The following is a 72089-nucleotide window of genomic DNA, read 5'->3' on the forward strand; positions in this document are numbered from 1 at the left end:
AAAATACTTAGTATTCTCAAAATCTTAGTGTATGTATATGTGTGTAAAACTCCCTCCTTAAGAGTATGCGAAGTGCAAAATTAGGTGGAAGGATCTATGGCTCCAAATTGTTCAAGAAAGCAAAATTGCTCATAAAATGAAAATAAAGGTTTAAATATATTATTATAGAGAAAATTAAAATGTTCAATTTATTTTTTATTTTATGAAAATTAAGTGTCTAACGTACCTACTGTATATATATATCCACAAGTAACTGCATTGCCTTGAAAGTTCTCTTATTAGAAAAATCCTAGACTAAAAATCCTGGAAGTTAGGAGACAAACAGATTCGGGTCTTTGAGCTTTAAGTCATGTGTGTCAGTCATGACTCATGACCCATAAGCATGCAAAGATCCGTTTGTTTTGGGCCAAAATTTGAGCGGTTCATATATTAGAAGTTTAGAACGAGTTCAAAGACCCAGAAGCATGCAAAGAGCCATTTGAATGTTCAATGTTCGAAGAGTGCCAAAATTTGAGCGGTTCATATATTAGAAGTTTAGAACAAGTTCAAAGACCCAGAAGCATGCAAAGAGCCATTTGAATGTTCAATGTTCGAAGAGTCAATCTGGACATTGTTCAAAGACCTTTTTTTTCTTTTGATAACACATTGTTCGAAGACTTGTCTCTCTGTGTCAGTGGCGGCTCCAGGAATTTTTCCCAGGGTGTTCCTTAATAAGTATAAATTACACGATCTAATAAAAAGAAAATTTTATATATTGACAACAACAATCAAAAAACATGTAAATACATAAAATTTACAATTGCCTTTTACGATTTTTCATATTTTGAAATCGTTGCATGATAGTCTCGTTATCAATGCTACAAGCTATATCTTTTTCAATATATACAACCAAGCAATCATTCATCCACTGATCTCTCATTCGATTGCGCAGTTCATTCTTTATATATTTCATTGCTGAAAAACTTCTTTCTACTGTTGCAGTAGCAATAGGAAGGGTCAAAGCTAACTTCACAAGCAAATAGACTAATGGATAAGTCTCATGCTTCCTCGTGCTCACTAACTTTTCAGCAAGTTCACTAACTCCTTGAAGCTCTAAAAACAAGTCATTGTTGCGCATATCAAAAATGAAATTCTGAAGCTGAGAGTCAAGTGCCAAGATATCTGTCCCAGGAAAATCATATGGATAGAACTTTGCTAGATGTATTAACTTTTCCTTATCAAAAGCCACAAATGAATTACTTGGATTCAAGCAAGCCATACAAATTAGCAAATCGGTATTCACCTCTGAAAAACGATTGTTTAGCTCTTGAAGTTGCATATCTATGATTGTGTAGAATAGCTCAACACGATAATGATGTAAATTTGTATTTTGTTGGGTGTTGCGTCGCGGCCTCCCACTAACTACAAATATTTCATCCATGTTCAAGATAGGAATTTCATATGTGGCACCAAATGAAGACACTTCAGTCAATAAAGATGTCCATTCATCATCTCTCATCACTTGCAATCGTTGCTTAGACACTTTAATAAGATCCATAGCATTTACTATATCTTGATTTTTTTTTTGCAATGCTATTGACAACTCATTTGTAATCCCTAAAATGTTTTTCATCAAGTGTAGCGCAAAAACAAATTCAAAAGATAGAATTGACCTCATAATAGATCGAGCTTCAACTTTTTGGTCGGAGAGCCCATCTTCTTCAATAATCTCAAGTACATCAGCAACAGCAGAGAACATCAAAATCAAGTTGAGAATAGTCCCATAATATGATCCCCAACGTGTATCACCAGGACGTTTAAGATTTGTCTCTTGATTCAAACCTTGTCCACTTCTTCGTACACTATTCTTTAAATCTTCTTTAATTTTGTCAAATTGAGCATCTAGAAGAGCATCTCGTCTCTTACAAGAGCTTCCAACAACAGTTACTAAATTACTAACCACATAAAAAAAAATCAGCAATGTTAATGTGATTTTTAGCAACGGCAACAAGTGTCAATTGAAGTTGATGAGCAAAACAATGGACATAAAATGCTAACTTATTCTCTTTCAAAATTAAAGTTTTGAGACCATTGATATCACCTTGCATATTACTAGCTCCGTCATAACCTTGCCCACGTAGTCTCGATAAACTCAAATTATGTTCACAAAGTAAACCTTCAATAGCACATTTAAGTGACAAAGCGGTGGTACTTGCTACATGTACAATACCAAGGAACCACTCTATAATAATTCCTTGTTTGTTCACATAACGAAGAATGAGTGCCATTTGTTCTTTCATTGAGATATCACGTGACTCATCAACTAATATTGAAAAGAACCCATTGCCAAGATCCTCGATGATGGCTTTGGATGTTTCATGTGCAATTGCATTCACCATGCCTTTTTGAATATCAGGATGGGTAAGCTTGCAATTTTTCCAAGTATTTTGCATCACTTCATTGATAGATTCATTGTGATCCCCCAAAAATTGTAGAAGCTCAAGGAAATTTCCTTTATCACTTGAACCTTGAGATTCATCGTGACCACGAAAAGCTAATCCTCGGAATAAAAGGAATCTTACGCAATCAACTATTGCGTTTAATTGAATCCGATATTTAGCTTTATCTTGATTTGATTGCTTAACCAAGACACTTTGAATGTGTTGCTTTTCCTTCTGTAAATCTTCACTCTTCTTGACAGCTTGGTTATGAGTACTATTAACTCCTCCAACATGGGAATCTAACTTCCCAACCTGATTCCAAAGTCTGAATCCCTTCGTTACAAAAGTGTCACTTCCTCCTTGCTTACCAACATCTTTCCCAAATAGGTAGCAATAAAAACAAAATGCTGCATCTTTGGCTATACTATATTCCAACCAATTTCTATTTTCATACCATTCGACTCTAAATCGACGGGGCTTTCCAGAAAAATATGATACCGGGTAATCATGAGGAGGTCGACAAGGGCCTTTTCCTAAATAATATCTTCTTATTTCATCATGATTATTAGGATGATAAGATGATATCTTTTGTCGTAGCCCAGGATCTGAAGGAAGATTTTCTAAGTTAAAGTCAATACGACTTCGCTTAGAAGATGGAGATGAATCTTGCTCAGGAGATGAATCTTGCACAGGAAATGAATCTTGGGTACGTGGTTTTTTTATCAAGTATTTGTCCATAATTCTAGCAAAAGAATAAACAATAAATTATAAGTTTATTTGAAATATCAATAAATTATTAATTATTATTATTTAGTTGTTTCATTAATTTGTTTGTCTTTTATAAATTATAATTTATTATATTATTGTTTCATTAATTATAAGATTATTAATTGTTGTTTAGTCTAACATAATTTAATTTTTTTTGTCTTTTATAATGTATTGATTAATTAAATTATTAACGCTAAAAGACAATCAGAAAATTTCACAAAATCTAGCTACCAATCAGAAAATTTCACAATCACAATTTTACAAATCACAATAACGCTAAAAGACAATTAATGTCTTTGAGTTGAGTCCAATATCAATACACACCAATAGTCCAACACGACAACACCAACACCAACACATTTCAATTTACACACCAATTAACGGATAAGATTCAATCATAAGATAAAGCCAAAAGCAAAATGTCAAATTTAAAAAGTAAAAAAAAATAATAAAGTTAAAGTGTTACTGAGTGCTTGTTTCTTTAAAAAAAAAAAAACAAACAAACAAACAAAACTGAGTGCTGCTGGAATCAGCAGCCAATCACGGATCACCAATTGGTCCAGTCCAACAATGAGACAAGCAGACAAAGTCATAAATTTAATAATGACTAAAGAGAGAGAGAGAGTCATAAATAAAGATTAAAGGCAGGCACACATTTCATTTTCATTCATTTATTCCTATTTCATTTCAGATTTGAGAAAGAATAGAGAGAGTGAGAGACCGAGAGGCGAGAGAGAGACAGAGAGTCAGAGAGAAAAAGAGAGAAAAATACCTGGGATGGTGACGACGACGGTGATGGCGATGGCGACGGCGACGATGAGCGCTGCGACTGGATGTTGCGGAGTTGCGGACCGATCTCCATCTTCGATGCGACGAGAGCGACGAGGCCGATCTCCGATGAGCGACTAGAGCTGGACCGATCTGGCGATCTCTGATGTCTGATGAGCGGCTGGAACCGTGGACGGTGGATCGATCTAGCTTCGAAGGGGAGCGTCGTTGCTCTGTGTCTCCTTTTTAGGTTTGTTTAGCTTTACTAATTTTTTTAATTTTTTTGAGAAGAGCTTTAGAGATGATGTACTGAACTCTGATAACTGATTTGAGGTTTCTGATGGATTTGTAATTTTTTTTTTTTTTGGTTGAGAAACCGTGGATTTGCTTCCTCTGTCTCTGTTGGGCTTGCCGTGGGCAGTGGGCTTGATGTTGGGCTTGCTGTGATCCGTTTGCTCTTACATTTTGCTCTTACATTTTGCTGTGATCTGTCTCTGTTGGGCTTGCTGTGATCCGTTTGCAGTTTGCTCTTACATTTTTTTTTTCTCTGCTACAAATTTTTTTTTTTTCAGATTTTAGTTGAAATTTTTTTTTTTGGGTTTTTTTTTTTGGCTTGAAAGTAGAACAAATATATATATATATTTTTTTAATGTGAGGGTGTTCCTAATTTTAATTGAGGGTGTTCCTATTTTATTTTTTAAGGGTAAAAAAAAAAATTTATATATATAAATTTCAAGTCAAGGTGTTCCTGGGAACACCCTGACCATAACGTGGCGCCGCCACTGCTCTGTGTCCCTAATAGAAGTATGAAACCCCAACGAAACATATTTGAACGTTACAGATAGTACATGGCTTTTCTTTTTCTCAAGTATTTTCTCATATACTACTGTATAATATTCAGTTTTGAAGTATATGGGTAGTTAAGTGCACACGAAAACCCCTATTTTTTATTTAACCAAAAAATATGTTTTAAATAAGAGAATGCGGCATTAATAATATTTTTTTTTCTAAAAAAAGTGAGGGTAAAGATAAAATAAAATAAATAAGAAATTTTTTTTTTTTGTTTTTTTGCTTAATTTTCTTTTATCTCTCTTTTGTGAAACCAAAAAATATGTTTTAAATAAGAGAAAATGGCATTAATAAAAAAAAAAAGTGAGGGTAAAGATAAAATAAAATAAATAAGATTTTTTTTTTTTTTTTTGCTTAATTTTCTTTTATCTCTCTTTTGTGAAACCTTGGGGTTGGGACAGATTCTGTTCTTTGTGCTATAAGTCTTGTGTCATTCTTAACTCATAAAAGCATGCAGAGAGCGTTTGAAGTGGTGTCAGTCATAACACCACTTCACTTGCATTCAGCAAGAAAAAAGAAGGCATGTGGTCCATTTAAACCATTTGATTGTTCAACGTTCCAAAAGTCGTCTATCTCTATCCCTAATAAAAGCATGAGAACCATACGAAACATCCATGATTTTGACAAAATAAGAACAAGTTCTCTTGTAAGTGGCGTAGGGATTGGGTTGGGAATAACAGAAAAACTAAAACAGACAAGCAAATGGTGAAAACTAAAATAGAACATATTTGAAAGTTCGGATTTGTGCTAAAACACAAGAGCTTATTTAGACCCTCAAAATAAAAATTACAACTAGATTGATTTTACTCTAACTTAGACTAAGTGCAGAATAAGAGTAAATAAGCGCAATGAACCGATAACACTACCCTAAGCCATATTCATCCATTATCAACAGTAAAAGGAAAACTTAAAAGTAGAGAAGAGAGATGTAAATACAAGATAACACCGAGATGTGTTATCGAAGAGGAAAACTGAAGAACTCGGTAAAAAACCTCTCCGCAACCCTCCAAGTCAAAATCGATCCATTAGTAAATAAGTTGGAGTACATGAATTACAAAAGACCCTCTGAGCCTAATCTACCCAATGTACATAAACCCTCCAAGCTCCTAGTACCAACGGATATCTCAGAGTCTTGTCTTCACTAGCTTTTCGGATCCTGAAATATGTCCGATTGCATCCGTCAAGCCTCACCGACTTCTTTTGGCAAATTCCCAAAACTTTTCAAATTCCAAAACACTCTTAACACTCTGAAAATGTGTGGGTTGTGTTTGGGTACAAGTCTCTTCTCAAGGTATGACAATGGGAAAGGAAAGGAGAAGAAGCTACAATGATTTCTCACCAAAGGATGAGTAGCTCTCTCTTCAAAAGATGAGTGTGTTGTGTTGTAGAAAGTCTATCTAGGATTTTTCTCTTTGAATAGTCTCTCTTACTTTTGTGGGTAATGAGGGTATGTTTAGTATGGGTAAAGAGTAAGAAAGTCACACTTAAAATCCTCTAGGCAAAGAATTTCGTGGGTACCTCGCGGGTTGGCCCTACTCACGAGACAGTTGCAAAATTGACAGCCTAGCACAACTCTTCAGTTTCCAGCATGTACTTCTCACATGGCCTTTTTGCACGTTACTCTTCTCGCGAACTTCTTGCGAGTTAGTCACGAAACTGCACTGATTCTTCAATTCAAGCTCGATTCTTCACCAACTTAATACTAAACCCAATACAATAAAATCCCACAAAATACAAGGAACAAAATTAAGGCAATTACAACACTTTTTGTCATGGAATAAAGTCAACATAAAACATAGTTGTAAATTACAACTTTACAATATTAAATCGGCATCAAGAACTCATTCAAATCACTCAAAAACAAAATCTCAAGCACAAATCAAAACTGAAACAGTAGCTTCGTTTTTTTTAGGGGAGAAAAAAAAAATTAGAACACACACCTTACGAATTCTGTAATTCTTCTCCCATGATAATTGGGCTACTTGTCCTCCTCCTTCCTTTGAGTGCAAATCCCCAATCAAGAATTGCAGACTAACATGTTGCTTTGAATGGAGCCTTTTTTAGCAGAACCTAAACCCAAAACTTTTTCCCTTCCAATTGAGAGAAAGAGAAAACCTCCGATCATCCAATGTTTTAGGAGTTAAGGCAACTAACGAACATGAAGAATTAGATAAATGAACACCTAGAATCTATTAAATATGATAGTTATGGTGTATTCCCTATATAAATTTAGATACACGGAACAAAATTGGACTTCAATTTCAAATTCTAATTGAACACCTAGAAGGATAATTATGTTGTGGTCCCTACATAAATGTAGACACATGATGTAAAATTGGACTTTAATTTAGAATTCTAATTTGATTTTCTCTGAGTTTTGCCGAGAGAGAGAGAGAGAGAAAGAGAGAGAGAGAATACAACAATGTAGTATACAGGTAATTATTGGGTACTCCCAAAGTACGTATTTATGATACTCCCGGAGTATTTAATAATTTTTCGTAGTATACTTTCACTTACATAATAACGATTAATAAATCCAACTAATTTAATTCATAATGAAATTTTATTGTTCATACAAAATTGACTAATTGAGAAACAACCTTTAAAAGAGTTACAATCAAAATTTGAAAATTCGGTCCTTTATTTTTTTGTTTTATTTAATAATAATAATAATATTATTATTATTATTATTATTATTATTATTTTGGTATAAACTATACATGCTCCTGTAATATTGAATTCCCAGTGATGGTTCCAGGAATAGCATATGCAATATTGTTAACCATCTATGTTGTCTCACACAAAGATGGAGCCAGAACTTTGAGTTAGGGGGATGGCTTTACTGTTCACTATGTGCAACAGCTTCAACCTCTGACTCTACCACTACTTAACTGCTAAGGCGTTTTTTTTTTTTTTTTTTTTTTGGTAAAAAAAAAATTATTTTTTTTTAGAAGTTTTTTAAAGGATATGGTTGTTTATTTTGGATAAAATTGGTTTATTGGATTTAATTTTTTTTAGTTTTACTATTGGTAATTTTGTTGTTGAGCTAATTTTTTTTGGGCTTGTATATTTTGTTCTAGATTTTAGATCTATAAATTTTGTTATGGTCACTAAAATGAGGAAAATGCTAAAGTTACAAACTTTTTTTATAAATTTCAGAGCTAATATGCTGTTATTACTAAGTAAAAAAAATTATGTAAGTAGTTGACTCATATGTGAACTAATATGAATTTGCTACCAAAACAGTTTGTAAAAATATTTGTGAGTATAACATTACTCTTAAAATAATCAATGATATTGTTTAAGGGGAGTAAAATGTAATTTTATAAAATAAAATTACTAAAATTAGTACATATATATATGATAATATTTTTGAAAAAAAAAATTAGGGGGGTCATTGCCCCTCCTAATCCAACAGTGGCTCCATCCTTGGTCTTGCAAGCAAAGAAACAAAAGCATCATTACACTGTTCATCCCTTTTTTTTCTTTTTTCTTTTTATGTATCAAGACACATTAAATGAGTAGCACGCGCTTTGCAAAGTTTGATATTAGAGTTGTCATTAGGAATAGGGGGCTCGAGTTATAACGTAAAGCATGAAATGGCATGTGTATAATAGGTTCCCCAAAGAAGGGGAAAAAAATTCACCAAATGGAAGAGAATAGATGCTATCGAAGGCAGAGTTTGTTGTATTATAGCATTTATTGTATCAAATATGTCTAGTTAGTTAACTTTTAGGTAAGTTCAATCAATTGAAACACCTAGCTGAACCCAGATGGTTAGCTTTACCTATCACAACTGGGCTAGAACAATTTGGCTAAAAATTAAATCAGTTACTGCTATGTTTGGAAGTTTGGAGCGAGAGGAGAGTAGTGAGGAGGAGAATAGAGAAGAATAGTTATCCTCCGACTCATTTGGATGTTTTTAAAATTAAGTAAGAGGGAGGGAAATAATTAGTCTTTCTTCATAATTTGTAATTTTGTTAATACAGTAAGGGTAAATTTGGTAATTTATTTGGTCTAGTATTTCTATACTCTACTCTCCTTCCAAATCTTTCCAATTTTGGGCAATTTAAAATTAGAGATTAGAAGTAGTTAGAACCCCTCCAAATTCCTCCCCCTCCTCTCTTAAAAAGTATCCCAATAAGGTGATTTAATTTACTCTCCCTCTCTTTACTCTACTCCCCTCTACTCCTCATCCATCCAAACAGGCTATAAGTCTCATGTGAATCAATGATTCTTCTCATTGTTTATAACAAGAAGAAAGATAATTGTGATCAAGAATATATATATTTGCAATTATCAAGACTTCTAATAAAAACATTAGAAATAGGGATACATCCTAACTAGTCATAATCGAGAAAAGCCCTTATCAATTATCACACAGACATATATATATATATATATATATATATATATATATATATATACATACTTTCTTTTTCTTTTTTTTAATGAGATGGCTTATATATACATACTATTTTCTAGTATTTATCTTGGTTTCATAACAGAAACCGTGACATTATTTACAGAACAGCTTTCTGCCTTAATTTCAGAAACCTGATACTCTTCCACAAATGTGTTAATAAAAAAAACAGGTTGCTTTGGAGGAGATAGTTGAAGAGTTTCATTTGATAGCATAGAAACAACATTCAGCATGGTCGGTCTATCTGTTGCTTGGTCTTGTACGCATAAGAGACCAACATGAATGCATCTTGATACTTCATATAGACTGCATGAGTCATCTAATATTGTTGGGTCAATTAGCTCCAAATCTTTACCTTCATTCCATAATTTCCATGCCTGATACAAGTCCAGTTATACAAACATTATTAACTATTGAGTTCAAAATTCCATGTATAAAACTTAAGAAAGGTCAAATGAAAAACTTACATATTCTATAAGGTTGAGTGGATGATCAGAATGATAACGACTATTATTTTTCTTGCCACTCACAATTTCTAATAGGAAAACTCCAAAGCTAAATACATCAGTTTTAATTGAAACAACACCGTTCATGGCATACTCTGGGGACATATAACCACTGAAATAACAATTAACCAATGAACTTTAGTGTATAAACAAGCACATACATGCTCACAAATAGAGTTAATTAGATTGTACTTGCTTGAAATGCAATGAATACTTACTATGTTCCAACAACTCTATTTGTGTTTTCTTCTGATTCTTTCAACCCAAATATTCTAGCTAACCCAAAATCAGATATTTTTGGATTCATCTCTTCATCAAGTAGAATGTTGCTAGCTTTTAAGTCTCGGTGAACAATTCTTAGTCTTGAATATTTGTGGAGATAAACAAGTCCTTGAGCAATGCCTTCAATGATATTGAAGCGTGTTTTCCAATTTAATATGCACTTTTTAGTAGGATCTGACTCATTTTACCAAAAAAATAGCCAGAAAATGATAAGTATTGATTGAATCTTTATAATATAAAAAGGAATATATATCATCACTTAACCAAATTTTCCTAGTAATGGACATATGTCTTACCAAATAGGAAGATGTCTAAGCTTTTGTTGGGCATGTATTCATAGATTAGCATATTTTCTTCTTCTTGAATGCAAAATCCTAAAAGTCTTACGAGATTAGTGTGTTGGAGTTTGGCAATGAGAATAACTTCATTCTTGAATTCTAACAATCCTTGTCCAGAACTTTTTGAAAGTCTCTTTATTGCTATTTCTCGTCCATCGGCTAATTTTCCCTGAAAGTAAATTGCATTAGTCATATTTTACTCTCATTATCTTAATTCAAGATGTACTTTCATTTTTTTAACTTTCTAGAAAGTTTCTAGCTAGCCCTTGGGCTTACTCAAAGTGCTAATTCATTAATCGGATTAATTGGATTAACTAGACTAAGTCTTGAGTTCAAATTTTATCCCAAAAAAAAAGAAAAGGAGAGAGAATTAGGTTAAGTTAGGTCTTAGATTCAAATGGTTATCATAAAGAAATCCATAAGTATAAAAGTACAACAAAGTTTACAAGATTTGTCACCACTACAAAAATGGCTGGTTGTAATTGTTGTACAATAAAAATAATGTTGGTAAGGATCCCAATAATAAAAATGATGTTGTGCTAATCAAAATCTATCACCTCACCAAGCAGTAAAATTTGTTATATTTATACGTTTTAGTAATGTTGTAAAGAAATGGATAGAGAATTGACAGGCCTTACCTTATAAACTGGTCCAAAACCACCCTCTCCTAATTTATTTTCAGTTGAGAAATTACTTGTAGCAATAGTAATGCTTTCAAAGCTAAAGACATGCAACTCATGGCTAGTTTGCCCACCGTTGTTTTGATTCTTCGCGTTGTCATGTACAGTGGAAGGTATTGTATTACCTCCAAGTTCTTGAATGAGAATATTTTGTTTCCTTTTTCTCTCCCCTAATTAACATAAATGCAAAGTATTAATTGAAAGTTTGTTACTACTTGATCAACAGCAATATATTTAACAAAATCTATAGCAAGAGCATTGATTACCTTCCGCTACGCGTTTTTTATTTATTTTTGCGTAGCATAAGAAGAAGAACAAGATGATAATGACGACTCCTACTGCCACAATGAGCCATATCCACCACCTGTTTGGCTTTGCTGCATTGACAAACTTTGCTGCATTGACGAACAAATTTTTACCATTCTACTAGCAATGGTATTTTTGTTCGTTTTTCTTCTTCTAATCATTTACTATGCATTAAGATGCATGTATTGTTTGTGCTTTATTAAGATTGAATGAATATATTGCATTAAGCTTAAAGTGAATTACAAGCTCTGTTTGTTTATATACTAAGTTAGTAACAGACTTAGACGGAAAATAGTAATAAACTAGCAACAACTATAATGTAGCATAGCAAACTCCAAGTCAGCTTCCCAGGTGGTAACTGACTCCACTATAAGATTATTCCTATGTAGGGGGCCGGAGCCAAGAATTTTTGTTCAGAGGTTCAAGTTGCGGCACTAATATATTTATCAAGACAACCCCTCACACACACATATACACACAAACACTTTTTCATTTGATAAATTATATATATACACACACCCAACAAAAAAAAAAATTGCATAGTATTTTCAATCAAAAATATGTTTGATGATGATCTTTCATAAAATAAAATTCATTTTTAGTGTGAAATTCTTTAAAAGTTTCATTTTCAATACCAATTATCATATTTTATACTAAAATAAGTAAAAAATCTTTTAACTGAACTAATGAAATTTTTAAAAACATGATTAATCAAAAACTTGGAGGAATAAGTTATGCTTTAAACATATTTGAAGTTATCTTGTTCTAACCTATTATGTGGCAACTAAAGAGACATTTCATGTATAGTTTTGGTAATAAGATTTTTCTAATAAGTCAATGACTTGTTAATCGTCATATAATGGGTTAAAAAAGATAAATTCAAACATGTTCGGTGCCAAACTTTATCAAATATTTAACAGAGTTAAGAGCACATTTTACAATAAAAAATAAAATTGCAAAAAATAAAGTTATGTTTCTATAACTATTAGACTAATTTTTTTTAAGAGTATCATTGGATTAATTCAAATATTTGGAGGGGCTAACTCTTATTTTTGTTGGCTAAATTTTGAAAACATTAAAATAATTATATATATAGGAAAATTCAAAATGTTGGGCCATGTACATGGCTCCGTCCCTGTCTATACTACCTGCCGTTTGTATTTAAATTTACAAAACTACATGTCATATAAGCTCTCCTAACAAGCGTTGACATAATGATCCTTCAAATCTTCTGAAATTCTCTTATATATATATATATATATATATATATATATGTGTGTGTGTGTGTGTTTTTTTTAAGTTAGGACTAGGACTCTATGGTAATTATTATATGACGATAACTTTTGTTTAATTTCATCTCATTGTTTTAGTTTATTTCGTAAATTTGGATGATTCTCAAGCCTCTCAAGATAAAACTTAGGGCTATTGATCTACTAGTTAAAAAATCAATAGAGTTGATTTTATCTGTTTTCTACAAAGGTCTTTAGTAAGCATCTAGATTATCAAACCTACACATCAAAGTCATGTTCTTAGCACATGTTCTACATCAATTATAAGCAAGAAATATGATAAATTAATTCAGCTTGAATTTGTCTTACCTTCGGATTCGAGGAAGTATACTTTCGGCGCATTCAAATCCATTTCAAATTTTGGCATGGTGGTCCAAACATTACAGCCGGTGCCATCTTTCTTTGTAGGCTCAAAGGCAACACAAGAACAAATTGTCACGCATTTGTCTTCACAATCCACATGGGTCAGGTTGTCATCCGCATGAAACTCGTATCCATCAGTATCCACAAAGTAACCTGAACGTTCAGCAAATGTAATATGATCGCTCCTGCACCCCGGAAGCTTTTTCTTCACACATCCTTGATTATCTGAAGCAAGGGAAGGAAAACTACATTGAACAAGCAACCTTTCACCTAAATAAAGCTTTCCCAAGTAATCTATCCTTAACCGTGGGAACGTTTTGATGTCTTTATTTGCCGAATAGTTGAAGTATGTTTCATTCTCATTCGATATCTTTGAAAAGGCGTATGAGGAACCTCTTTGATCTTGTAAAGTGAATCCATTTATTGGCTTGTGCTGGTAACCCTCATCTTGCGAAAACCCACCTGTCCAATACTCCTCGTCGTGCTGCATGATGTTGAACTCATTTCCAGGTATAGAGTCCACGTTCATGCCAAAAGTAAAGGCCCCTGTGTCAGGTACCACATCACTTCTCCATGATTTTAGAGACCAAGTTTGTTCACTTTTTGTGCTGAATCCCAATTTCATTCCTGGCAGAAGTGTATCAGTGGGATAATCAAAGCTTTGCCACAAATCCCTCTTCACAGTTCCATCTGAATTCAGTTCATGAAGTACAAAGTTACCAGTATCAAGTAGAACAGCACTACAATTACTGGCTTCTTGTCCTGGATATAGTGAAATAGGAGGACCCATTTTGCTGTATGAAATATTCAAACTCCCATAGTCATCAACAATAAGACTTGCAGAATTGCCAAACAGTGGAGCATTTGGATTGGCAACCCACACTACATTCGTGGGGGAGTCACCATCGTACCATATTCCTAAGTACGAATTGTTACTTGTAAGGTTGAAGAATCCTAATCTAAACTTTCCATCAGCTGAAACTAATTCATCTCCATCTTTGAGCTCCTGTCGTTGCACTAATGTGTTTCGCTGCTGGGAAGAAGATAGACCCAGGAAGAGTAGCAGACATAAAAAATTGGGGATAAATTTTCGTGCTATGCTTGCCATGAAAGACAGCCTCTGATTCTTTTTGGTAATTAGCTAAGGTGCAGAAATGTGTTTGTTCACTGAGTACACAATGACGGTAATTTTTTTTTGATGAACAACACAATGACGGTAATTAAAGAAACGGTTTGGGAGGCTTTAATTGCGAATGGTACGTATGTGGTTCATATTCTTCTAATAAATTATGGTATAAGGTCATAGTCCCGGTACTAATCAGCCGCCTATCGTTTGAAATTTTCAACTTATTAAAGGATTGATTGGGTTCAACTGCCAGGCTCAATCATGCACTTGAGAGGGCCCTCAAATTTTAACCAATCCATAAATTTAGGATCCCAAAAATTTTCACAAAAGTTTTTTCTAACTCTGTTCTAAATTGTTGGTCCTATTTAAAAAACTTAATTTTTTTTTTTTTGAAGGGAACATTAAAATTATGGGAGATAGTTTGTGTTTAATAAACACGACTTTCCACTTCAAGTCAAGATTTCAATTGCTTTTGTTTTGATGGAGTGTGTAAAACTCTATAAAATAGTTTGTGTGTAATAACTAATGCACACTAATTTTTAACAAATTAAGATGGGGAGTGGGGCTGCAGAGGACCAAAGATTTTTTTTTTATTAATTTTTTTTATATAAAGAGTAATCGTGAGACTACGTGTACGTATCTCTTAGTATTTTTTTATTTTTTAAATAAAATTTCACATTCTTTTTGTGGATAATGAATAAAATTTTGCCTTAAATTTCTTTAATTCTTTATATAAAATTTTATATATACTCTTAGAGTTCATGTTCACACTTTCACCCCTTAAAGTTTGGAAGTGTTTAGATTTTACACTCCTGGATTATGAAACTTCAGAGTATCAAATCTAAATACTTCAAAACATTAGGGAGTAAAATCCAAACATCTTTAAAATTTAAAGAGTAAAATTCAAATTCGAAAATTTCAGAGTGTAAAATCCCAACACCTAAAAACTTTAGGGGTATAATTTGCAATTTACCATTTATTTAATTTTCTCTTTGGTTTTCATATTGGTATTTAATATCTTAATTGTTATAAAAACAATTTTTGATAAATATAAAATCAAAATGCTAGGACAGCCCAACCATTCACGAAACTTAAGTCATTGCCTAAGGCCCCCTCTATAGGCTAATATGATATATCTATATTTATTTGTCTTAACATTTTAATTAAGGCTTGCTTCACCCAAAAACAAAAAACAATTAGGCTCTCTTTATTTTCCAATAGAATGCATTGTGTACTAAAAAGACCCCCATTGTATCCAAAACAGGAAAGGTTTTTTTGTTTTTTATTAAAACGTGAAGAGAGAAGATTAAATGTTAAAAACAAAAAGAAACAAAGATACCCCTCATGTATGAAATTATTCACACTCAATAAGGCTAGAACCTAGAGGTGAAATTGTCAAATTGACCGACCCCTTTTCCTCATGTTAATGGATTCCATTCCAAGTCTTCACCTTTGTTCTGTTGAACACTTTCTATCTATATCCTTTCTAAAAGGAAACTAAAACCCTGTCAATATTCAAAAGCTGTCCCCACTTCTTGTAGCAAATAAAAAAATTGTCATTCACTAATTTCACTTCAAGAAGCAAATTTTACTTGGTGTATATATTAAGGATTGTAAGTCTTAGTAGAATTTAATTCATTAGTTAAAAAGAAAAATCATATATTTCACCTAGGGTTCACCTTTTTTTTAGTATTTAATATAGAGAAATGCTAATATTTACAATATTTTCATCTCACTTTCACAGCAAATATTTAGTGTCAGGTTGTTACAGTTGTTATTGCCTTATTGGTGAGGTTAAAAAGTAATTCAATGATAGGTTTAAAAAATCGTGGACTTATAAGTTATCACTTAACTTTTTTTAACATATATAAAATACATTAAGACTGCCTTGGCCCTTGACTTTCAGTCAAGGTTTATTACTTGGATTGGAGGGAACAATTTTTCCATTTGGCAAGTTTGCACCGAATTGATTCAGCAAGTAAAAAACAAATATAAAGTCCAAGTTGATTTTACATCTGTGGAAAGATATTCTTGACATAATTGAAAATTTCCATACAGGCCCGTGAAACCAGGCCAGCTATTAACGGGAAGCTACACGTTTTGTCTTCTTATCTCAAAAATTAAGGAACTTAATTAAGTGGATAATTTTCCAGATAAATTTCTATTATCTCTCTCTCATTTTTTCAATTATCCCTTTATTTCTTTTAATTTTCTCATTCAGGTAAAGTATGTTATTAATTATTACCATTAAATGTGCAAAGAAAAATAAAAAGCAATTTCTCTTTTCTCTTTTCTTTTTTCTTTTTCTTTTTTTACCTTCTTTCTAAATATTTTGCACCCATGACCCATCCGTTGGCAAAGAAAAAAAAAATCATTAGGGTTTTGGGAATAATATTCTTAGCATATTAATTTCTAAGTTTTTTTTTTTTTTTTATTGAGCTGGATTTTTAGATATTATTAAGGTCATATTAGCTGAATATATTAGTAGAAATATTCAAAGGTCATATTAGTTGAATAATTTCTATGCAAATATAACTAATTTCAAACCATTAGGTCTAACTGTCTTAACTGCTAGAGGACACAATATGTGTTAGATATTTTTTAATTGAGCCGAATGTTTCGCATCTTTAAAATTATTTTATTAAAAAAATAACAAAAAAATCTATTATTAAATAAATGAATGCTTAATGTTTACATCAAACAGTCGGCTAAGAAAGCTCAACTATTCTAGGATTGTCAATACGTGTTATTAGTGCTAAGAAAGCTTAGCCTAGAATCCCCCAATTTCATGCAATTTGATTATTCTTCCAGCACAAATCCAACTCTAATGCTTAAATATGTAATTAAAGTGCACGGATGGGTTCAATGTCTCAACAAGTTATTAATTTTCTACCCCAAAATATATTTTACTACATCACCCCTCCCTAAGTTTTCAACCCTAAAGTTTAAATAATTTTTTTTTTTTGATGAAATAAAATCTAAATATTGGTTGTTCTATCTTCTATGAATGCATCAAAAAACACAAATAGAGGGCTTGGCTTAAAAAATTTAATAAAAAAATGGTAGGTTTTAATAAATACAATTTTCCTTTTTTTTTTGTTCATTGCAGAATTTATTGATTTTAATTACTTGAAATGTGATTATTTTATTCAATGCACCTATTATCACATCGCACCTATTATTTGTTTCTACCCAAAATTATTTTATTCAATGCACCTATTAATTACTTGAAATGTGATTAAAAAAGGGCCCACTCTATCCCACGTTTACACCTCTATACCTATTCTCACATCGCATCATTTTGAACAAAATTTATCATCTTCTCCACACACATTCACTGGTTTACTCCTTTGCACCTATTATCACGTGGATTGATCAAGGAAGTCAATACCGTACCGGAGGCTGTACCGGTTTGGCCACCGGTACGATATATTTCGGATACCGGTCAATACCGGTGTATCGTTTCGGGTTTACCGCTATTTTATATATATATATATATACACACACACACACATACCAAAATCTCTAGAACCATGTTTATAAATATATAATATTTCACTTATATTATAGTAAATATAAAATTTTATTATAAAACATTACCTCAATTCAAAACAAATTATTCATAGTTTTAGACTTTAGTATCAAATAAAAGAAAAAAAACACAATATAAAAAATAGAAAACTTAGTTGTTCATTGCATACTAAGAAAACAAATAATACTAAGAAGTTAATGTAAATAAGTTACCATTATGCCTTTACAAAAATTCAAAAATTACAAAACTAAAAAAAAAGTTTTTTTCTGTACCAACCGGTACGCCCGGTACCGGCCGGTATTGCCCAAAATTGGCCGATATGGCCGGTACGCGACCGGTACGGCCGGTATTTTTTTTGGTACAATATAGAAGTGTACCGGTACCGATGCCCTGACCGGTACGGTATGTACCGGCCGGTACGGCCGGTACCAGTACGGTATCGGCCACACTGGGATTGATGCGGTACATCAATCCACTTTTGTTACTTCCTTACATTTTTTTTAAAAACAAATTAATTAGTATTTCTCTTAAAAAATTCAATTAGTTTCAACTTTAGATTTTTACCGGTTGATTTGAAAAGCTAAAAAATAATAATAAGATAGAATTGGTCCTTTTTATTCTAAGTAGGATATGTAATTTGTATATTTTGGGTATCAGTAATTGTTATAATTGCATTTCATAAACAAGTTTTTCAAAATTAAAATTAATAAAAATACTATTTAGCCCCCTAGGGGCATGGTGTGTTGGTAAGAGTCTCAGACTTGATCACACTTGCGAGTCTAGGAGTTGCCGAGCTCAAGTTGTGCGCTTCGCAAAAATGCTGTGCTACGACGCGGATAGCTCTACCGTGCCCAAGGGTGCCCCATGCCAGCTATAGCTGGTTTAAATGGGCAGGGTCAATGATCACACATGTAAAGCCCTTTTTTCGTTCATAAAAAATTAAAAATAATAAAAATACTAATTAGGATTGATTATAACAAAAAAAAGATTAAGTAGATTAGTCATGTTATCAATAAAAAATGAAACATTAGCAGAACTTGAATACAAAAAGTTTAATAATTTTGCATTTCAAAAATCAAGAAAAATAGATACTAAATGAAAATAAATAAATATATTATTTAAATATAAGAAAAGGCTTTGTTGCCCCAAAATTGATTGAGTCGCCCTTTTGTTGCTTAACCTCATAGATGGTTTTTTTTTTTTTTCTAGTTTAATTGTAAACTTTTTTTTTTGGTCTAATTCATTGAGTAATATATTAAATTTGTTTTTATTTTTGCGTTGTGACTTTTAGATACTTTTATGGTTAAGTGAAGTTGTATTGTATTACTTTACCTAGTACATGTTTCAATCTCAACAGAAGAAAAGAACAGAAATTTTTTTAATTAATGTTTAAATATAAGAAAATGAGTCAGCAATAAGTTGAAGTTATATTTGATGTAACTTTAAGTAATGTTAAACAATTTTTTTTTTTTAATCAAAAGCAAATGGTTACAAATTCACAATCGGATTATATTTTCTTTCTAAATCTTCCATGTTTGCAAAATTTTAAGATGATCAGGGATAAAAACTATCTTAAATATAAAATGTTTAAACTTCTAACTTTTTTTATTAAAATTATGAACAAAATATGATTTTATAAATTTAATAGTAAATAATATTTGATTGACATAAAATTTGGTATGCATATTAAGTACATAGAGAAAATGTAATCTAACAATAAGACTTTTAAAATATTAATTCAATAAAAAGTTGTTAAATGGTAGAGTAATTCTTAAAATTACTCTGTGTAACTTTATCTTTTCCTTAAAAGAATAATAAACTTGAGCAGCATGACCTGGAAACGCCATTATTTAGATTTATGACCCCTTTGCTGTTTGAAATTTTCAAGCTCCCATAGCCGTCAATAGTAAGACTTATAGAGTTGCCAAACATTGGAGCGTCTGGTTGGCAACCCATGCTACATTCGTGAGGCGATCACAATCGTACCATATATTCTAAGTTGGAAATTGTTACTTGTAAGGTTGAAGAATCCTAATCCTAAACTTATCAGCCGCCAATGTTGAATATATATGATTGATGTAAGCCAAGAATTGTTTGGAAATTGCCTCAAATTCCTTTACATGAAAAAAACAAAACAAAAAAACAAAGCAAAAGCTATTTATTGGAGTGGAAGAAAAGAATATTCCTTGTTAAAGATTGTCTTCATTGCAAGGGAGTCAAATTGTATCGGAAGCTGTTTCAGTTTCGTCAAGGGAACAAAATATATCGATACTGGTTAATACCGATATACTGTTTTGGAAATACCCGATATATATATATATATATATATATATATATATATATATATATGTTTGTATTTATTTATTTATTTTTATGTCTATAAATATTGAATTTAAAATCCACATATTTTACAAGTCTAAATATTAGCCTAAGTACATTTATCAATATATTAGCCTAAATAACATTTTTTTTATATAAAAAAAAAATCCAAATTTTTTTTTCAATTTTTTTATTGTATTGGTCAAAATGCCAATACTAGATGATATATCCGAAATATGCCATGTACAGAGCAGTACAACCTAGTATTCATTTTTTCCCGATAAATTTTAGAGGATTACTAGTATGAAATATTTCCCTAGTATAGCCAATACATGTGCGGTATTAACTTCCCTAATTCATTATCCATCAAGGAATAAGAATTAAAAGTCTTATAAATAGAAAATGCTATAAATGATTTAAAGACTTGGGCAAAATACCCTTACTTGGGATAAGGGAAAGAATAATATAAACCAAGAGATAATACAATAAAATTTTCGCTTGGAAGGTAGCACAAGGAGAGAAACAATAAAGTTTGGGATTTCTTTAGAAAAGTATTTTAAAGTGCACAAATTAAGGAGATGATATTGACAACAAGGTGCTCTCTATGTGTGTGAGTGCAAAGAAAAGTGTAGGGACTTGGGCCCGGATGATCTGGAATGGCCCGTGTGACCAAGCCCAACACTGTGGGGATAGGATCAGTCCACTGGTAAATATGCAGGAGTCTAAGGATTAGCATTCGAGGGAAACCTATTGTGTTCGAGCCAAGTCAAGCCCAATACTAACTAATAAGCTAGGGGGAAACTAACGAGGGGACGGTCAAATTCAGGTCGGTAACCAAGCACTATTAATGCCTTTGGGAAACTCGCTATTGAACATTATTTGGCGTCTGAAACAAGTTCCAAGAGAATCCTTAGAAGTCGTGATGATTCCTTGGGATTCTGGCAAAAGTGGAAATGTATGTGAAGTGGTGAAATGATAATGATGAGTGCCCCACTAATGAGAGATTATAAAAGGGATAAGGAGGCAAACAAGAAGGGTTGGTTGAAAAACACAGGGAAAACACGGGGAAACACTGGGAAAAAGGGGTAGACGCAAGGAAAGGGGGATATACACACAAAGGGGAAGGGAGTGTGAGTACACTAGGTGGGAGAAGAATACAGCTTGGACTATCTATGTGAAACTTGGAGCTCTACTTGTAGGATTGCAAGAAAGCCCACAAATAAATAAATTTGGGTCCAAATCCTTCACATAGTATTATAGCCTAAGGAGATTTGGGGACCACAAAAAGTAAGGAAATTTTTCTTTAGTTGTGAAATATACACAAAGGAAGATAAATTTGGAGTTTTCTTGAGGGAGAAATTTTTGGGCGTTACAATCACAGAAAGTTATTGTATTCAAAGGGATTGAAGATCTATAATTAATTTTATTATAGTGGATATTTATTTGAATTATGGAGTTTGTCCCGCAGTTTCTCTTTTCGAAGAGAAATGGTCTAAATGTAAATTTTTGTGTTTTTGTGTTTGATTGATATTTTGGCTATGTAATTTTTTGTGATAATGTATTTAGTGATTGATTAAAATTCTTAGATGATTTTCTTAATTTACACAAGACTAGATTGAGACCCAACATGAATTATCTGGAGAATTTGCACCCAAATGGAATGGGCTTTACCCACCCCATTAAAGGATATGGAGGTGAGTTTTTTTTGTTTTTTTTTACTCCTGAGTCCCGCAGATTTGGGCAACTGGGCAAGGGTATCACCCAAACCCGATTTGTATATTGATTTTGGCTTTTTTTGGAACATCAATGTTTTTCCTTCAAGCTTCAGTAGCAATAATGGAAGCATTGCGACTGTGCTAGAAGAAAGCTCGAGAGGTAATAATGTGAAGCCATCCTAGAACATTGATAACTGACAGAATTCATCCACCGTGCACGAATGCTTCGAGTTATGCACAATTCCTATTTGAGATATAAGATACTCCAAGTCTTTTTCAACGCTGCAATTTCATTATGCACAGAATAATTACGCAAAAATTAAGTCAGTCCACTCTCACAATAGCATAAATGATTCTTCTCATTGCTAATATTTACAACATGAAGAAAAACAACTGTGATAAAGTATCGACGTATTAGCCCTTATCAAAACTCCTAATAAAACCATTAAAAATATGGATACATCTTGTCCAGTCAAATTCAGGTATAGCCACCCTCACACAAGCATGTACAATAAACTATATTCATACTAACTAGTGTAGTTTAGTATGAAAAAGTTTAGGACACAACAAAATTCCACTACATTTTTCTAATACTCTTATTTTGAGTTGTGGTCTGTTTTTTCTTATTCTTTTTCTTTTTTTTCTTTTCTTTCTTTTTTTCTTTTTTTTCCTTTTATCATCTACAGTAAGCTAACACCTCAACTTATTATAAAAATATTGTAAGAATTCGTAGTGCCCATAGAAGAGCTATTTTAGTATTCATCTAGCTTCCATCATAGAAATTGTGACATTATTTATGGAACAATTTTCTGGCTTATTTTTAGAAATCTCTCTCTCTTCCCCAAATGTGTTAATGAAAAATGCAGGTTGTTTTGGAGGAGATAGCTGAAGAGTTTCATTTGAAAGCATAGAGACAACATCCAACATAGTGGGTCTATCTGCTGCTTGGTCTTGTACACATAAGAGACCAACATGGATGCATCTTGCTACTTCACATGGACAATATGACTCATCTTGTATTGTTGGGTCTATTAGCTCGAAATCCTTACCTTCATTCCATAATTGCCATGCCTGTTACAAATCCAATTATACAAAGATTATTAACTATTAAGTTCAAAATTCCATATACAAGTTAAGAAAGCTTAAATGTCAAACTTACATATACTATGAGGTTGAGTGGAGAATCAGAATAATGGCGATTTTTTTTTTTTTTTTTTGCCGCTAACAATTTCCAATAGGAGGACTCCAAAACTGAATACATCATTTTTAACTGAAACAACACCATTAATGGCATACTCGGGAGACATATAACCACTGAAATAATAATTAACCAACGAACTTTAGTGTATGAACAAGCACATGCACACACACACACACACACAAACTCACAAATAGAATTAAATTGTGCTTAAGTGAAATGCAATGAATACTTACTATGTTCCAACAACTATATTTGTGTTTTCTTCTAATCCTTTCAATCCAAAGATCCTAGCCATGCCAAAATCAAATATTTTTGGATTCATCTCTTCATCAAGCAAAATGTTGCTTGCTTTTAAGTCTCGGTGAATTACTCTTAGTCTTGAATATTTGTGGAGATAAACAAGTCATTGAGCAATGCCTTCAATGATATTGAAGCGTGTTTTCCAATTTAATATGTACTTTTTAGTTGGATCTGACTCATTGTAGAAAACAATAGCAAGAAAATGATAAGCATTGATTGAATCTACATAATATAAAAAAGAATATATATGTCATCACATAACCAAATTTTCCTAGTAATGGACATATGTCTTACCAAATAGGAAGATGTCCAAGCTTTTGTTCGGCATGTACTCATAGATTAGCATTTTTTCTTCTTCTTGAATGCAAAAGCCTAAAAGCCTTACTAGATTAGTGTGCTGAAGTTTCACAATGAGAATAGCTTCGTTCTTGAATTCTACCAATCCTTGTCCAGAACTTTTTGAAAGTCTCTTTATTGCGATTTCTTGTCCATTAGGTAATTTTCCCTAAAAGTTATCACGTTAGCCTAATTTTATTCACATTATCTAATTCAGTATGTATTTAGATTAATCAACTTTCTTGCAAGATACTACTTAGTGTGTGGGCTCACTCAAGTGCCAATTTATTGAATCGATTAACTAGGCTTTGTCATAAGTTAACATTTATGTCCCAAAAACAAAAAAATATAGAGAGAGAATTAGGTTAGGTTAAGTCATAGAATCAAATTTTTATCATAAGAAATCAATAAGTCTAAAAATAACAAATGTCTTCAGATTTTTTTAATTGTTGAGATAGTAGGTTGTGATTGGTGTCAATAAAAATAATATAAGTGATGACCCTGGTAAAAGTGATGTTGTGCGGATTAGAATTTGTCATCTCTACAAGTTATGGAAAAAATTATAAAAATATATTATATGTGTAACGACTTAAGGAAAAATACTAGTCATATCTACGCTATACCTCAAAAGGACTAGTTACAATTGAGGCTCCTTGTAGTGGTTAATAAAGCTTAGTTCAACCTAGTATATGCCCGATGTGAGACTCATCACACACCCACACATATTACACAATTAATCAAATTGGGGCATCACAATATGGATAGCATTATTGGGGAGAAATAGATAGAAAGGTGTCAAGAACTGACCTTATAAACTGGTCCAAAACCACCCTCTCCTAATTTATTTTTTGTTGAGAAATTACTTGTAGCAACATAAATGCTTTCAAAGCTAAAGACATGCAACTCATGGCTATTTTTCCCATCGTTGTTTTGTTTCTTCCCTTCGTCATCTACAGTGGAAGGTATTGCATTCCCTACAAGTTCTTGTATGAGCATCTTTTGCTTCCTTTCTCTCTCTCCTAATTCACACACATGCAAAGTATTAATTTTAATAAAAAAAATTATGCTTGATCATCAGTAAGTCTAACAAAATATTTAGCAAGAGCATCGATTACCTTCCGCTTTGTGCTTTTTCTGTTTTGCATAATATAAGGAGCAAAACAAGATGACAATGATTCCCCCTACTGCCACAATGAGCCATATCCACCACCTGTTTGGCTTTGCTGCATTGACAAACGAAGTTTACTGTTCTACTAGTAACAGTATTTTTTTTTTTCTTTTTGTTAAGGTTCTAGGCTCTAGTAGTCACAATATTAACCAATTCTCAGACAAGTAATTAATTAAATTAATTATGTTTTAGTGTTGAACTAAATAACATCACACATGCATGGATCACATAAAGACTCCAAAATGATGACATAAGAAAACTAATGAAACAAACCTTTTCATTATAAAAACCTAGAAGGATTTAACCGTCAATCCTCAAGGCAACAAATCCACTAGAATAGAATAGAAATTTATACAAAAGATGTAACTCTAAATCTAATGCTATCTTATGTAGTACTTACAGAAGTAACCACACATAACTCTGATATCCACAAACTCCTCTATTCTGACTTGTTGCACATGCTTCTAGTTCGTGACTCCGAGATCTACTTTCAAAATTTTGTGCCAATAACTATGATTGTAAACTAGATGCAGCAAATTTACTTAATCACTGGATATTTACTATGCAAGTAGGTCTCCGGTTGATGCTTTAAGAGAGTTTGGAAAATTCCAAATTTGTGTACAAATACACTATTGTCTCATGTGTGTAAAAACGTGATCTAAGACTTGCTAATATTGTGTACTTGAGATGCTAGATATCCTAGATCCAATGACTAAGAAGAACTGCTAAAAAACCAATCTACACAGATCTCAATCAATTCAGATGTGCAGTTTGACCGGTTGAGTTAAGTGATTTTGGACCTATTGACGTCCAGGGCAACAACAGTCCAATTTTTACATTCTTCAGTCTTCAACTATTCAAACCTTGATTTGTCTTGATCAAATAACTGACCCATACCAATTAACTAGACAAACTAGGTTCTAAGTTGTTACAATTGTTCATAGTTTGCCAACCTAAAAATATGGACCTTACAGTCACTTTTTATAATTATTTACTATGCTTTAAGATGCAAGGATTGATTGTGCTTTAAAAATCAAAATAAGACTGACAAAATTCATCTTCGGCTTTGACCTATATGGGCTTCAAATCTTTTGGGATTCTAGTCTTTGTATTTTTCTTTTCAAGCTAGGACTAAGATTCTTTGTTCACAATTTAAACCAAAGATATCTTCAACCTTTTTAACTCTAATTCAGTTTTCCTGTGAGAAGAATTGTGTTCCTGGGAGTTTGAACAAAATTAGATGTCTGTAATATTATTCGTGTTAGCAGATTGGAATTATTTATGTTTTACTAGTGTTTTAAATGTAGAACAATTAGTCTCTTAATTGGAAGAAGCTACAGATCGTTAGAGATATTCCCCCTGATTTTTTATTAATTTGACTATCATCGACTACATCATTTGTTTTAGGTAACTTAAAACATATAAGGAAGTCAATCACTTAGAGCAGTTATGTTAATGGTAGAAATCATTTTCCTTGATTGAAGGGATTCAGTTTTACAGTAAATGACTATATTTAGTAACAATGTACAGCTCTAAGACCAAGGCTTTGAGCTTAGAGGTTCACTATTTTTCACATCTTCATCACTATAACACTAATAAGCTTCAATTTTGATCAAAACAATGCATCTTTATGGGGTATCCTTTAAATCATCTGGATATTTGCGTTTGGATCTTGACAATGGTCATATGTATTTATCGCATCATGGTGTCTGAAATGACGCTTCCTTTCAAGAACTTCAAGGCCACTTCACAAATGCTGCTAGCATTGGCTCCTCCAGTGATTATACCACCTGTAGCGACCATTGCACACACTCAAACAGCTATTGTCCCTTCAAACCCAATGCCTAGTCCCCCATCCTTGCACCTCCTCATCAGCTATACCTTACTCAATCCAAACATCTTGTAGGGAAAGTTCTAGCAGCCTCTACCATTACTTCTCTGATGAAGACCTCCCCAGTACCCACCTGAGGTGACAGGACCTCCCTATACCGCAAAATGAGTTTCATCATCAGTTGCAAAGGGACTAGAATGAACACCATCTGGAGCTATTTCTAAAAGAATATTTTTGTAGGTATGCTTAGCGCTTGGTAGTTCAGGAGCAGAGGTTGTAGTATAGTAATACCATATCCAGCTTCTGAAGCAGGGTATATCTGGTTCAATTTTCATAGTTTTCCTAATTAAAAAAAGGCCATGTCCTAGCAAACTAAAACTCTAGTTTGTACTGCAAGGAAATGGGCTAGCCAAATATGTTGTTGATCTTTTTCAATACACTAAAATGGTTAATGCCAAACAGTACTCTTTGCCGCCATCACAAGTAAGCAGATGGCTGCAACTGATGGCGATCCTCTCATTGATCCTATCAAATACCAACATGTGTTCAGTTCTCTTCAATATTTGTCTCTCACTCAACCTGATTTGGCTTACATGGTTAATCAAGCATGAAAATTTGTGCACCAACCCACCATCGTTCATTGGACATTCGTGAATTGTGTTTTACACTATCTCAAGGGAAATTTTGACAATTGTATTATAATTCAACATGGATCATTATCACAGTTACAAGCTTACTCAGACACTGATAGAAGAGGTGATCATAACTTCACTGGGGATTATTGTGTTTTGCTTGGTATTGGTCCAATATCATGGAGTGGTGCAAATTAGCAAATGGTATAGCACTCAACTGCCAAAGCCGAATACCATCCCGTAGCTCACACTAAAATCGAAATTTCTTGGTTAAACTCCTTATTCAAAGACCTTATGATTGCTCTTTCTTCTATTGTTCGGTGTGACAATATCAACTCCATTGCTCTTACCTCCAGTCCTGTATTCCATTCTATAACTAAATACTTGGGAGTTGATTACCACTGTGTTTGTGATAAGTGTAGTTGCCAAAGAATTGGATGATAGGTACATGTGCACCGAAGGACCTATCCACTTTGCACTTTCAAAATTTGAAAAACCAAGCTTATTATGGTCTGGTAGCATCCAACAAGATTGCAGGGGCAGTGTTAGAGAAAACCACAATCTTCTCCATGATTTTTGAATAGGTTGACTAGCAAAAGCAATACCCAATTTTTTTCTTATCAACTTATTGCATATAAGAAAGTCCATCCCTTGATTAAAGCAATTGTGTTAATGGTAAATATCATATTCTTAGATTGAAGGAATCAAGTTGTACAGTGTAATGATTATGTACAGTAACAATATACTTAAATACAACTCTAAGACTAAGGTTTGAGCTTAAAGGTTCTCTATTTTCATCTGCCTGTTCTAGTTTATTTCACAATTTGGATGATTCACAAACCTCTTAAGATAAAGCTTATGGCAATTATTCAACATCTTAAGGAATCAATACAACGGACTTTAATCTATTTTTACCATGTCCTCAACAAAATAACCCTATAATTTTCTAACAAGGTCTTCAGGAAGCAGCTAGATTATCAAGCCTACGGATCAAAACCATGCCTATATGTTCTTATGCACATTTAATACAAGCATTATATGCAATAAATGTGTGAAGTTCAGCATGAAGTAGTCTTACCTTTGTATTCAAGGAAGTATATTGTTGGAGCATTCTAGGACATTTCAATACTTGGGACCCTGGTCCAAATCTTACAGCCAATATCATCCTGCTTTGAAGATGCATAGGCCACACAAGAACAATTGTTCAAGCATCTGTTCTGACAATCCACACGGGTCAGGTTGTCACTCTCATTAAACACGAACACATCGCCGTCCACTATGTAAGCTGAATTTTCAATAAATGTGTAATCATGTCTCCTGCATTCCGGAAGTGTTTGCATCACACAGCCTTCATTTGAAGCAGGAGAAAGAGTACTACATTCAACAAGCAACCTTTCACATAAATAAAGGTTTCCCAAGTGATTTATCCTTAAGCGTGTGAATGTTGCATCATTACTCGTTGAGTAATTGAAGTATGTTTCATTCTCATTCGTTATCTTCACAAAGGAGTAGTAGGCACCTCTTTGGTCTGGTAAAGTGAAACCATTTGTTGGCCACGACTGGTAACCCTTTTTGTTCGAAAACCCACCAGTCCAATGGGCTTCCCCGTGTCACAAGATGACAAATTCATTTCCCGGTTTAGGGTCCTTGTTCATGCCAAAGGAAAAGGACCCAAAGTCAGGTACCACAACACTTCTCCATGATCTTAAAGTCCAATTATGTCCAGTTATTTTGTTGACTCCCAGTTTCATCCCTGGTAGAAGTGTGTCAGTGGGATAATCAAAGCTTTGCCACAAATCCTGCTTCACAGTTCCATCTGAATTCAGTTCTTGTAGTACAAAATTACCGGTATCAAGTAGAACAGCACTAGTGTTACTAGCTCCTTGAGTTGAATATAGTGAAATAGAATGACCCTCGTCACCGTATGAAATTTTCAAGCTCCCATAGTCATCAATAGTAAGACTTAAAGATTTGCCAAAGATTGGAGCGTCTGGATTGGCAACCCACACTACATCCGAGAAGCGGTCACCATTGTACCATATACCTAAGTAGTAATTGTTAGGTGTAAGGTTGAAGAATCCTAATCTAAAGCCTCTATCAGCTGAAACTAATTCTTCACCATCTTTGAGCTCCTGTCGTTGCACTAATGTGTTTGTCTGCTGGGGAGAAGACAGGCCTAAGATGAGTAGAAAACATAATAAATTGAAGATAAATTTTGGTGCTATGGTTGCCATGAAAGGCAATCTTTGATTCTCTTTTTGGTAAGCTATGGTGCAGGCAAGAATTGGGCTTGTTCACATATTAAGTACAATGATGGAAAAACAAGCTCCGGGGGATGCTGTTGGAGATTTCCAGAAAGCTAAACTTGTGGTTCATATTAATGTAACAAAAAAATGTGTCATAATAAGCGGGTGGGACCGGAACTAATTAGCCATCTATGTTGAATAATTGAACAAATATGATTGACGTTTCAGAGCAAGGTGGAACTATGTGGAGGTAGCCGTGTCTGAGTGTCTCCCCAAACCAACCAAGCTAGCCTGCATTGACTGTCAATAGGCAGCCACTGAACAAGGTCAGTCATGGTGGTCCAGAAATTATTAAGAGGTTAAGGTTTATTTTGGCATTTTTTTATGGACAAAGTTTAGCTACAAAATTAGTGGTGGCTTAAGGCTACAAACTCACTCAATAAAATAAATATTACAACATATTTTAAAAATCTAACAGTTGAATTGTATCTTCTTTACACTCTTAATACACGTACATGTTAAATTTTGTATCAATCAGATATTATTTACTATATGATCTATAAGCTTATATATTGTGCATAATTTTAAATTATAAAAACTTGCTATTTAAAAAATGTATTGATGACATAGATATTAATCTTTAATTTTTTTGAAATTTTGCAAGTATGGAGGATATACAAAGAAGATTTAATCAAATGGTGGATTTATCAAAATTCACATCCAATAAAAAGATATTAAATAAGTTTGTAGCCTAAGGCTACAACTAATTCTGTAGCTAAACTTTGTCATTTTTTTTATATAGGCATTTACTTGTTTTATTGTGAATTTGATGGTTTTGAATGAGGCTTCGCTTGTGCAATGTGTGTGTGTGTATATATATATATATATTTTTTAGAAACTTGTGCAATGTATATTTGGTTGTTTGATTTTTATGATTTTTTGTATTTGTATTTTTTACCTTCAAAATTCCAACATTCCCCCTCTCAACATACACGGCCTGGCCCAACCAATCTTACCTATCGCACCGATCAAACCCTAACCTTGATGAAGCCAACTTAAAGAAATTGAGGCACCAATGCCATCAATACGATGCAAAAATAGGCGAAAATTAAAACCCTAACCTTGCACCAATATAGTAATTATTAGGTCTACATGTTGCATGCATATGCCAAATACATTTCCCCTCCACTCCACAGTCCACACCCGGGTGTACAGTGTGGTCAAATTTTCGCCTATTTTTGCATCACTACGTACTGATCGCATTGGTGCCTCATTCTATTACCCAATTTCTCATCTGAGTTGATAACCTTCTTAGCAAAATAATATTTTATTTTCTGATTATGCATTCAATTCAAGTCTCGGCGTTACCTTGCACTTGTAAGCGTTTCAAGTTATTTTAGTTATTTCAAGCTTGTATTTAAAGACATTTCAAGTAATGTTCAGTTATATTTTTGCATTTAAAGTTATTTCTGCATTTAAATTTCAGTTATATATCTTTTCAGTTTATCCTCTTATTCTGCTATTTTACTAATAAAAAATTTGAATTATGTGTAATTGAAGTACTTAATAGCCCCTTTCATCTTTTTTTTTTTTTTAAACGCTTAAATTACAATATACACCCTTAATAGTGTGGTCATTTTGATTTTGTCCACTAATATTTTTTTAAATTTTGATTATGAATTCTTAATTATGTAGTATTTTGATTTGATCTCTTACATCCATGTCTGGTGCTAATGTGTCTTTTAATGGCCTCAACTCAAAATGAAATTTTGTTGGCTAAAGAAAAGCAGGGTTGGCTTGACAGACCAGAGAGACAAATGCAATCTTTCAGAGATGCCTTATATTTCTGCCGGCTAAAAGATTTGGGCTACAATGGTTTTCCCTTCACTTGGTGCAACAGGAGGCCTAGAGTTCATAATGTATGGGTTCGGTTAGATAGGGGTGTAGCCATTGTGGATTGGAGGCTGCGTTTCCCATCTTCCCATGTTCATCACCTTGAAGCTTACCACTCTGATCACAAGCCTCTTCTCTTATGCACGGAGTCAGAGTTCAAAAGGTTCTACCGCAAGGGTCGTCCGTTTAGATTTGAAGCGATGTGGATAAAAGAGGGGTCATATGAAAATGTGATCATTAAAAGTTATTTCCAAGACATGTTTACCACGTCCCAACCAGATGGGTTTGATGCTATTTTGAATGGGATAGAGCCAGCAGTAACAGTTGAGATGAATACAGCTCTTGACCGTGAATTTCAGGCAGAGGAAGTAGTCCATGCTCTTCGACAAATGGCACCTCTTACCGCCCTGGGTCCTGACAGTATGTCTCCTATTTTTTACAAGACTTATTGGCACATAGTTGGTAAGGATGTCACCACTATAGTTCTTAATGCTTTAAATACTGGTGTGGTTCATGAGTCCTTAAATCCCACTTTTATATCTCTCATCCCAAAAATTAAGAACCCAAAAAAAGTCTCTGACTTTCGACCGATTAGCCTTTGCAACGTGGTCTACAAATTGATTGCTAAGGTGTTGGTAAATCGGTTGAAAAAGATCTTATCAAACTTGGTCTTTGAATCCCAAAGTGCCTTCCTTTCTAGGAGATTAATTTCAGATAATGTTCTGGTTGCATTTGAAACATTGCACTATCTTAAGAGGAAAACCCAAGGTAAATTGGGGTTTATGGCACTAAAACTTGACATAAGTAAAGCGTATGACCGGGTTGAATAGGTCTTTTTGGAGAAAATTATGAAGAAATTGGGATTTTATGATAAATTGGTGAGTCTCATTATGTCTTGTTTGAATTTAGTCTCTTATGTTGTCTTACTCAATGGACAACCAGTGGGAAATATCAAGCCATCTAGAGGGCTCCGACAAGGTGATCCTCTGTCACCCTATTTATTTTTACTATGTGCCATGGGACTATAGAGTTTGTTAAAAAAAGCAGAGGCAAATGGGGATATCAGAGGTGTTTCTATTTGCAGAAATGGCCCTCGAGTTTCCCATTTATTTTTTGCTGATGACAGTGTCCTATTTTGTCGAGCAAAGGAGGAGGAGTGCCAAAAAATTCTTGATTTACTTTCAGTATATGAAAGAGGTTCGGGGCAAAAAATAAATAGAGACAAGACCAATATTTTCTTCAGCACCAACACACAGCCCGAAATGCAAACCCGGATTCAAAATCTCCTAGGTGTGCCTGCTATACGCAAATATGAGAAATATTTGGGATTGCCAGCTCTGGTTGGGCGCGCAAAGAGACAAAGCTTTGCCTATATTAAAGAAAGGGTGTGGAGAAAATTGCAAGGTTGGAAGGAGAAGCTCCTCTCCCAAGCTGGCAAGGAAATTTTGATTAAGTCTGTCATTCAGACCATCCCTACATATACTATGAGTTGTTTCAAACTCCCTAAGGGGCTGATTAAGGAATTGGAAACGCTCACTAGGAAGTTTTGGTGGGGGTATGATGGTACTAATAAAAGGTGCACTGGATAAAATGGGAACGGCTTTGTGAGGATAAGGGGAAAGGAGGTTTGGGTTTTAAGGACATTGAGAAATTCAATGATTCTATGTTGGCAAAGCAAGTGTGGCGTATGATAAATAACCCTGATTCCCTATGTCATAGAGTCTTTAAAGCTAGATTCTTCCTTGATTGTTCCATCCTTGAAGCTAAGGAATCCACCACTGGTTCCTATGCATGGAAAAGCATTTTAAATGCTAGGGATGTAATTCGAAGAGGGGTGGTGTGGAGAATAGGGAATGGGAGCTCTGTCAGAATCAAAGAGGACAGATGGTTACCGGTGCATACTCATAGATCTGTGGTATCACCAGTACCTACCATTAACCCTGATACAAGAGTGGATAGGCTCATCAATGCTGAAACAGGAGAGTGGAAATGCTCTGAAATCCAACATTTGTTCCTACCCCATGAAGCAGCCATGATCTATGGCATCCCTTTGAGTACTTGACTCCCACAGGATCGGATCATTTGGGGCCTCACCCCTTCTGGTACTTTCACAACTAAGAGTGCATATAAGCTTTTAGTTTCCAATGCTTCAACTAATCATGCAGGTACCTCCTCATTGGCGCAACAAAAGAGTTTCTGGAAAGGTCTCTGGCAGCCTAGAGTTCCAAATAAAATAAAACATTTTGCCTGGCGGGCTTGTAACAGCTCCCTTCCAACTATGGTCAACCTCCAACGCAGGCATATTACTAGCATGGATACGTGTGAAGAGTGCAAGGCCCAACTGGAGGACGAACTACACGCACTTTGGTCATGTTCGAAGCTTACAGAGGTGTGGACCTCTCTGACATGGACCCAGCAGGCTGCCGATGCTCAGGTTTCTAGCTTCTAAGATTTGCTGGATCGGTTCATGCAGATTTCTGATGACTATAGAAAGGGGATCTTTATCATCACCGCATGGTCCCTGTGGAATCGCCGCAACGCCTCAAGACGTGGGCTACCCACTCAACCTCTGTATAAGATCACCCAAATGGCAGGAAGTCTACTCCAGGAGTTCCTAGAAGCACAAGACCTCATCACAACTAGTCATGAGCCATCTCCGATGCAGCATTGGTGTCCACTTGAAGCCCACACCTTCAAGGCCAACTTTGACGCTGCAGTGTTTAAGTCAGAAAGCTTAGCGAGGTTGGGCGTTGTGATTAGAGACTGGCGTGGGGAAGCTATCGGCGTTGTAACCATGCCAGTTAGCCTACCTCAGACGGTCGTGGAATTAGAAGCTATGGCATGTCGAAGAGCTGTGCAGTTGGCCAGGGAGATAGGCCTGTCACAGGTCATTTTTGAAGGTGATTCTTCAACAGTCATTAAAGCTATTTTGGAGGGGCCTACGGATGTCTTACCATATGGCCATGTCATTGAAGATATTTGCGTGCAAGCTATGGAATTTCAGCAAGCTGCGTTGACTTATGTCCCACGTAATTGTAATGTAGTTGTTGACGCCTTGGTTAAAAAAGCAAAATCTTGTAGGGGTACTCAGGTTTGGCTTGAAGAATTGCCTGAGGATATAGCCCCACTAGCTTATTTTGATGTCCACTGATGTTTCTTTTTTGCCTATTATGAATAAAGGCCCAGCCCATTAGGCTGGTTTCTCAAAACAAAAACAAAAAAAAAAAACAAAAAAAAAAACTCAAAATGACATAGTTTTAATTAAAATGTGTCATTTTGAATTCTTTTGAGCCACATCAGAATATGTTAAAATAATACATATTATTTTTTTTATTACTCCTTGCCTATTTTATTTCTTTTTCATTTTCTATTATGTTATTTTTCAATAATACTAATACCACACACAAATATACATACTTTGTCAAAACTGTCCTAAGTGGCTGGCTATGATCAATTATTTCACTATCACATATACACCATCATTTTATCAAACTTTTACTCAAGGAAGTTTTTCTGCTTGTGATATTTTTGTTATTGAACAAAACTTAAGTACAATACTTAGATGTTATTCCTTAGGTTCCCTTTTTAATATTCTGCCATGTGATTTTTTTTCATGAGATGAAAGTATATGTTTTAATTAAGTAGCATGACTGAATCTTAAAAAGTGAACTTAAGGAACAGTACCTAAAGCACTGTTAAACTAACACAAAAAAAGGGACATTTTATTCAAAATTATTAAAAGTTGACATACGTTAATTCCTACCACTCTGCAGCTGCCACTCCAACTAATCATGGGACTTTTATTAATCCATCTCTTTTTTTCTCGCAAATTCGTCGCCTCTCATATTCTTCATGTTCACATTGCTAATGGGTCTGCTACGACTATTACTCATTCTGAATGTGCTACTGCACAAATGACCCTTCCTTAAACTTTTCTTATTCCTAGGCTTGCTCAGAAATTGCTATATATTGGTCAGTTATTTGAACTTCGACTGAATTAATTTTTTTCTTGCAACATGGTTGTCCTGCTCCTGAATAGGATTCTCAAAACAAGGAAAACCATTTGGATGGGACATAAAAGTCATTACCTGTTAGAACTTTCCTCTCTTTTATCTTCCTTCTAGTTGGAAAATGTTTCTCAGCAAACTAGTTTGAGAAAAACCTTTCAAATTTTTCCTATATTTTTTTTGTTGGATGTAAATTTTGAAATTTTAACCGTTGAATTACATATTTTTATTATATCTTTTATGCTTGCAAAATTTCAAAAATATCAAAAATTAATAGTTATGTCATTAACATATATAAATTTGAAGTTTTTGTAGTAAAACATTATACATAAAAATAAATTTTATTGATCGAATAGTAAAGAACACTCAATTCGAACAAAAAAAATTAATATGCGTGTTAAAAATATAAATAACATGCAATACAATGATTTGATTTTCAAAATTCACATTTAATAAAAATATATAAGAAGAGTTTTTTTTTTTTTTTTTTTTTTTGGGAGTGTGCCTTTTCATGACCCCACTATGGGAGGCTCTAGATATTTTGTAATTTTCGCAAATGATTATTCTCGTTATTCTTAGCTTTATATCATTAAACATAGATTTGATGTGATTGATATTTATCTTAATTTTATAAAAAGGATTGCTACTCAGATTTCCAAAACAATCTTGAATTTGTGGGTTCCAATTAGCTCAAATGGTTAAGTCTCTGATGGTTGAATAAGAGATCTGAGATTCAATCCCCGCATACACCAAAAACTGATTGGTATCTTAGTCTGATGATAAAGAACATCATCAGAAGAAAACGCCATAGGTTGAAACTCTCTTAAAAAAAAATCTTGAATTTTAAGAATGGCATGGAATATGAACAACTTGATTTCATCAGTCTCTTAAATGGTCATCACTGTTTTTGACCTACATCCCAATAAAATGCTCGAGACGAACGCAAATATCGACTTAATTATTTTCGTGCTCTACTCATCTCAACCAATGTTCTTGAATCATTATGGGGAGCAGCTTCCTTAATTGTAGTCTATATCGAAAATCAACCAATTGTATTATTTTCTTTGTCTTGACATCAAGTCTCATTAGAGTATTCACAACAAATGTTGTAAATGCTATAAATGCTATTTTTTAGCATCTGAAACCACAAAATGCTGCTCCATCAAACATGCTATATCCTAATAAATTTACAATCTTGCTGCAGTACACTCTCAAAAATGAGATGAGAGCGCACTGTAGCTCAAATCTTATAAAAAAATAATTTTTTATTACTTCTCTCATCTCTATCACTGTACTCTTCTTTCTTTTTCTCTCACCGGTGTCATTCTTCTCTCATTTCTTCTTTCTTTTCTTCTTTCCTTTTCTCTCACTAGTCTCACTTTTTTTCTCTTTTCTTCTTTCTTTCTCTTTTCTTCATTCACCATCATCCACAACTGAAAACCACGGTGGTAGTGGTGGTGTTGAAGAGTTTTTTTTTTTTTTTTGGAGGTAGTTTGTGATTCCGATGGTAGTTGTTTTGGCTAGTGGTGTTGGTTTATTTTAATGGGTTTTGTGGTGTGGTGGTTGTTTTGTTTTGGGTTTTTTTTTTTTTTTTTGTCGTGGGTTGTGGCTGCCACAATGGTGGTGTGGTGGCTGATGGTGGTTTTTTTGGGTTTTTTATAGTGGGTTGTGGCTGCCACGGTGGTGCTAGTGGTGGTTCTAGTATGTGGGTTTTTGGTGGTCCAATTTGTGTTTTTTTTTTCCTCCAATGGTGGTGACCGGTTGCAGGGGTTGGTGGCAATGTATGTGTGTTCTGATCGGAGTTATGGCAATAATATTGTGGTGGTTGAGTGAGTTATGTAGCTAGTGGGTTGTAGTGGGTGGTGGATGGTGGGGTTTTTTTTTTTTGGTGGTGGCTGGTGGGTGGTGATGGCTGGCAGTGGCTAGCCGTGGGTCTTGGGTTTATGGGTTTTGTTCACTGCTCTATCATCCGCCTCCTTCTCCTCCTCTCATAGTGAGGCTTCTCTCTCTCAAGTTTAGTTTAGTTTTTATTGTTGTTGTTTTTTTTTTAATTTTTAATTTTTTTGGGCTATGGGATTAATTTTTGGATGGATGCTGATTGTGGTGGCAGTGGGTTGGCCATGGGTCTGGGTTTACTGTTGAATGTTGATGGTTGATTGTGTTGAATGTTTATGGTGGTGGTGGCTGGCGCTGGCTAGCCGTGGGTGTGGCTATGACTGGGGTTGCTTGGACTGAGAAGAAAGTGGTGGAAAGAGAGACACAGTGGAAAAATAAAAATAATACTCCCTCCGTCCCACTTTGTTTGTCCTCTATTCCATTTTGAGATGTCCGAAAATATTGTACTATTTCTAAAAATAAAAGTTATTTGTTTACTAATGTTCCTATTATACTCCTACTTCATTTTCAAAACTATTTGAAAAGAAAACTAAAAAAAAAAAAAATCAATATAATTGGGGCATCTTTTTAGTTGCCTCATTAAGAATAACTATTTTTTAAAAAAGCTGATAAATTTATTTAAGAGTAGTTTTGTAAACTTATACATTTTTATAAGGCAGACAAGACAATAAATGATGTTCTCTTAAAAAGTTTGACTTTTCAAACAGGACAAACAAAGTGAGACAGAGGGAGTATTATTTAAATGAAGTTGTAAAAATAATAGAATCTTTGATGTTCGGTGGATTGTAAAGTGGTATGTTAAAATTGATAAAATAAGATTTTGAAATGGTATATGCTAAAATATTTACCATTCTTGATGAGAATGCTCTTATGGCCAATTGTATGCTATAGTGCATGTCTTCCTCACACTAATGTTATGTCTATTAATTTTTTCTTACATGGTACTCACTATAGAACAAATGAATTGAGCTTTAGAAAGCCGCTTCACGTTAGCACATCTATTTTCTTGCTTGATAGCATTTTAGAAAGATTGTAAGGTGTTTAGGCTTTATAATTAGAGAAAACATTGGGTCCGGAACTGCCGTAAAACTAGTGTTTTATGCCAGCCAATGAGACCACGCCATGTCAGAGTTCACACGCTCACAGCTTAAAGAAACAATATAACCTCAAAAAAAAAAAAAAAAACATTTCACGCTCACAGCTTCCTCTGCAAGTTCACGCCATCCCTCTGCTTCCGCTCTTCCTTCACGCCAAACCTCCACCACCGCCACACAGATTGCCGGAGCAGAACAATTTCGAAGAAGAAAGAGTTATTGGTTTGCCCTCTGCTTCCTCCTTTGGGGTTGTGCCGTCCTTTGCTTGCCCAAACCTTCACCACACCACACACCGGAGATCACCGCCACAGAGTTCGCCGGAGCTGTGCGTGGAGCTTGGAAACAAACCGGAGCCACCGTGAGCCACGATCCAAAGGTTTGTTTTTCATGATTTTCCCTTTTCCCCAATTTGGATTTCGAACACAGCATGACTGAATGTATTCTCGAGAGAGAAATAGCAAAAATAGTTTTTAGAGAGAGAGAGAGAGACAGAAAGATAACATCTTTATTTGTTGGTATAATTGATCTGAGAAAACAAAAAACTAAAAGCTTTTTGGGCAAACAGAGAGGCAACTGGTTTTTCTTTTGATCCAACAACCTCTTTTCTCTCTCTCTCACCTGGATTTTTCAACTTCCAGTTCACTTTCACACGCATTGTGTACACAAATGATCGGATTTTTTTTGGTTTTGTGTGAAGATTTTGTGGGTTTTGGTGTGATATATGTATTGGATAGTGAGGAGTAGAAAGTGGGGTTGTGATAAGAGAGGGTTCTATTGTGGTTTTGATTAGAAATTCTAATCTGGGTTCTGGGTTTTTCTTCTTCTTAGTAAAGTATGGACCTGAATGATAAACCCAGAAGGCTGTACAAAGCTTGGAAGGGAAGTAATGTGAGTCTCTCTGCCTCTCTCTATGTCTATGTCAATTGGTTTTGCTCTTCATGTTATGCTAATTTTCAGTTCATTAACTGAATTTGGTTTCTTAAATTTTCTTTTCTCTTTGAATGACTATAATAAAATTGTGATAACTTCACCAATTGTATTTTCTATGTATTGGGGTCCACTGTTGTTCATTGTTTGGTTGGTGATTATTTGATTTTAGATATGTCTATTGCTATTTTTTTGATTGAGATGATTGATCCTCTATTGGAAAGAAGGTTATGTCTAAAAAAACAAATATATTATAAACTTATTTTCTCATCACTTTCTTTTTGAAAGAACTAAACTATACTATAATACCATTCATTTCCTCATTTTATTTTCTCTTGTAGAATGCAAACCAAATGGGAATTTAGAAATGTATTTCATTGTCTTTAGTTTCTCTCAAATTTCTTTTTATAAAAAAAATAACGAAACATAATATAATTTTTTTTTTTTTCTGTTCTTTTACTAACTTGACTTTTTTACTGTAAATTTGAACCATATGGAGTGGAAATGAGTTTTAGATTTTGGTTCAAGTCAACTCAGCCACTTCACTTTAGTTTCATGTTAATGAGGCTAGTGTTTCTTTTTCTGTTTTCATTTTCTTCTTTTCCCCTTTTTAGGGGGAAAGAGGGTTGCTTATCTAATTTTTCTAGTTTCTTAAATTATGGGGGTAAATTACGCTTTACTACCGTAAACTATACCCTAGAGGATTATAAAGAGCAAGTCCACAAAACAGTTTTCGGGCATTCCATACGTGATGACCTTGCTCAACTGCCTTCTTTCTTTTTGGTATATGATATATGCTTCTTGTTTCATCAACCAGGTTCTTTTTAATTTTTATTGTTTCTTTTCTTCATTTGTTACCTATTTTTTACCCCTATGCTCCTCTGTTTTTGTCATGGATTATGAGTGTCTTTAATTACTATTATTTTGATGATGATAATGATGGGGATTTTATAGTTAATTCATGTTAATTTCATGGCCATCCGGGCATTCAGGGGCCTCTGTGTTGGTTGGTTGGACTAGGGAGTCTAGGCAAGCAATTAAACAGGAAAACAATTTTGGTTCCACATTTCTTGCTTTAGGAAAATGAAATTTAATGCTTGGTTGATTAATGTTAATTTCTTTTCTACTGTGCATGGTACTGTTTAATCGTTCTGCTCCAGCGATCTATGTGGCAGTGGTGGAGGTTCGGTGTGAAGGAAGAGAGGAAGCAGAGGAATGGCATGAACTTGCAAAGGAAGCTGTGAGCGTGAAATTTTTTTTTTTTTTTTTTGGAGGCTATATTATTTCTTCAAGCTGTGAGCGTGTGAACTCTGACGTGGCGTGGTCTCATTGGCTAGCGTAAAACACTGGTTTAATGCCAATTCTAGACCCAATGTTTTCTCTTACTATTAAGGTGAAAGCCTCAAATTGAATTCCTAAACTTATTTTAAGTTATTTAGCTTTACTAACAAGACAAACAAAGTGCTTCTCAAAAAAAAAAAAAAAAAACAAGACAAACAAAGTAATAGGGCTAATCTATCTAGGATTACTTTTCCTATAAATATGTTGTGCTAGTACATTTTTACGTTCGAACATCAATTCAATCTTCCTTTCTTTAATTTTAAAGAAATGACATAACTTACTTTTGAGGGCTCTGCGGCAAACAAGTAGGTTTACAAGTCATTCATCCTCTAGCCTCCGGTTTCTCCTATTCTGTTGGTGACTTTGTTTTCAAGTCTTCCTGTGGGCTTATTAGTTATTACCATTCATCCTAGTCAACAGGTTTTAGGTCATGGTTTTAAGATTAAGGTTTTTCTTTTTCTTTTTCTTTTTCTTTTTTTTTTTTTTTTTTTTTTGCGGATGAATTTAAGATTTAAACATCAGTTGCTCTAGATTAGTATTATATTAAGAGTTGTGGACATATCATTTCTCTTATATTAATTGTGCCAATAGAAACCAAAATCTAATTTTGTAAATTTATTTTTTTTTAAAAATCATTGCAAAATTATTCAATATTTGTAATCATTAACATATCACATTGACTTCTAAATAAGTTATTTTAGTTAAGAATACATTAGCTTTTCTAATTAGATTTAAACACTTGGATTCATTGATCAATGAAGTATAACTATAAACAATATTTTCGTTTTTAAAATAATTAAATTCAATACAACATTTTTTTGAATTTAATTACAGTACATAATTTATTTCACCCAAGGATTTATATATTTTTTAAACAAGATAGAAATTTTACTTTAACTAATTTAAGTATATATGTATGTGAAGATTCCTAGTAGCGGCTTCAAGATTTTTTTTTTCTAAGGGGTCAATAATTGCGGAGTGATGTAGGACACAGTGTAGTATTTAATTTTTATAATTATTTATTTTAGTCTTTCTATGTAATTTTTGTTATTTTAGTTTTAGGTTATTTATTTCCTTCTTTTTAGTTGATTTAGTCAAATTAGGGTTTTATATGCTTTCGTAGTCGCCTTAGGATTTCTAGTTGCCCTAAGTTTTGTTTTTACTATTTAAATGCATTGTAACCTCCAAAAGCAATTCAGTTTTTAGACTATTATTAATAAACATAGATTTTTTTTCAAATTCTTTCTCTGGTGGATTCTAGTTTATCTCCTCGTGGATTCAAGGAAACTCCTCGTGGATTTGAGATTTACTACTAGAAGCTAACAGTTTAGTTTCTGTCCGTCAAAGGGAGTCATGTGTTTGCTTTCTTTAGGCTTCTGTGACATTATAAAGCTAGGAATTTATTGGTGGGGGTAGGCACAAGTAAAAAATAAGATGATTATTATTCATCTTTTTCTGTATATACAACTTTCACGTTATATACAATACAACTATATTATACATTTGTCAAAAAAATTATTAATAGCTTAAAGATCGTTAAGACAACAATTATTGGATGCATAAACAAAAAGAATTAAAAAACTAATCATACATGTTTATCAAATTAATAATAACTTATTATATTTATAAGTTATATCAATTGAATAAAAAAAATATAGAATAAATAAGAATAGTAACACACTTAGGAGTAAGGTTGGAAGTAAGTGTGAAACTAAGAAAAATAATATCCAGTAATAAATTTTTGCTTTTGAAGTGCATGATTTTTTAAATATGCATGCGATCACTCTCTTGGAATTGGAGTAAGCCATAAAAGATTTTTTGAAATTGGAAATATGTAAAGCACTTATCAAAATGCTTGATTGGACATAGAGAAAAACTAAGAAAATATAAATACAGATCAGACATATAGAAAAACTAAGGATCATGTTGAAGTTTATTTTAATTGGGCTTAACAAAAAAATTTAAGTCAAGGTGTTCAAATTTTTATTGTAGGGGTCAAAACAAAAAATTAAAATTAAAATTATATATAGTTTTTCTTTTTGGACAAGGTTAGGGGTTCATTTGAACCCCTTGGGTTGGTCTTGGAACTGCCCCTTAAGCTCCCTCTTAAAAACTTAAACCCCGACTATCACCTCTACACCCAATAAGCACTTATATTTGTAAAGTGACCATTGCACCAAACCCAAGGATTTATACCTAAATTTACCTTTTTATTTTTAATTTTTTAAATAAATTTAGCCCTGGTAATTTTTTATATTCTTGACAAAATGATTCCCTTGTTAAAAAAAAAAAAAATTACTTGTCCAGAAAGTAACCTATCTAAAAAAGAATTAATTAGGAAGATCCCTCCCCCCCCCCCCCCTCGACCTCCCCCAACACACACACACACACATATAGGGAAAAAACACATGTTTTAGAGATTTCCTCAAATTTTCTTGTAGACTCCGTAACCTCTCTTTTTTTGTTGCTTACTTCTTATGTTCATAATATTTTCACAACAAATTATAGGTAGGTAGTTATTATTAGTTATAATTTGAATCTATCACTAAAATTACTTTTTGGCCCACCAATAACAATATGCTGTAACAATCTGTTACTTTAGATTTGTTATAAAAATGTTGTGGACATAACATTTCTCTTTCTAATTCTATATGAGCTTTTGGCAAACATGAAAATTAAAGAAGTACTTTATAAATTTAGAAAAAAAAAGGCATCAAAGGGGTCGTAACCCGAAACTCATAAGCCTTGTGTTGCCACAAAAGTGCAATTTGTTGGGTACACAATTGTTACAATATTTGATTTATTCAAAAAGAAAATACAAATAATTTAGAAACAAATATTTTATTAATACCAAATACCAAATAAATGCTAATTTGAATTTTCAGAAAGAATAAATTGACTTAGGCTTTGGCCCCTAAATTGAAATCCTTGCTCCTTCTTCAGTCATGACTTATGTGGAGACAAATCAATCAACGTCGCTAAGTACTTTACCACAACTGTTACAACATAAAGGCATAGTATCGTTGGAAGTGCAACTAGCTGGTGGAGCAGGGGGTGGAGGCCCTGGAGGGTATGCCATAACTGGCTTTTCAAGGCTCAACAACGTCGGTTTAGGCATAACTGGCTTTTCAGAGCTCAACAACGTCGCTTTGGGGTCTGTCCCTATTCAAACTCAAACATTTGCAATAGTTTAATACACAACATATATATAATATTGGAAGAGGCAAGAGGATTCTCAATTAGTTCTTCTAACACAATAGGATAAAGGAAAAGATCTTAAATTTAAATAAATTAGCTAAATAAGGATATAACAAAATGTTTAAACTTAAAAATAAATAAATAAATAAAAATAAAAATTGATGTTTTACCTAGAAGCTGCTTTGGATTATTATGGGAAGACATGTTCAATTGAGAAAGGCAAAAAGAGCAAGGAAGTCAATACCGTGCCGGAGGTTGTACCGGTACGATATATTTCAGATACTGGTCAATACCGGTGTACCATTTCAGGTTTACCGCTATTTTATATATTTAATACACACACACACACAAATCTCCATTTACGCACACAGACTCTCCAACTTTTAGTCTCATAAATACCTTCCATTTCAACTATTGTTTACTGATTGATACAGCAACCTAAAGATCAACTGGAGATTAGAATTGATGCAAGTAAAACAATTAAAAAAGAAGAAAATGGAACTCTTAATTCAAACACCAAATCCAAATTAAGTAAAAGAATTGGAGAGATCAAAAGTTAGGTGAAATAATGAAATTATCCACAAAAGACTTTCATTATTGATTATTTTATAAACAAAAACTGCCACAATTACACCAAAAAAAAAACACAGCATTTTATGTTTCGGTCTGGTACAGCTGGTACAGCCGAAATTCACCGGTACGGCCAGTACACGGCCGGTATTTTTTCCGGTACAAAATAGAAGTATACCGGTACAGGTGCACTGGCCAGTACGGTATGTACCGGCCGGTACCGGTATGGTATCGACCACCCTAAAAAAGAGAGACAAAAAGAGAGGCAAGCAGAGAGAGTTAGGGTTATAATAAGATATTTTGGGGACGTGACCTAGTTTGGGGCACTAGGTTTTATAGCTCTATTTTTTGATAACTTAGCTGTTAATTTTTCAAAACAATAAAATAAAGATAAAGACAAGACATAATTACTTTCATACATGCTCCCAAGATCTTACAATATCATCAAAACCAATTACTTGCATGCGATAATTAATAATAGATTATGCATGCCTGATGTATTGATTTAACTACGTAATAATGCGATTACAAGTTCTATCATTTTTATCTCTGCCTCTCAAGAAATTATACAATCCTTATAATGGATCACGTCACTTGTTCACTATTCCACTAAAAGATTGTCATTTGTTTAAAATTGTTAAATCAGTAATCAATTTATGTTTAAAAAAAAATTTTGACTCAACAATTTTAAACAAGTGAGACTCTTTTAGTGAAATGGTGGACCACATCATTTGTTCACCATGAGGACTTTATAATTTCTCTTGCCTCTCCCCTTCCCGGCAACTGAAAAACTCATTCATGCAAAACAAATTAATAATAATAATAATAATATAATAATAATAATAATAGTATTATTATTATTATTATTATTACCAAAAAAGTTATACATACCGGGATATTAAAAAGTCTTTGATAGTAAATCTAATACATAATGTATATATAAACTATAAAACCAAAGTCTTTGACTATTTTTGACCTCGTGAGAGTCGGTCACATAAGCTTGAGAGCTCTCACAAATTTACACATCACCATTATTTTTTTTCTAGCTTTTTAAAGTTCTAATTTTATAATTCAACCCTTTGATAATTCTTTACAATAGTTTCAAACTCCCACCGCACTCCGACTCGTAGGATCAAATTCAAACTCCTTCTGATCCGGTTCAACTCAACCAAAGTCACCCAAACTAGTTAAGCAAATAATCGAAGAACGAAACATGTGGAAAGATTCTTTAAGTACTAGAGTTTAGAAAACTTTCACGCTAATATTATAATGTTCAAGTAATGTAATTCGAATTTGGTAGAGCTAAAATTAGTAAAGTACTCAAATTTAATTTAACTGTTATTAGTAATTGGTCAAGATATGTAATATCATAGAGAAGAACAAGATTAGTACTAGATTGGGATTTCTCTCATGTGTGTGAGTGTATATATACCAATGTGGTCGATACCGTACTGGTACATATACCGGTATCAAAACACCAATGTTTCGTATCGGTTTAAATACCGGGCATACCGGCTGATTTCGGGTAATACTAGTTGGTATCGAGCGTACCGGCCGATACATAAAAAAAGTCTTTTTTTTTTCCTAGTTTTGTAATTTTTGAATTTTTATAAGGACAGAATAATAACTTACTTGCATTAACTTATTAGTATTATTTGTTTTCTTAGTATGCAATGAATAATTAAACTTTCTATATTTTATATTATGTTTTTTTTTTCTTTTAATTGATGCTAAAGTCTAAAATCATGAATAATTTGTTCTAAATTGAGGTAATGTTTTATGGTAAACTTTTATATTTATTATAATATATATATATATATATATATATATATATATATGTACACACACACACACACACACACACACACACACACACACATACATACAGACATACATATATAAATATAAAAATAACGGTAAACCCGAAACGGTACACCGATATTGACTAGTACCGAAATATATTGTTCCACTGATCAAACCGGTACAGCCTCTGATACGAGATTGACTCCCTTGATTTATACATATACACACACAATCAATGGCGGAGTTAGGATTTGACTCCAAGGATGGCAAAATTTATATACACTATGCGTGTATATTGAAACACACACATATTACATATATGTTGGGTAGTTGTAAAGGTTTTTTTTTTGCATAAATAAGCCATCTTCTGTTTTTTTTTTTTTTTTATATATATATATATAGTAAAAATTCCATTTATAAATGAAAATATTTTTAGTAATTGACTATGAACACCAAATACAACTAACGTAATTTTGTGTTATTATATAATTATCTCAAAATTTTGGTTTATTATACAAAATTTTATGAAGTAGGATAATTATTACATAAAGAATTTTTTTTAATAAGGATCCACATGGTGAAATGGAGAATTGACACTAAGTCCCAGCCAAAGCTAGTTGGCTATTATATGCATGCCAGACCAGCCCCAAGCCAAAGCTACGTGGCAATTATTTGCTCTCTAAGACTTAAGAGATGCACCTTTTTTCTACCGAAAAAGAGAAAGAGATGCAACTTTGAGATGGATACATTGGCAAACCAAATACAAACCTTCTTCTTACTAAAATTTAAAAGCCACCCTACTATTTTTTTGCAAAGCCAAGGGGGGCAACTGCCCCCCCCTCAACCCCCCCTGGCTCTGCCCCTGCACACAATAAACATAGAGTATTAAAAACAGTGGTTATCTCAAGTAGATGTGCCCTCTTTATGCCATGTTAATAGCCCTTTTATCTCTTTAGCCTTTATTATTTCAAACTAACGATGCTCTAAGAGAATTGATTTAGAAAGTATTTTTTAATTTTTTTTAATAAACTGCTTATTAATCTATGTGTTATTAGTATTGGTCAAGATATGTAATATCATTAAGAAGAACAAGATTGGTACTGGAGGAATTTCTCGTGATATATATAATCTATGTGTTATTAGTATTGGTCAAGATATGTAATATCATTAAGAAGAACAAGATTGGTACTGGAGGAATTTCTCGTGATATATATATATATATATATATATATATATATATATATATATATAAAAGACAAGTTAGTGGATACTCTTAGGGAATTAGTTTATAAAATATTTCTTTTTTAAATTATGAAAAAAAAATAATTTTTTAATAACTTTATATATTTTTCATAAAAGTGATATTAAAATTTTCTTAAAATTGTTTATTAACAAATGCTTTAAATAAACTCGTTTACCAAACCCTATATATTGAGTATAAGAAACAATGGGTATCTAAGGTTGATGTGCCCTCTCTATGCTACGTTAATAGTCCTTTACTCCTTTTAGCTTTTTAGACTTTATTATCAAACTTTCAAGTGGCTTCTATTGACAAAAGCTTTAAAGGATTAAAACCAAATTCACTTTTTATTGAAAGTATTTTAATTATTTAACATAAGATTTTGTTTTAATGAAATTGGTCCTATAAGATGTGCTTCTATATATAACCTACCCCCCACACATACACACAGGGTTATACCTAATATAATTTTAAGTAATATTACACCACTAACTAACTTTTTATTAGATTAATGTTTTAAAATTTTTACTGTTAGATTATATGTTCCTTATGTTCTTAACACTTATACCAAGTTTCATGTCAAGCAAATACTAGTTACAATTCGATCTAGAAACTCATCTCTTATGCACAATTATAAGTATAAAAACTTGAAGTTTAAACATTTATACAATGATAAAATTATTGATCTCAAATCATTTTGAAAATTTTCAAGAATTTAGAGTATAATAAGAGAATCTAAATACAATGGTAAATTTGTTAAAATTTGTGTCAATAAAAAAAATATTAAGTGGTACAACATAACATAAAATTACACTAGGTGCGATTTGAATCCAACTATATATAGGGTCATTTATGTTGAGCGCTGGCATATTCATATTCAAAAATTATTTTTTCAATGTTATTGAGTTGTAAAATTTTAGTGTATAAATAATTTTTAAAGTCCTACACTAAAGACATAAAGAAGCAACTCAAGAAACCACTCAAAATAAATAAGTACTATTGTTTTGATTGCATCTCAGCGAGCCAATTGCATCTAGTTGACCAATCAAGTTTCATGATTTTGAAAATATTAATTCAATAAAAAGTTATTGTGTAATATAATATTGTTTAAATTTACATTATGTGTTACTTGATCTTTTCCCTTAAAAAATTAATAACTTGTAAAATATGATGCAGTTTGGGATGAAGCGTCGCATTTAGATTTGAATTCAATGAGCTAGAAATGATGTCAATTTTTTTTTCTTAATTATTATTTTTTCTTTAATTCTACAAAAAGATCTCTCTCTCTCTCTCTCTCTCTCTCTCTCTCTCTCTCTCTCTCTCATATGCTTTTTCTATTTTAGTTCTCAAACATTGACACTCAAACCTTAGTTATTTTTGCAACTGAAATCACAAATTTCTTCATTCCACATTTTGTTTGCCTTCATAAATGTAGAGGTTAGGGTTTTTATTTTCCAAATTTTATATAGGTGTGTCTTTGGTTTGTGACTTTGATGATTTTAAATGAGGTTGAGCCTTTGTAATGTGTATTTAGTTGTTTTATAAGATAATTTTGTGTATTGGCTGTTTTTCAGAATTCCTTTATTCCCCCTCTCAAAGTACATGGCCCAAACAATGTAACTGCATGCACCACTTGGCCCAAGCGAACATCTTGATCCATGTACCTATGCAGTGTGACGCACAAAGGAAGTTAAGGCCCACACTAAGGAAATTAAGGCCGACTCCATTAAGAAGATTTAGAAATAGGCACAAAGTCAATCGCACTACATTCTATACACCCCTATATGCAAGGAAAATGTATCTTTTGCTTTTAGCATATGCATACATTATCACTCGTACAACATATAGAGCACATATCTGCCTAATTCATGAGATAATTATTATATGGATTTAGGTTAGAGTTAAAAAAAAATTAATACTATAGTCTACTAATCCTTTTATATTAAAAAAAAAAAAAAAAAAAAAAAAAAGAAGAAAACAACACATACTTTTTGCCTCCTAACTAGTGGCACAAACGGGCCAAGATGCCATACACTCCCTCCCCCTTTACTTTACTCCAAAAAAATTTAATCATGTGTGATTTTTACTTAATGGCCCCCTTCATCTTTTTTTAAAAAATGACTAAGTTACAATTTCTACCCTTAATTTGGGATTCAAATTTAAAAGTTTGACAATTTAGATTTTGAGTGATATCGTGCTATCTAACTCAACCTAAAAGATTGTTTGAGTGATTTTTTTTTTTTTTCATTTTTTGTTTGTTTCTTTGGTTTTTTATTTTCTACTTAGTAACACTAATTAGGTTTTTTTAGTAAGAAGAATATTAGCCACATAATGATATACAAACAACTTTTAATTTTCATGCTTTGTGCTATTTCCTTTATGGAATGGTTATACTTTTATTTACTTTTTTAGATTCCGTTACAAATACGACACATGTATTTTCAATCATGAATATTGTCAAATTTAGGCTTCGCAAAAAAATAAAAGATAATTTTCTTATGGATTATTTTATTTTGTATATTGAGAGGAGAATTTCTCTGTCATTTAGTATATAAAATCAACTATAGAAGATTTTTGCTGTTCTTAAAGAACGTCCGATTCCATTTTAATAAATCACAAATGATTAAGAAAATGAATTAAGAAACAATGTTTTATGTATATATAATTTTTTTATTTTTGAGGGAAATGTATCTATAATTAATACTGAATAAATTTTATTTTTATTTTGGCCAAAAAGCAAAACTCATTCTCTAAGTTTCACTACATTTCATTTCAGTCTTCTAAGTTTACATTCATTCATTTCAATCATCTAAGTTTCAAAAACCCTCAGTTCAATTGTTCGTTAAACTTCCATCCATTACTATCATTAATTTTAATATTTATTATCTAATTTATTCTTTTTTTCTTTTTTAAACCATAATTTTATGAGTGTGTTGTTCATATTTCTCAAGTCTATTAATTTCATTTTGTTCCTTTGAAACTTTGTCCACAAAGGTTTATAATTCATTAATTTCTCCATATGCAAGAAAAGAGACTAGTGAAAGAAAAAAAAAAATTTAGCTGGTAAATTGGAACTGAGATGACAATCTCAAACACGGTGTTCCTCTCTCATCTCCAATTTTGATATAGGACAGAATTTACTATTTAATTTTTGTTATTTTGAGTTTTTTTATGTAATTTTCATTATTTTAGGTTTATGGCATTTATTCCTTTAATTTTAAGTACTTTTAATGCTTTTTAGGTAAAATTATGTTCTTGTTATAGTTAGGTATTAATTAGGATTTATTTTAAAATATATTTTCTTATTTATCAAGTTTTAGGGAGCCCTTAAATAGACCCCTAATTCTGTAAACATTTTTTTCAATGACTATTATGAATAAAAATTTAGAGTTTTTCTCAAACATTTTCTTTGGTAGATTCCAGACCTATCACATTTTAGATTCAAGGAACGTCTCATAGATTAACTAATAGTTTAGTTTCTGTCCCATCAAAGAGAGGCTTCTGCAACTTCAAATTTTCTAATTCTAGTTCAAATAAAATCAGTCTTCTCTAAGCAACTCTATCTAAATCATGTTTTCTTCCTTCTTCTTCTTTTTTTTTTTTTTTTTTCGTTCAAAACATCATATAATATTCAAATTGTAGCCCATGATTTTTGATTTCAAGAATTTCAACTATCAAAACAAAGGCACAATCTAGAGCCGTTGAGTATTGGCCAGAGCCACCAAAAATACCTCCTGGAGCTGTTGATCTCGATCTTCTCTTTCCCTCTCTTGATCTCTCGATCTCTCAATCTCTCAATTTCTTTCTCTTTCTCTCAATATCGGGTTAAGGGTTTTATTTTGTGGGTGGGGATTTTTTTTTTTTTTTGTTCTTCAGTTATAGTTAGGGATTAGGGACGACATGTTTGGTTCTTTTAATTTTTGGGTTTTTTATTTTTATTTTTTATTTTAATTAACATTTTTAAATTAATAAATAAATATTATATTAAATATTAAAATAAGGCCAAAATGATTTGTAATGGATGACTAAATTGAGCAGTTTTGAAACTTAAAGAATTGAAATAAACGAATACAAATTTAGAGTACTGAAATGAAAAGTGATGAAACTTAAATAGTAGATTTTGTATTTTAGCCATTTATTTTTTATATATTAATTTATTTTTTAAATAATAAATAATATAAAATTCCTTACCCCAACAAATCCTGCTAGCTCCTTTCCTGAATGACCATACATCATAAGGCTGCACAATCTTAGGAAGACAATCGGTTCTTTTATATTTTTCTTTTTGAATAAGGACAATCGGTTCTTGAGCCTTATAACAAGAAGCTAGGTTTTCAATTCATTCCTCCTCCAGCCTCCGGTTTCACCTATTCTATTGACTATTGGTGACCTTGTTTTCAAGTCTTCCGGTGGGCTTATTATTAATTAGTTATTACCATTCATCCTAGTCAACAGGTTTTAGGTCATGGTTTCAAGATTTAGACGTTTTTCTTTTTCTTTTTCTTTAGGTCAGCTTTTAGGTCACAGTACATTGAAACTTCGCTTAGTGGGTGAAACTTTTTTTTTTTTTTTTTTTTTTACTTCTTTCCAAGTCTAAATTTAGCTATTTTGTTTTAGTATTTTAGATTTTATTTTGATAAACTTTGGCCTTCAATTTAAGAATATTTGTGGGTAATTTTTTATTTTCTTGTCAGAAATGTAATTCCTTGTTCAGAAAGAAAAATTTCTTGTCCCGAAAGTGAATTTTCTCTTCTAACTAATAAAAGCCAATATTTAAATAGAAAGTCTCCATACATATATATATATATATATATATGGAATTAAATAAAGCACCCAATAAAATTTTGGAGGGTTGCTGCATCGAGACCAACAAGTACGACCGTAAATCATAAAGCACTATCTCATAAAGACAATCATTTTCTCAAACCTTGAAACTTGAAAAAAAGTAGGTTTTGCAAATTACACTTCATTCCTCCTCCAGCCTCTGGTTTCTCCTATTCTATTGATTACTTTGGTTTTCAACTCTTCATTCCTCCTCCAGCCTTTGCAAATTACCGTGGGCTTATTTACCTTTTATCCTAGTCAACAGGTTTTAGGTCATGGTTTTAAGATTTAGGTTCTTCTATTTTTTTTATGAATTTAAGATTAAATATCAGATACTCCTGAATCCCCATTACTCATTAGTATTAATTATGCTAATAGAAACGAAAATCTAATTTCGTTAATATTTTTTAAAAAATTGCATTTTCTTTTTAAAGATTTGTAATCATAAACGTATCACATTGTAATATTGATTTTGAAAAACATAAAAACGTCTTTCCAAGTCTAAATATAGTTGTTTTGATTAGGAAAAAAACTTTCTAATAACAATTAAATTCAATGCTAATTTAATTGAAAAACCTAATTTACTTCAACCAATTAGGAATTATACATACTTTTATCATTTTAAACAAAAAACCATTTTTGTCCCTATATTTTTTGGCCTATTTTTAATTTAATTTTTTTTTAGAAATAAACACATAGACAAGGAAAAGAGAAAGGGAAAGGGATTATAACACAAAGACATATCACAAATTCCACTCAAAAGCCAGTGTGGGGCAAGTTATACTACACTTAACACACTCTTACGCTCCGTTTGTTTCAATGAAAAACCTTGTGTAAAGATAGTTTTCCTTGTTTTTCAGTGTTTGGTAGCATAAAAAAAGATGAGTCAAAGGAAAACCATCTTTGGTAAATATAAAAAGTATGGCTTATTTTTAGAAATTGTTTTCCATTAAATTTTTTTGGAAAACAACTCTATCTCATAGCAAACTAAATAAGGGAAATTAGGAGTTTATTTTCCAACTCTTTTAAGGTTGCTACCAAACATTGAAAAATGAGATAGTTTTATAGAAAATATTTTTTTGGAAAATGACTCACTTTTTAAAAAATATCATTGTTGAAATAAACAGAGAGTATTACACTCTTTTAAGTAATGTTGGACAATTATTTTTTTTTTTTTTTTTTTGAAAAACAAACACACGGGGAAGGAAAGGAAAGGACTCAGGCCTATTTTTAATTTAGTCTTCAGGTTTCACAATTTTCATTTTGGTAAATATATTTTTAACCGCAAGTTTAAAAATATGAGAACCAAAATGAAAATTATAAAATTTAAAAACCAAATTAAAAATAGTGCCCAATTTTTTTTACCTTTATTTTATTTTGAGAAACTTTAGCCTGGGTACTTTTTTCCCTTTTTTTTTCTTGTTAGAAAAGCAATTCCCTTCTTCAGAAAGTCAAAATTTCTTGTCCAGAAAGTAAATTTTCTAACAAATAAATAATTAGGAAGATCTCCATACATATGTGGAATTAAATAGAGCATCCAATAAAATCTTGACTTAGATTTTCTCAAACTCTCTTGTAGACTCCGCAGCCTCTCTCTTTTTACTATCTTGCTTCAACTTTTCTTCACAGATCTCTCCTAGTTTTTCTCTGAGCTTCGGCAAAAACAAAAACCAAAGAAGTACCTGAAAAATTATAAAAAGCAACAAAGGGTCATAACTCATAAGTCTCATAACCTTTGTTTTTGCCACGACAGTGCAATTTGTTGGGTACACAGTGGTTGAGGTGTGTCGATAGGCCCAATGTTGACATCAACGAGGCCCAACAGCTGTTAACACTCGTTTCAGAGCCCTGCTTTCTTTCTCTCTTGGGTTTCTCACTTCTCACTCTCCCCATCTTTTTTTCAGTTTTTGTTTTACACATATTGAAGGTTAGGTGTCAATACTCAATATTGAATAACAGCTGAACTTTCACAGTTAACAGCATTTTGAATCTCCAACTAAACTTGCTACCAAACTGTTTTATTTTATTCACTCTCCTATCAGCCCATGATTTCAATGCCAAGATCCACTGTATCTTCAACGTGAATCTTTTTGTTCCACCCAAAATTCCTCATTCACAATCATAAGTCAAAGCCATGGTATGTTCTTTCTTTCTCTCTGTTTGTGTGTGATTAGTATTATTGAATGCATGCATTCTTTTATGTGTCAGTAATCAAGGCCATGCTTAAACAATACATGGAAGAATGTTGATTAACATCTATTGTGTATCTATGCTTGAGTTTTTTTATTTTATTTGGTGGGTTATATGTAGATGTTCATCATGTTGAACTTGAACTATATCATATTTGTAGCACATTATGCTATTGATGCTTCAGTCACATAAAAAACACTGCTAATGGATCAAAAGGTAGGTTTGAGGGATTTAACTGTTTCTGGGTGTTTCTTTGATCTCTGTTTATTAGTGTTAATGTTGCTACTGCTACTTTTGCAGTCTATAATAATATAGAGTCTATTTATGCCATATCAAGTAGTTTTTTGTATATGACTTTACCAAATGAGTTGTTGGGCTTTGTAATGGCTTTTTACGCTTTTTCATGCTCTGTTGCAGACTATTATGCCACTGATGTTTCGGTCAATAGTGAGACTGCTCACATCACTAGTGTCTCAACCAGCAGCCTCTGTCACTACCATACTCTACCACAGTGGTCTCCTCCCTCGAAACCTGAATTTGGAGCGATTGGTTAGGACCGAATTCCTTGATCGAGAAAACTATATGTTCCATTTTCTCATCAACATGATGAGGTGTTTCTGGTAGCTGAGCTCCATTGCCCACATAAATTCTTAATCCCCTATGGCTATGGTTAATCTTGTTTTTGTTATGGTAGAAACTTTAAGAAAAGTTAGGTACTTGGCTACTCATATATTAACCCCCAATTTGTTTGGGCCATATTTTTAATGCAATCATACCCATTGATGGCTTAGTGTTAATGAGTTAATATATGCAATTTTCAAGAGAGATTTTGAGAACAAAGCAGCCTCAATTTATGGTAGAGTTAGGCTTTAAATTTGGGTAAATATGATGTGGCAAGCATTTTTGTTTCTTGAAGAAGGGGACAGTACTATTGATATGGAACCTCCTTCAGAAATCATTATTGAATTTACTTTAAAGCATTTGCATGATTCATTGGCTGAAAATTTGGTAGAAAATTTTAGACTTTTTAGTCACGCATGTGGCTGCATTAGTAGAATGGCCAAGGACGCATGTGCCATCCTTCAACCGGCGTTAGCACACACAATAACAACATTTTTTTGTGCCTTAATGTGATGAGAACCCATCGGACTTCACACTCCTCAATTTGGTGTTCCATTACATAAATGCAAGGTCTCAATTATTTAGGCCATAAAATGTACATAAAAAATAAAAATAAACATTTTGTGAATCATGCTATTCTATTCTCCCATTAAAAAAAAAAAAAACACGAGCTCATTCCCAACAATTTTTTCTTTTAATAATTCAATATTTATAATGAGGTGATTGACTGATCGGTAAAAATTTGACCTTTAGAAATTTCCATTAACATTAAGAGGTGTCCTTGAGCTACTAAAGGCTTGGCCAACTCCTCAACTTGTAAAAAAACAAAACACCTCATCTCAATTTTTTCCCACCCCATGAAAAGGGACTCAAAAGCACAAATCTAATCTACCATAATAATTTTTTTTTCATACACAGACTACGCATATTTGGTTTAAAAACCCATGTTGGGCTAACGTGAAATGAAGGAAGGTTTAGGCCATAGGGTTTAATTATTAAAAACTGATTTTAATTTCTTTTAATTCAGGTTTCAAGTTGAAACCAAAACCAAATTGGGCCTTGATAGTAACAGCCCACCTGCAGCCAAATCCACATTGGGCCTCAGCCCTGCGGAATGTGACGATTTTTATTTTGGGGACCTACTAGGCGTACTAGTCCAAGCACTACTATGACCATGAAAACTCACTCAAGCCCATTTTTTCCGTTCCGTATAGAATTGTCCCATTAGAACCTATTAGGATGACCCATTTATATTAAAATTTAGAACTCAATTTCCTCTTACAGAATTGCCTTTTTTTTTTGGTTTAACGTAGAAATTTTGTCCCATTAGAACCTATTAGGGATTACCCATTTATATTAAAACTCTATTTCCTCCTATACCTAAAAGAAGAGACTTGCTAAAAATAATTCAACCATTGGGAAGAATAGGAACTAACAAACAAATAACCACTTTTTTTTCCAAAAAAACTCTCCCTCAGTAGGAGCCCCTCTCTCTCGCCATAGCACGAGCCCTTACTCCCTCCTTCCAATACGGGTTCTTCTTGGGTCCCAAGTAGCCCACAAGGCTTGGCTTAAACCTCCCACCGAAAATGGATGAAGCAATCATTGATGAGATTCAGCATCTCCAGCTCACTAAAGAAGAGGAAGAAGAAATCTCCATATCAACCACTGGCAGATTAGACCTTTTGGATGAGTGTGCGCTGAGCCTATTTGGACGACTTTTAGCAGATAGGCATCAGAATATGCGAGCTCTAAAATCCACTCTAAGATCAGCCTGGAAGATGGGTTCGGATTTAAGGATCGAAGAGTGGAAAAAATATCTTCCAATTCAAGTTCAGCTCAAGTTATCAAATAGAGAGGGTAGAGAGAAACGGTCCTTGGAACTTTGACAATAATCTCTTGCTCCTCTGTAGATGGAGAAAAGGGTTATCAGTAATGAATATCTCGTTCACTCACTCTCCGTTCTGGATTCAAATTTGGGGTCTTCCCTTTGAAAGTATGACAAAAGAAGTTGGGAGGGACCTTGGCAATAACTTGGGGAAGTATATTGAATCTAATGGGTGATCTTGGTCATTGGAACAAGCAAAATTTATGCGGATACGAGTGGACATTCCCATTGATAAGCCCCTGAGAAGAGGTGGAAATATTGTCAATCCAGAAGGAAATAAATACTAAGTTACATTCAAATACGAAAGGCTTCCCAATTTTTGCTTTATTTGTGGAGTTCTGGGGCATGATGAGAAGCATTGTTTCGGGCACCAAGATAAGTTCGAAAGTCACAGGCAACTTGTATGACACTATTAAATTGGTTTAATTTTATTTTTGTAATTATTCAGGTCCCCTCATTCATAAAAATCTAGTTCCACCACTTATCACAAATGCACCCATATTTGGCTCTAAAGTCATATAAACCCATTTCTTAAATACACACACACACACACACACACACACATATATATATATATATATATATATATATATATATATATATGTATATAATTAAAATAAAATAAAATCAACCAACTAACTAACTAAATAAAATCCTTAGAACCCAATTCCTTCAATAAAAAATAGGCAAACATTCTTCATAAGCCGATTTGATTCCAACGAGGGAAGAACAAAATCTTAGCGAGAATTTTCCAATTAATGTGTGAAGAAAAAAACCAATCAATTTGACAAGCTTCGATATCCTAGATCTCTTCATGGCAACATTTTCATTGTCGCAAAAAGCATATATAATGTTATCATTTATGTTGAACTTAGAATTTTGAAGCATTTAAATTCTATGTTCAAGCCCTGTTGACATCATTGATATCACCATTACCAGCATCATTATGTCCAAGGCCAGCCCTAGACATTTTGGAGCCTTAGGCAAACAATTAAAATGAGCTTTTTTTATATTTATATATTAGTAAAATTAATATTTTTATATCTTAAAATATTTTATTTAAATTTTATTTTTCTTGCCCTTGAGATGCAAACTATCTAACTAAATAATTGTATTCAAATTTTTTCAACATTTATTTTTTGAGATGCATACTTTTTCTTCTTGTTTTTTCCTTTAGTTTGTTTTTTATAATCCTTTAATATTGTGATTTCCTTTTGTTTTAGTTACACGTGTTCCAATGTTTTTATTTATTTGGATTGAAGGCTTTTGTTGTAGTAATACACAATAAAAAGGTCCAAAACGCAAGATTTGGAATAAAAATAAAACACACCCCATGAAAAAGAAATAAAACGCAAGATTATATATATGTATATATATATATATATATATATATATATATATATATATAGAGAGAGAGAGAGAGAGAGAGAGAGAGAGAGAGAGAGAGAGTAAAAGTAAAAACCAAAACACCAGCCCACAAGTCTTATTAATAGCAATATCAACCACAGCCCAGATTCAAGAAAAGCAGTGAACCCAAAACACAAGAGTCAAGACTAGCGGCAGCAAAGAGAGAGATATCAAATCTTAGATCAAAGAAGAGAGATGAAAATAAACTCAAATTAGAGAAGAGAAGATCATACCTCAGCTGATTCTACTAGTGTGTGAGTGTGAACAATAGATCAGATAGAGAAGAAGTGAAGGTACGATGCCAAGCCACCAACAGAAGGGATTCAAATTGTATTAGTAGTGACTAGTGGAGAGGAAGAATGAGATTACGCAAATTGTTAAGGCAGAGCTAAGAGAGCAAGACCGAGAGAGAAATAGTATGGGTAAAAAAATTTGGGATTTGGGTTTTTTGATTTGTAATTGTTTTAATTTTGGTTTGTCTAGAGGTAAAATGACTTTATTTTTGGAACAATTGATTTTGTTTAGACTAGAAGATTTTTTTCTTGTTGGGTCAAAATGATGGAGCAGATTTTTTTTTTCCAAGATTCGTTAGGGGCCAAAAATAATTTGTTGATATGTTGGGGCAAAGTTTAATTTTTCAAGCTATATATGCTACCCTTTTTTTTTTTCCAAAATTTTGGGTTTCCTTCCACTAGGGGCCTTAGTCCATTACCTAATTGACCTAGCAGAAGGGCCGGGCCGACACTGACTGTGTCCACCACTAGTGCCCACTATCAAGTCTACCACCATCACTACTAGCATCACACAATATCATTCTACTATTGTAACCAAGTCCTTGCGACCATTATTATTGTTATTGTTAACTTCTATAATATTTTAATTTTTAAATGTTAAATAAATTGAAGGAGAGCAATATTGTAGAGAGTGAATGGAAGTGAGAGAATAGAAAAATAGAGGAAGAATGCAGAGAATTACAACGGCTTGTAAAGCCTTATATGGCTACATCTTTGATATTATTAGTGAAGTACAAATGCTAGTATCTACAATAGAGTTTATAAAGGAGCTACAAGGTCTAGGGTTAGCACTAGAAGCCTAGAAGGGCTTTATACTAAGTTGGGCCTCCTGGGCCCAAAGAAAGGCTACTGACATTTGTCGTGTTGAAGGATTGGGTCAAGCTAGATTCAAGCCCAAAGAAATGCAAATAACATCACAGATTTTGCTGGCGAGGCAGGTGAAAATGTCACTAATATTTGCTACTTTGGGTGAAAATGTCACTAATATTTGCTACTTTGGGTGAAAATGTACAATTCTTATAAGTTATAACTTACATGAACTGTGCTTTGTAAAGATAGTTTTTTTTTTTCCATAATTCTGTTCTAAATCTTTTACACGGGTGAAGTGAGAACGTAAAAACTTCCTTAACACCCACCTCCAAAAGTGACTTTCACTAGTATTGAGAACGCAAAAAGATATCAATAAGCTGGGGAGGAACAGAACCTGAACTCCGTTAATGGGCCTAGTGTTGAGAGTGCAATAAATCAACCTTCTTATGGGCCTAATTAGTCACTTGGCTAGTTCTGGAGAATGCTTACCCATTACTATTTTTCTTTTTCTTTTTTGGTAGAAGCCAATTACTAGATTAATCCGACTATCCGAATTGCCCTTTTTTTATTCTTTATTTTTATAGAAAATCCGAAAGCTTTACTCAACCAAAATATTAAAAAATACATCATGGATAAGAGCTTGTTCTAAAAAGTAAGGGTTCTCTTCAGGGCAGGCCCTAGGCCATTTAGGCAATCGCCTAGGGCCTCTTACTAAAGAAAGGCCCCACATTTTGGAGCAAAAATTGACATATAATTAATTAAAAAAATATTTTTTTGAGATATAAGAAAAAAAATAGTTTTACATTTTTTCTCTACTTTTAAGAAGTTCCAAAAAATTGAGTAATGCTAGAGATAATACAACTTTAATTATATAAAGCTTACATATATGTGTCACTAATTACAAAAAATAATTCAGATAGAAAAATGCTAGAAATATTATAAATTTTCTTCAAAACCTTTACAAATTGATGTGATAATTAATATGATTCGTGGACGTCAACAACCTATTAAATATATTTTTAAATTACTTTTTGTGATTGATGATACATCTTTATAAGCCTCATCGTCATGGTGTAAAATTTATAATGTCTCTAACATCATTCATTCAAATACTTATTTATTATCTTCTTGTAGTATTACTAATCACATTCATTGCTACATCGTTTATAAGCTTTTTGTAGTAAATTTTTTTATAGCTTTAGCATTTCTTCAAAAAAAAAAAAAGCATATTACAAGATTTAAAAAAAAAATGGATTTTTGTTATAAAAAAATTATGATATTAAAAACTAGTTAAACATTATTTAAGTAATAGCAAAAATGCCCCATTTAAATGTATTGTCTTAGGCCTCAAAATTTGTTGGCCGCCCTTGGTTCTCTTCAATCCAAGCTGAATAATCCTCAATGCTTAAAGCATATTTTGCTAGCAAATGAGTTGGGCTATTGCCCTGTCTACGTATATGTGATACCAGCTATAATCGATGCCACTAATGTTTTGGGGGGGGGGGGGGGGGTTTGGGGGTGTTCACGTAGGGCATTGAAAACCAACAAAGAGTCGCCTTCAATGATAGAATCTTGGATGCCGACATCTTTTGCAAACTGAATGCCAGCTTCAAAAGCCTTAGCTTCAGCTTCAAAAGCCTTTTTAGTTCTTGGCAAATAGCAAGTGTAGGGGGTAGTTTTATATATATATATATATATATATATATATATATATATATATATATATATATATATATATATATATATTCGGATTTGGCCATATAGGCTTTTATATTTAAAACTTGTGTTGTCTCTGGAGGTAAAGGACAATAGTTAAATGAGAGGGATTAAACCATAGTGTATGTCCCAATGTATGACATAAATAACATATTATCACCCTTTAATTGTAAATATAAGCACTAATGTCATTGGTTTGTAAGATCATTTTGATAATGTAAAAAAGAGTGAAATACTCTTTGATCTGGATTAAGTACTTCAAAATTCCATTGTGTTGTAAACCATGGCCACAACAAAATGTTTAATGTAGCAACCTATGATCAAATTATGAACATCCTAAAAGAATGCTCCGGTAGTTTTGCTAATTCAACACACTGCATTATTGGTAGAGATGATGATGGAGTTCTTGATCATTTTGCCTTCTACATTCAAATCAGAATGGCCATTATGATCAATAAATTTCACACACCCACCACGACACAAGTCATGTTCATGTCGAGCAAGTTGATGAAACTACCATTCTTGAATTTGGGTTTTGTTACGTCACTAAAATGATTTATACTATTCCATAATTTAAAAATGCGCTTTCAACAATTTATTATAACAAGTTACATACAAGTCAGAAGTATTTAAAGCATTTTCCTAACAAAAAAGACAACATTTTAGGGTAATTATACTAAAGGCAATCATATAAAATAAAAATTCAATGGGGCCTTGGAAAGTAATTTTTTTACTTTTTTTTTGTGGAACTAAAAGAATATATTAGATGGAAAATACTTAAAATGAACATATAGTAGTCTATAAAAAAAAATAGACATTTGATTAGATGGGTGCGTAAAGACTAAAGAGTACTCTCTTAGGTAGAACTAAAATTAATACATTTTTTGAAAATTATTTTAAGTGACGGAGGATCTATACGAACCTTTTTTTTTCTTTTTCTTTTTTCTTTTTTGCTAAAGATCGATTTGAACCTTAATTCTCTATCAAAGAGTTGGCCAATATTCGTGAATTTTAGGACTCTTAACTTATTCTTATAAGTCTTATCCTCTTATCTTTCTTTTTCACATACGTATGGGGAAAAAAGATAAAATGTAAATAATTTAATGCAGAGGCAATGGGACATGTAAAATGATAGCAGACTTGAGCATCAATGAGAGGTGATATGTGGGATCCACACTCTCTGAGAAAGGGACTGCATACAGGCTACAGCTAGTTTGTAAAATAATTTTCCCTTCAATTGGAGGGACAAGCGAGATAGACTGATAGAGGCATTAATCCCAAATGACATTCATGATTCATGCCCCATCCTCATCCTCATCTAAGGTCATTGTCATCCAGCTCAAGTCCACAGCCTCCATCTCCATAATGCAAGCCATAACCTTCACGTAAAGTTAATATATATTTCATATACAAAGTCTAATACAATCTACACTATTCTTCCTTATTTAAATATCTTGTAATAGGTGGGCTTCAATTTATTCAACTAATAAAATCTTTGATAATTGAATAATAAGAGATGTGAGATTCAATCTTTACTTACACCAAAAACCGATTTGTGTCTTGGTTTAATGATAAAAAACTATCATTAAGAGCGGACATCATAAGTTAAAACTCTTTCAAAAAAAATCTTGTAATAGTAATGCAAATAATTTTTTTTTTCATTTTAAATGTTCCATTTTATACTTCACTAATTATAACTTGCGACATATTAATTTATTATTTCTTTATAAAATAATCAAAATGTAAAATAAAAAAAAAATTCAAACACATATCATACCATAATTAATTAAACATAAACTAAGTAGAACACTAAGAATATACTGTGATTTGTATTCATTGCAATTCATGGGTATTAAAATCTTATTAAGATATATGTACTTCAAATAAATATATAAATTAAATACGAAATATAAATCTACTTCAAAATTGAGCTGATTTCTTTTGAAAATTTATGTAAAACCAAATTATTGAATTGGCTTTCTCAAAAAAAAAAAAAAATATATATATATATATATATATATATATATATATATATATATATATATATATATATTGAATTGGTGTTTTGATTTCTCGCATAATCTCTCTTAACGTGTTAAATTTCATTGTAATTGATAAGGATAATTTTTTAGTTAAACCATGACGAGAAAAAAAGGGGCGATGAACCCAATGATCCTGTTAGCATCGCGTGCCACAAACGACTGCATCATGAAGTCTACAGCTTCATAACGAAGTTGATGACCCTAACAAAGGGACGATGCCATAAGCTGACGACCCTAACGAAGGACGATGCCATAAGCTGACGAGAACAAGTTAAAGAGGGTAAGCGAACCTCCGTCTGGTCTAATATAACCTTACTTGATCTCCACACATACGTGTATAAGGAAATTTCTTGCGGCGCACGTTTAGCTCTAATCAAGGAGACTCCTACAAGGAAAAGGATTCTAGGAGATATACAAAATCCAAGAAGTTCTCTCCTATAAGGAAAGAACTTCTTGGCCAAGGCACGGATGTCAACCCCACACTACTATAAATACCCCAAAAGCCACATAAATCAAGGTCAAGGTACTCATAATTCACCACAGTTCTGACACTCTAGAGTTGTGAATAAGAGATTTTCTGTAACTTGACCGTCGGAGAGTATTTGGCCGGTACCATACCGGTACTCCTCTTAAGGTCTTCAATTATTGTATTGTGTAAGTTCTCTATCGGGAGCATGTGAGGACCATGTGACTTACTAACAATTTTCGGCATCATCAGTAATTTTCCTTTTCACAATCTAATTAATCTTTCCCTCTAAAAGAATAAAAGTTTGTTGTTTCATCACTGGTTAGTGATGAATATTTAGCACAAGTATTTATATCGACGAATGGTTGGTGGATTCACTGATTTGTCATGGTAGTTCCCTGTTTTATAATCTAAAATACAATTAAAAAAAAAATTCTAGCAATACTATTAGGTTTTTTTTTTTTTAACGAATACTATGTGTTAACTTAATTTTTAGAACAAATTAAAATATATATTTCAAAAATTTTTATTTATTAAATTGTTATTGTGACATTGATTACACGTTCACGTTTATCATTTCAATTTGTAAACTATTATAATAAAATTAATAATAGGTTTAACATTTTTGAAGAAAACAATACGACTACTTCATTCACAAGTTGCCTTCAGAGTCTGATAGGTACCCAAGTACAAAGGCAAAACATAAGCATGATTCATTAGCAACTCATTTGATTAACTCATTTAATTAATTTAATCATTTCCAGCGGCTCCTGATAGTGATTGTTTTCCCTTTACTTCAAGACTAACTCACTGCCAGCTTCTATTAAGAAAGTCTATGTTTTCTAATAAATTAAAGTTTAAACTTCCAAGCACTTGGTCTCTTAATACCTGACTACAACATGCATTTCATTTCTCTTACACGTTGCCACAAAGTCCACTTTTATTAGGTATTGTGGGGGCCTTTTTTTGCAAGTGTAAGGCTAGGTCGCCCGCTGCTACACTAAGCCCAAGATTTTCTTCTGGACTGAGGAGTTGGGACCGGTCCGGGAACAAACTTTCCTGGTTCGGCTTGTGCACAAACAATGCTCTTTGGTGATCAGATCTTTACGGCAGACAGAACTATCACGTTAGTTACAGTAGGCAAATATGATAAAAAGAAAAGAAAAGAAAATAATAGGGATTTAAGCAATATAGTCAGTGGGCCTCAATAAAGAGTGGCCGTTTTACACTATAGTATCAGAATAATGAATGTTAGATGGAGAGTTAGGAGCGCATTAGAGAAACAAATATTAGCCTGCCGCGATAGGGTGTTTTACAGAGCTTGAGTCAGGAAAGGGAACCACTCCCTCAACGCGACTAATTTCTCTGAGGGGAAATTAGCTGCTTTGAAGGAACGGGCCTAAATGACTTTGGTTGAACAAGATTTTTGTTTGGTTAACAGAGAGCGTGAGTTGGAAAGGGAGAGGGAGATCAACCCACTCGGTGCATGTCAATCACTCCATTCACTTTATTTCTTTCTTGCTTCTGTTTTCTTTTTCTTTTATCCTTTCCTTTTCTTTCGTTTTCTTTTTCTTTACTCTCTTTATTTATTTATTTATTTATTTTGTTCTTTCTCTTCTTTCTCTTCTACGTTTTCTTATTCGCTTGTTTTCTATGATTTTTTCCACTATTTTACAGAGGTTCTCCCCTCCACCGTTTTTCGTCCCCCTTAGCCGTTCACTGTAGGGCTCCTTATATAGGGCCAGCCGCGCTTGGCTTTTTACCATTTTAGTCCTTAACCGTTTTTGTTTGGTATGGGCTCCTTTGTCGACCGTCACTGACTGGTCAGTCACCCAGCCAGTGCCACCCTGCCTCAGTCAGAGAAGGCTTTCTTGTTTTACTTACTCCTTGAGGCATTCCCACCTACCACGGAGTGAATACTCCCCTTCCCTTTACCCCTCACGGCATGCACCTGGTGGTTCTCACTCAACCTTGCCTTTTTTGGTTCGCATCCCTTCCCAGCAGAACATTGCTTCCAAAAGGGCTTGAGTAAGAAACACAAAAATTGGTTTTTCCCCCTCCCCACCACCAGACCATACCCCTTTACCTCTAACCCATGACATCGTCATTTCCTGTATTGGCTGGGTACAAGCTGGTGATGCCTAGGCTTTAAGCATGTCTTACCTCCGTGCTTGTCCAAATCCCGCCTGCTGCTCATCTGTTTGCCGCAGTCTGAATGTCAAACTGCCCAGCCTGCTGATCATTTTTGGCTTCTCTTGGCGTGGGCTATTTCGCCAGACCTTTCCTTTATGGCTTGCATCTTCTGAGGACTGGGTCATGCTTGTTCGTGGGCCATTCCAAGCCTTCATTCCCAACCCCTGTTACTTGCTTCCTGCCACACAATACTGTCATGCTTGTCATGAGGCCTTTTTGACCCTAAGCCTGCTGGGCCACTTTGGACATTTTCTGTTCATTTTTTCTCCGAAGGCCCAATGATCTCACTGGGCCCTTTTGCTACTTGCAGGCTCCTATTGTCCCACCTACTTTCATTTGGGCGTCCTCAGCCCACTTACTCTCTCAGGCGTCCTTGGCCCTTTTTCCAATTCTACGTCTCCCATAGGCTTTTACCAACCTCTTGGGCTTCCTCGGCCCAAGCATTTCTCACTTTTCCCTTGGGACTTATGAGTTTTCCACAGCCCCTTACTTTCTTTACTTGCACTACTTTGGGCCTGCCGTAGCAGCTATGGCCCATTCTCACTTTTCCACATCTATACATCCCATGGGTTCGTGGTTACTTTCTTCTGGACCTTTTTAGGCCCACTTACTTCCTCAGGATTCATTTATTTGTTTGTTAGACCCACTATTCATTGTTCCTGCCACTCACTTAATGGTACTTCCACAATACTTTCTTTAGCTCATGACTTTGGGCCTCTCTCTCTTCTGGGCTGGCAAAGAATGAGCGTCTATAGGTATAATATAATCTCTGCTTTACTTGTCACTCTACTCTCTCTACAAAATAAATTTTCTCCAAGGTCTCAAAACACTATATAGTATATACCCCCCCCCCCCCCCACAGTATCCATTGGTAGTTGATGATATGATTACCAATTTGCAAAGAACTTGATTTCTGTCTCTCTTTATCACACACCCAAAATCCACTTCTTTTTAGATGGAATTTGCTTGGTCAATTGGTTTGTACTGTTGCATTTTATTACACATGCATTGCCCATTTACTTTAGCATTTTAATTCAATAAAAATTTAGGAGTCAACGTGGGTTCTAGTTAGCTTAACTGGTAAAGTCTCTGATGGTTGATAAAGAGTTGTCATCAGAAATAGACGCTATAGGTTGAAACTCTCTAAAAAAAAAAAAATTTTAGGAGTCAACCATTTGCTATTATGACAAGGCAAATAAAATAAGAGATTAAAGTTTGGACTCATTGAGTTTTTAAGTAAAAAACTAATGTAGCAATCTCTTAATGTAAAACATAGATTTTACATCTCATCCTTACCAAATTCATACTCACAAAATAAGCTTTAAAATTTTTCGTTAGAATTAAACACAAAATTCACTTGAAGAGAATTGCAAATGATTCAGTTGATAAGGTTTTGTTTATCCCACATAATTGTTTAGGTGTAAAAATAATGTTAGGGAGCGTGATTTGCGGCTCCAAACCAACGAACCCACCTAACCGCACATGACCAAATATAGTTGGTCAGTGATTACTGATCATTAGTCACAGCAACATCGATAATTATAGCTTATCAAATTCATGAGTCCATTGGATTCCATGTTCGAATGTGCCGTATATACAATTTATTTAGTGACTTACCTCAACCTTAATGCTGGAGATAATAATAAGAAATTAAGACCACCAACACGACTTTATTTTATTTCAAAGTTTCAATAAACAAAATATGCTTATCTTTTATTTTAGAAGTAGTTTACTACTATTTCAATTCTCATTTATACTTTCCTTCTTAATAAATACCCACATGTTACTACATTCATTATATAAAATTGTGTTACTATCTATGCCGTTATTTAAGGAAGACCTCTTGTTCCAACTTTAGATACCACCTCCTAAACTTGGTTGCAAAATCTAGTACAATTTGTACTTTGAAGGTGTTTATATATATATATATTATTTTTTTTTTTTTCGTAAAGTATTTCTAAATAACTATTAAAGTATCAATTATTAATTTCAAAGCTCAAGACCCAAATATTCTCATATTTGATGATACAGATATAATCAAAACAGGATCCATGTTCTCAACTAAGTTTAGTTAAACCATTCTAGAATCAACCTAATTTGGACAAGTTCAAAGTGACTGAATAAGACTTTAGCTCCAATCTATCTAAAAATAAAGACTTTTTTTTTTTTTTATAAGACAAAAATAAAAGCTTTAAGCTCAAATGCCTGACGATAAGCATGCATATAAGTAATAAACATGCTCCCTAAAATTTCATCTATAGTTACCACTGTTTCCATAATTATCATGTTTAATTTGCAACTTTTCAAGATAATGATCGCCAGGCCATAATATGTCATAAATTCTCAGTATAGCGAAATTTCATGCAATTATCAAAGTAGGCATTGTATGTAGACTACTTTCTTTTTTCAAAAATTAAATATATTCCAGATCGTAAGAGGATATTCAGTACTGCCTTTAGAATTGGGAACTATATGATTAATTAAATTTATATTAAAATTGAAGTATAATTAGAATACCGATTGAATTTTACTTAATTTTAAAGGTCCTGTTTGGTACATGTGTTTAAACACATGTTTTCAGTTTTTAAATAGTAATGTATGTATTTTCACACACTTTTTTACACGTATTTTTAAAAAATACAAATAACGTTACCAAACGGCCACTAATTATTGTCTAATTTTACTCTACCTATCTAATATGATTTTAATGTCAAATAATTTATTTATAATACTTGACACGAAAGTTAAGATGACCACCTCACTCACATAAGTTGAATCACATTATTATCACTATTCACTCTCTATGGACTCTGTGTTGAATGTTTCCGTAGTTACAACTTAATTATATATTTGTAAATTTGCATTATTTCATCAGTCATATAATCAATTAATGCATCAGTTAACACATGACATAACCATATAAAACTTACTGTACAAAATCTGTGCTATGATTACAATTTACAAAACATTGCAAATGTTTCCATTCTAAAAAGAATAAGCATCAAAGGGAAATTGACTTTTTGTAACCCTTAAAGTAAGCCACACATTATTTTCTTTCCACGATTCTTGTGAAATGGCCTTATTTTATGGCGACCTAACGAACCATAAAGCCTCGAATCAAGACCAAAAGTACATTTTCCTCTACTAGAACAACTGGCATTTTCTTTATATTTTATATAGAAATATAAGAAAATGATCCCAAAAAAAAAAAAAAAAACACCATAAAACTTGGCAACCAAGTAAGAAAGAAAACATTCTCAAAAAAGAAGAAGCAGGAAAGAAAAGTAGACTTTAAAAATACCATAATATCAGCTAGTTAATTATGAATAATGGATCAATGTGAAAAATAGATTTTTTTTTTAAATTTTTTTATCAAGATAGATACATAATATGTTGTTAATTCCGTAACTCGAATTATTTATTCCTCTCGATCCTTAAGTATTTTGTACATAGATAAATATCAATTTAGTTACAAGATATTTAGCTTAAGTTGTGACTTGTGACAAACGGGTGTAGTTGTAGAATAAAATAAATCATATGTCAAACAAAAATGGTTTTGGGTTATAAAATAGGAACAGTGTGGGGACAGTGTATAAATTATAAAATATAATCTCACAGCTGTGTTCTGGTAAGCCATGTTTCAACCGAGTCACTAGGCTGCTTGACTCGCTTTCTCTTAACTCACGCAACCTTTATAGTGATAGACGCATGGGTATGATGACATCTTCTGCCTAGAATAGACGCAAAGATAATGGATTAAAGAAAAACTTCTCCATATATTCTTTGTCCTCTTACTCGGTAGCTCACACTGAAATTACTCATACACCCTCATGATTCTATATAAGTTTTGTGTCCCTTTAAACATTCCAAAGAAGAATTAACCAAAAAAAAAATAGAGAGATTGAATTATTGCATTTTTTTTTTTTTTTTTATGTATGTTTCTATTTATCAAATCATTTGTCATCCACGGCATCAACAAAAAGAATTGCTAGGATTCTAATCCCATGCTTTTTGAACAACACAACATATGAGTATTATCATTAACTATCGCTTGAAATTTATTACTATATAATAAAAATTAAAAAGATTCTTTTTTTATTACATAAATTATTGGAAAAAAGGTGAAATTCGAATCACATATTGAATCAATACTTTTTAACTTTTTTTTTTTAGAGAAATGATATGTTCACAACATTTTCACAACATTTTTACAACAAATCTTAAGTAGCAGGATGTTACTGGTTATTATTGTTGGGGCAAAAAAGTAATCTTAGTATTAGGTTCAAATTTGAACCAATAACAACTAACTACCTATGATTTGTTGTAAAAATGTTGTAAAAATATTGTGGACGTAGCACCTCTTTTTTTTTTAAGTAGTAATGTTGAACTCATTAATTTTCTAAAATATGTTTCTACGTATTTTCCATTAATAGTACATTCAATGTTAAAAACAAAAAGAAACAAACATACCCCTCATGTATGAAATTATTCACACTCAATAAGGCTAGAACCTAGAGGTGAAATTGTCAAATTGACCGACCCCTTTTCCTCATGTTAATGGATTCCATTCCAAGTCTTCACCTTTGTTCTGTTGAACACTTTCTATCTATATCCTTTCTAAAAGGAGACTAAAACCCTGTGAATATTCAAAAGCTGTCCCCACTTATTGTAGCAAATAAAAAAAATTGTCATTCACTAATTTCACTTCAAGAAGCAAATTTTACTTGGTGTATATATTAAGGATTGTAAGTCTTAGTAGAATTTTTTTCATTAGTAAAAAAGAAAAATCATATATTTCACCTAGGGTTCACATTTTTTAGTATTTAATATAGAGAAATGCTAATATTTACAATATTTTCATCTCACTTTCACAGCAAATATTTAGTGTCAGGTTGTTACAATTGTTATTGCCTTATTGGTGAGGTTAAAAAGTAATTCAATGATAGGTTAAAAAAATCGTGGACTTATAAGTTATCACTTATCTTTTTTTAACATATATAAAATATATTAAGACTGCCTTGGCCCTTGACTTTCAGTCAAGGTTTATTACTTTGATTGGAGGGAACAATTTTTCCATTTGGCAAGTTTGCACCGAATTGATTCATCAAGTAAAAAACAAATATAAAGTCCAAGTTGATTTTACATCTGTGGAAAGATATTCTTGACATAATTGAAAATTTCCATACAGGCCCGTGAAGCCAGGCCAGCTATTAACGGGAAGCTACACGTTTTGTCTTCTTATCTCAAAAATTAAGGAACTTAATTAAGTGGATAATTTTCCAGATAAATTTCTATTATCTCTCTCTCATTTTTTCAATTATCCCTTTATTTCTTTTAATTTTCTCATTCAGGTAAAGTATGTTATTAATTATTACCATTAAATGTGCAAAGAAAAATAAAAAGCAATTTCTCTTTTCTTTTTCTTTTTCTTTTTTTACCTTCTTTCTAAATATTTTGCACCCATGACCCATCGGTTGGCAAAGAAAAAAAAAATCATTAGGGTTTTGGGAATAATATTCTTAGCATATTAATTTCTAAGTTTTTTATTTTTATTTTTTTATTGAGCTGGATTTTTAGATATTATTAAGGTCATATTAGCTGAATATATTAGTAGAAATATTCAAAGGTCATATTAGTTGAATAATTTCTATGCAAATATAACTAATTTCAAACCATTAGGTCTAACTGTCTTAACTGCTAGAGGACACAATATGTGTTAGATATTTTTTAATTGAGCCGAATGTTTCGCATCTTTGAAATTATTTTATTAAAAAAATAACAAAAAAATCTATTATTAAATAAATGAATGCTTAATGTTTACATCAAACAGTCGGCTAAGACGATTCAATAGCTATATATTCTTAGATAAGCTCAACTATTCTAGGATTGTCAATACGTGTTATTAGTGCTAAGAAAGCTTAGCCTAGAATCCCCCAATTTCATGCAATTTGATTATTCTTCCAGCACAAATCCAACTATAATGCTTAAATATGTAATTAAAGTGCACGGATGGGTTCAATGTCTCAACAAGTTATTAATTTTCTACCCCAAAATATATTTTACTACATCATCCCTCCCTAAGTTTTCAACCCTAAAGTTTAAATAATTTTTTTTGATGAAATAAAATCTAAATATTGGTTGTTCTATCTTCTATGAATGCATCAAAAAAACACAAATAGAAGGCTTGTCTAAAAAAAAAAATTAATAAAAAAATGGTAGGTTTTAATAAATACAATTTTCCTTCTTTTTTTTTTTTTTTTTTTGTTCATTAC

At 32.8% G+C, this 72089-nt stretch overlaps 2 protein-coding genes, 1 long non-coding RNA gene and 1 pseudogene across 4 annotated transcripts; 1 reads left to right on the forward strand and 3 right to left on the reverse strand.

Moving 5' to 3' along the window:
* Positions 1-534: 534 nt before the first annotated feature.
* Positions 535-3158, reverse strand: LOC142634885 (uncharacterized). Its single transcript, XM_075809134.1, has 4 exons — positions 2081-3158; positions 1676-1926; positions 1008-1513; positions 535-706 (listed from the first exon to the last, which is right to left on the reverse strand). Exons 1-4 carry the CDS (start codon positions 3156-3158, stop codon positions 535-537), a joined length of 2007 nt encoding a protein of 668 aa, XP_075665249.1.
* A 6087-nt stretch (positions 3159-9245) lies between these two features.
* On the reverse strand, positions 9246-14157 carry LOC142636815 (G-type lectin S-receptor-like serine/threonine-protein kinase CES101). Of its 2 annotated transcripts, none has more exons than XM_075811116.1 (7): positions 12939-14157; positions 11301-11429; positions 10993-11204; positions 10313-10523; positions 9953-10190; positions 9696-9846; positions 9246-9605 (listed from the first exon to the last, which is right to left on the reverse strand). In XM_075811116.1, the coding sequence occupies exons 1-7, from the start codon at positions 14098-14100 to the stop codon at positions 9294-9296; spliced, it is 2415 nt and encodes an 804-aa protein (XP_075667231.1). In that variant the 5' UTR covers positions 14101-14157; the 3' UTR covers positions 9246-9293. The 2 variants fall into 2 exon arrangements, with proteins under 2 accessions (XP_075667231.1, XP_075667230.1); XM_075811115.1 differs by having other exon boundaries at positions 9953-10136; positions 12939-14132.
* An 8202-nt stretch (positions 14158-22359) lies between these two features.
* LOC142634187 (G-type lectin S-receptor-like serine/threonine-protein kinase CES101) lies at positions 22360-29509 on the reverse strand (annotated as a pseudogene).
* A 24629-nt stretch (positions 29510-54138) lies between these two features.
* Positions 54139-55221, forward strand: LOC142634301 (uncharacterized). The gene is made up of 2 exons (XR_012844106.1): positions 54139-54328; positions 54799-55221. It is a non-coding gene; the product is annotated as an uncharacterized LOC142634301 (long non-coding RNA).
* Positions 55222-72089: the final 16868 nt, after the last annotated feature.

This window comes from Castanea sativa, chromosome 5 (genome assembly GCF_040712315.1).
Source record: "Castanea sativa cultivar Marrone di Chiusa Pesio chromosome 5, ASM4071231v1".
In the NCBI taxonomy this organism is placed as follows: Eukaryota; Viridiplantae; Streptophyta; class Magnoliopsida; order Fagales; family Fagaceae; genus Castanea; species Castanea sativa.

What these genes read in the sequence shown, in the direction of transcription:
- LOC142636815 (XM_075811116.1), bottom strand. Translation starts at nt 14,100, where the DNA reads ATGGCAAGCATAGCACGAAAATTTATCCCCAATTTTTTATGTCTGCTA. An exon ending in GTTTTGGACCAGTTTATAAG is followed by an intron (nt 10,524 to 10,992) that starts GTAAGGCCTGTC and finishes ATTTACTTTCAG; the next exon opens with GGAAAATTAGCCGATGGACG. An exon ending in CTTAGACATCTTCCTATTTG is followed by an intron (nt 10,191 to 10,312) that starts GTAAGACATATG and finishes AAAATGAGTCAG; the next exon opens with ATCCTACTAAAAAGTGCATA.
- LOC142634885 (XM_075809134.1), bottom strand. Translation starts at nt 3,158, where the DNA reads ATGGACAAATACTTGATAAAAAAACCACGTACCCAAGATTCATTTCCT. An exon ending in CGGAGCTAGTAATATGCAAG is followed by an intron (nt 1,927 to 2,080) that starts GTGATATCAATG and finishes TTAGTAATTTAG; the next exon opens with TAACTGTTGTTGGAAGCTCT. An exon ending in TTAGTCTATTTGCTTGTGAA is followed by an intron (nt 707 to 1,007) that starts GTTAGCTTTGAC and finishes ATACTTATTAAG; the next exon opens with GAACACCCTGGGAAAAATTC.